Source organism: Mustela nivalis (assembly GCF_964662115.1).
Source record: "Mustela nivalis genome assembly, chromosome: 5".
Classification (NCBI taxonomy): Eukaryota; Metazoa; Chordata; class Mammalia; order Carnivora; family Mustelidae; genus Mustela; species Mustela nivalis.
The window spans coordinates 100241745-100313119 of NC_139024.1; the positions used below are offsets into that span (position 1 = coordinate 100241745).

Genomic DNA, 71375 nt, shown 5'->3' on the forward strand with positions numbered 1-71375 from the left:
AGAGGGTGATATTATGTACAGTATTCTTCATCTTACTATTTTAAAACAGATCTTGTTTTTCACTGAGCATTTCAAGAGAATCCTTGAAAATTCCTGGATTAAATATGTAACTACAAATCATAGTAAGGAATGACTAAAATTTTGGAAAGCTAAAGTTATTTTCATTCTTTTGGGCCAGATCACTGAGATGGTTTTCCTAGTAGATTCAGTATTTCATCCAAATAGAAGGTGTGGAAAATCATGTAAAATAAACAATCAAGAGGAACTTAAATTTTTAAATATGGAAGAAAATGAAATAAATTGGGGAAAGATAATACATAGAATACATTAACCATCACTAGACTGAGGTACTGGTAATGTTTTGATGGTATATCCAGAACACTATCACCTATAAGTTTTCTGAGGGAACTATTCACAAAATGTAATGATCAATGTCAAATAAAATTCTGGTTTCTTATAAGTTGAGTTTCTGACACAACATACCAGAGGGTCTTTCATAGCTGGATTCAAACAAATGACTTTGGGCCAAAATCAAAGGGGCTCTCTTTCTCTTTCTTTAGACTTGCTAACCTAGGACAGGATTTTGGTTAGGTGTGGCTATCCATGAACACATGAAAAAACAGAAGGCTGATATGTCAATTTCCACTGTAGCCCTCAACAAGGAAAAACTGTGACTGAACCATACCCTTGGGCCTAATCTCCAAATGCAGTGACCCAGCAAATAGAGCATATGATCCTATGAGTTGTCTTGGATTCTCCTTAAGAGAAAAGATTTGGAAGAGCTAAGATAAAGACAAGATTATAGGTTTTACTTGAAGCTTATAAAACTCTGCATTATCACAGGTGATTCATAATTAATATCATCTTTTTAAAAATCCAAATAATCTGTCTCTGAAACATATTAAGGTGTCTTGATTATACTTAATATATTGTCTCTATAACTCAATTGCAGTTCCCATATTTTTCTATGGATTGATTAATCAAGTGTCAGTTTGTATGCTTGCAGAATCAATTCAGGTAATTTGAACAATATACTAAGTTAGCATTGCTACTTTCTGGAAAACTGACTGGAAACTTCTCTTCTACCCAAAATAACTTGTAAATATCTGGAAGATGTTATTTTTATTATAGTTTCAATTACTGATTTATAACTCATGATTAACTTTTAAAGTTGGTTTAAGTCAGTATACATAGATAATGTGTTGTGTTTGATGATGAGGATACGATTATGAATTATGTCTAATGCCTATCTAATAAAAACCTAGAACCCAGTGGTGGACAAGCATGTAAATACATATTTTTATTACAGAGCAGTAGAGCTATGGTTGGGGAAATCCTGAGATGATCGCAAAACAAATGAGGTGTGTTAAATCAATTTGGATAAAGGAACAGAGAGTATTGAAGTCAGGGAAGTGTTCCATAAAACAGGTGATCATTGTGTTGTGTTAACAAAACAAAACAAAAACAAAAACAAAAACAACAACTATTCCAGAAGAAAAAGAAATGGAGTCCCTACTAATAATCATGGACTAAATACTCAGAGGTACAAGACAACATGGAGCATTTGGGAAACTATAAATGTCCAAGGACTCCCCACAGTGCATGTGATAAGGAATATGAGAATTATGCTATGAGGAACCATCCAAAGGGTGAAGCAGAGAAATGGCAGGACTAGAATGGTACAGTAGGCAGGTTTGGGGGCAGTATAAAGGACCTATGTGAGTGAAGTGAAACTGGAGGCACATTGAATAATTTGTGAGTTGGTCAGATATTCAAAATGAGAATCAGAAAACTATGCAAAAATGAAGTTGGGGATAAAAAAGGACTCTGTCATGAATCCAAGGTTTCTAGTGCAGGTACTTACAAAAATGCTAAAATTGTTGGAGCGGGGTGGTCTACCCGGGAGTGGTGATGATAGAAAGATAGGGTACTCTGGAAATGTGTCTGGAATGTTTAGGTGGAGATATCAACAGATATAACTGGAAGACTGAAAAATAATGGGATTGGGTGATGCTTTTTAGAATCATCAATCTAGAGGTTTTAGTTAAATTAGGATGATATGTTTCTCTATGTTTCTCTATGTTTACTGAGATAAACATAGAGAATGTATGAAATGAGAATGGGAAAAACCTGAGGACAGACATTAAGCTAAAAATATAGTTTACCAGAAAAAGACAAGGACCCTGGGAAGAATTCTAACTATGGTCAGAAAATATCAAATGAATAAGTATCAAGAGAACTAGAAGAGGGGGTTGACAAAGGAAGAGAGAGTTTCAAGATGGAAATGGCAATGGTCACAAAATGCTCAGTGATAAAAGTAGGCAAGATGAAGTCCTGAAACTATGAAGCTTGACGTTTTGGAGATGAATAGAGAAGTTTAAGGAGATGTTTCAATAGAGTAAGTCATAAAAATACAAATTGAGGAACGAAAAGGCATCAAATGAGAGATTTTAAGATTTTAAGATTTTAAGATTTTATTTATTTATTTGACAGACAGAGATCACAAGTAGGCAGAGAGGCATGCAGAGAGGGAGAGAGAGAGAGAGGGAAGCAGGCTTCCTGAGGAGCAGGGAGCCCGATGCGGGGCTCGATCCCAGGACCCTGAGATCATGACCCAAGCCGAAGGCAGCAGCCCAAACCACTGAGCCACCCAGGCGCCCCACAAATGTAAACTCTTCATTGAAGAATCTTCTAGAGGAGAAACTCAAATCTATAACTAGAACTAAAGCTAAGAGCCAGTCCACCCTTGTAACGATTGTATTAGATTGTATTCTTATTAACTCTGCTCTTTAGCATCAATAACTTAGTTTCGAGGTAAACAAATGCCATGCTGCAATATTGCCAAGGTGCTGCTGTTGTTGTTCTGTTACTGTTGTTATTTCAGCTATGGCACTGTCCTTGGAACATGAATCTACTCCCCAAATGACTGATTGCAAGTATTTAAGAGAGCAATGCCTAAGTGATGCAAATGGGTGTAAATATGCATGGAGACTAATGGAAGATTCCTGCAATGTTTCAGGTAAAATATTATTGAAACCATACTCAAATTATTTCCTTTTACTGAGATAAAAATAGATTTGGATATTTTCTGTCACTATCCTGGGAACTAAGCTAGCTTTGCTCTATAAACAACTTAACTCAGACTTGATATTACAATGATTACCTTCACTTGCTTATTAATAAATGTGGTTACAAAAACTCAAGAGTCCTACTGCACTGTGGGTAGCTTTATGGAAGACTTCAGGGGTTTTTTTTAGTTTATTTTTTTACTTACGTCACCACATGCAATGTTATAATTATATGTATGCTTGTCAGAAGTATGACAACATTTTTTTTGCTTACAAGTGAATATCTCAATGATAAAATAGGAAAAATAACATTTGTGATGATCAAAAGCACTGTTACTTGTTTGTATGTGTGTAATACCTGTTACACATGTTGTAATTCACATTTTATTTTCTTGCAGAAGATATGCTATCTTCCTTTCCAACTGTGTCAAGAACAATTTAAAATATTTTTTTTTTATTTTTAACTTGTCCTACATTCCAAATATTTGAGGAAAGTCCCAAAGTGTTGAGAATGTTCGAACTCCAAAGACAGTTACAGCTATCTAACCCAACATTCTTATTACAGTTCAGGAAAAGAATTTTAAAGGCATAATTTGCTCAAAGTAACACAGTAACTTTAAGATGAGACTAGAAGACAATGACAAAAAAAAATTCTTATTGGTTTTGATGATGAAGCTTCTTATTATATTTCATAAGGCAATTTAAAATATTACTTCAATGTGTCATGAATTATAACATTTACTTCAGTATACAAATAGCAAGTCATTTTCAGTGAATTGCAGTAATATTTGCATAATTATCCCATGCATGAAGCTGAAATAGAAATATTTTCAAATACACAGATGAAATGAATTCAAGTAGTTTTATTCAGAAAAATGAGTAAAGAAAATTGTTGGGTAGATAAATATGGCTTTGTAAATTAAAGCAGAAAATGAAATACTGGTAATTATGAAAGATTCATTATTCAATAATATTTACTGAGTGCTTACTGTCAGGACCACTTCGTTTCTCATGGTAAATTCTGAGCCACCTGCATGTCTGTTATTATAATCTTAGAATGACATACAAAATAAAATAGAATATTATGACAAATGGCAAATAAAATAGCTAAACTGACAGAGTGGTGAAGATTATAGATCATTCTGATCACCTCATATAAGGACAGCCTTGATTAATATTGAAGAGTAAAAATTGGCATTCTAAGTGGGGACAAAGTCATTTTAAAATACAGCAAGATTTAATCTATTTTAGAAAGTAAATGCTAGGGAGAAAGTCAGTAAAAAGAAATTTTGTGCTTAAAAAGTCACTTCTGTGGACCTCTTGCAACAACCCCAGAAAATCTTATGATAATAATGAATTACTCAGATTAATACATTAAAAGCATTTGGGATAGGACAATATTCAGATTAATATCAGGAATATTATATGTTTGACTAAAACCCAGGTAACCTCTGCACGATGAAGGACTCATCAAACTGTAACCTGAGCATCCAGTCCTTGGTGGAAAGTAATTTCCAATTTGAAGATTGTCTCTGCACTGATAACCTCTATTGTACTATTAACAAATTGCTTGGGGAACCATGCATCAATGAATCAGGTAACAATAAATTGTTATACAGAAATATTTACAGTCATGAAAAAGAAAAGTAGAGTTTCAAAATTAACCACATCTATGTAATTTAATTAATTCTCCTTTCTTGATAATTTGATCAGTTCTCTGTGTAATTTAAGGTTCAGTGAGCTGTGGATCTCAGTAAGTGCCTAACATATTTCTGAAGTTGCTAACCATAATTGCAAGCTTCATTCAATTATAATTCATTAGGATTATAGATTCACTTGATCAATTCATGTATTTGTGGGGTTTGCACAAGATCTAAATGATAGAAGACAAATAAGATATTAGAGATATTAGAGAAAGTCCAAAATATAACCATGTATCTAGAATTATACTTGCCTTTCAGTAGGATCATTTAATCATTTAATATGCATTTATTTACTACCTGTTCAAAGAGCCAGGCCGACACTGAGGTAGTGGCCATCAAAGTACTCTGCGTGTGTCCTTAAGAGTTCATAAAGATTCTCAAAGGGATATGTGGAATAAAATGGTTCTAAAGTGATCAATGTTTGGATTCTCAATGTCCCTCTGCGCTCTCTGAAAAGTGGTCAGCTTGGGAATGCACATGCTGTCATGGGGTCCTTGCCTCTTCTTTCACAGTCAACTTCTCATTTCCTAAGAAATACACCATTTCTTCCAATATCCCATTTCCCTCTCATCTATCATGCATGGCCTCATTGTTCCACCTCTCAAATCATACATGGTGAGCTCACTGGACAATTTTCTGTTCCATGGTTTTGCTTTCTCCAGAATTTTACATAAATGGAATTATATAACATGTAGCCTTTGAGTTTGATTTTTTTTTAGCATAATGCATTTGAGGTTCACCAATGTTTCATGTACAAGTTTTTCTTTTATCAGTACTAGTCCATTGTATACCACACATTGGTTATCCATTCATCATTGAAAGTGATTTGCATTGTTTCCAGATTTTTAGAAATTATAAATACTCACATACAAGATTTTTACAAATAGAAGCTTTTGTTTCTCTTGGGTAAGAAAGTGTTGGTTTATATGGTAAAGTGTATGTTTGACTTTATGGAGAGCTTCCATACTATATTCCAAATTTGATGTAAGCATCAATGTATAAAAGTTTCAGTCATTCCACATTCACTTGATTTTGATTTTTACTTGTTTTTGTTTGGGGGCCATCCTAATATGTATTTAATAGTCTCACATTGTAGGTTTAATTTCCACTCAAATAATAGTAATGTTGAACATATTTTCATGTGCTTACATGTCATCTGTACACATTATTTAGTAAAACATCTCTTCAAAATTTTGCTCATTTTAAATTTGAGTTTTGATTTCTTTACTGGGTTTTAAGAGTTGCTTCTCTGTATCAAATAGGATTTATCAGAACATGTGTTCTGGAAACAATGTTTTCCCCTCTATGTCTTTTTATTTACTTCCTTAGGAATATCTTCCCCCAGAAAGAAGTCTTTTGCTTTTTAAACTTTAATTATAACCAGTTTTTTCTTTTCTTTTCTTTTCTTTTCTTTTCTTTTCTTTTCACGTGCAAGATGCCAACTTTTTTTTCTTGAATAATACCTGTGATGTTGTGTCTAAGAAATCTTTATCCAACCCCAAATCACAGAAATATTTCTCATATGGTCTAGAAATTAATGTAGTTTAGGTTTTGAGTTAATTTTTGATTTTAGTACAAATGATGGGTCAGATTCCTTTTGTTTTTTCCTTTTTTTTTTTCCCCTGTAAGGATAAACAACTGTTCTAACCCATTTGCTAAAGAGACTATGAGTTTCACCTTCAAAACTCATTTGGGCGGTATTAGTGGCTCTATTTCTAGAGTTCTTCTCCTGTTTCAATAATCTGTATATCTGTACTTTTGCCAATACTCTACGGTCTTACTTATTTTAACTTTATGGGGGGGTCTTATAATCAAGTAATATAATTCCTTTAACTTTGTTCTTTTTAAAAATTGTTTTGGCTATTTTTTTGACTTCCCATATACATGTTACAACCGAATTGTCAGTTCTATAAAAAAATTAGTATTTTGGGGTGCTTACATTGAAACTATATATCAGTTTGGATAGAACTGACACATGATATGTCTGCCCATTCATTTAAGATCTCTTTGGGGGTATAGCTCAGGGGTAGAGCATTTGACTGCATTTAAGATCTCTTTGATTTCTTTTATCATATTTTGTAGTTTTCAGTGTATAATTCTTACATTGTGTTGATATATGCAAATATGCTTCATTTTTTGATGCTGTTGTAAATAGTAACTTATTGAGTATAGAGAACCTATCAAAATAAAATTGATATATTATCTGGACCTTATATCCTGTAACTTGCTCAACTCACTGATTACTTCTTATGTATCTTTTATTTGGTAAAATCTATAGGACTGTCCGTATAGATCTAAATATTCATATCTGTGAGTAGACAGAATTTTATTTCTCCCTTCCCAATCTGTAGGCCTTTATTTCTTTTCTTTGCTCTATGGTTCTGGGTGGAACCTCCTAGATGATGTTAAATAGAATCCTTGGGAGTGGCCATCCTTGCTTTTTATCTGTCTTCAGAGAAATGCTTTAGGTTTGCACCATGAAGAATGGTTTTAGCAGTAGGTCCTTTGCAGGTTCCCTTTATCAGGCTGAAGAATTCCTTCTTATATCCCCGTTAGCTTTGAGATTTTATCATGAATGGATAAACAAATGTTAAATTTTTCAAATACTTTTCCTGCCTCTATCGAAATGATTGTTTTACTTTTCTTTTATATGGTGAATTTTATTGTTGATTTGTGAACGTTTGTTCTCACCCTTTATTCTGAGGCTATATACTACTCAGTGATGATGTATTATTCATTTTATATATTATTTGATTCAATCTGCTAATATTTTATTAAGGGTTTTTAATTTATGTTCATGAGGGATATTGGAATATTGTTCTCTTGTAGTGTATTTCTCGATTTTATTGTCTGAATAATGTTGGTTTCTTAATGCGTTGAGAAGTTTTTCTTCCTATTCTTTATTCTAGAGCAGGATACAAAGAATTAGTATTATTTCTTCCTTAAATGTTTGATTTAATTCACCAGTGCAGATATCTGGGCTATTTTTTATTAGACGGCTTTAAAATGTTCAATGTGTTTAGTTGTTATAGGACTGTTTCACTTACCTATTCCTTATTGAGTGAGTTTGGTAGTTCGTATCTTTCAGTGAATGTTCCCATTTGTTGGATTTATGTTGAATTTTTGTTTTTAGAGTTTCCATTCTATTTATTTATTTTTTACCTTTTTCTATCTCTCTGCTAAGTTCTTATTATCCCCAAATTGTCCTTTAAGTGTCTATAGGTGTTACAGTGGTATCTTCTCTTTCCTTCAGACACTGATGAACTTGTGTATTCCTCCTTCGTTGTCTCTCTCTGTCTCGCAGTCTTGCTCATTATTTTTGGTTATTGTGTTTGATTTGACTTGCAGTTGCTCCTCATTGTCTGGCTTCTTAAGATAAAGGCTTATATCATTGACTTGAGATTTTTGTCTTTCCTCCTATAATCATTTCATTATATAAATCTCCTTCCCAAGTACTGTTTTAGTCACGTCCACAAATCTTAGTATGTTGTATTTTCATTTTTATTCAGTTCAAAATGTTTTCTCATTTCCCTTGTGACTTCTTTTTTGATTCATGGTTTATTTATAATACTATTGTTTAATTTCCAAATGTTTGAGGATTTCCAAGGTACCTTTGTTATTTACTTTTAGTTCAATTCTTAATTAAAATGGTAAGTGCTGATCACCTGTTCAATATGAAACATGCTAGATCACACACACACACTCTCGCTCTCTCCCTTTCTCTCTCTCCCCCTCTCTCTCCTTCACAAAGTACTTGAAGTTATAGACGAATAAAGAACGGTGACTCAGAAGGTTTCATAGAAGAAATGACAGACTTGGGATTTTAGGGTAAATTTGGCTCATTAGACAACATGGATGTTCTATACAGAGGAAATAGAATGAAGCAGAACACATTTGAGGAGAAACAAATCCTTTGTGAAGCTGATCTGTAGAACAGAGCAGTATTAGGAAACGATGCTGGAAAGAAACCAGATGTTCTAAGAAGGAGGAAAGCTGAACTTAGAGATCCTTCTAAAGGGATTAGACTTCAAACTGTTATTGCAAGGAGCTCTTAATGCATTTTAAACAGAGGAATGCAGAATCAGCTTTTCAAAGGGTATCACTGGCAGGAGTGCAAAGGACAGAACAAAGGGGAGGGAAAGATGCAGGCCAGGGATGTCAATTAAAAGGCCATCAAAATCACGTGGGAGAGAGGTGATGCATGCCTAAACTAACACATTGGTGCTGAGGACTATGAGGAGATAGCCAAAGTAAGTTATGTTTATGAATTATAATTGATAGGCATTGGAGACAGTTGAATATGAGGAGTATGAAAGGTATGAAGTATGTTCTACAAGTTGCTGGCTTGGGACAGGATACCGTGATACACTGAGATAGGGAAGAAGCAATAAAGTACAGGATTGGGGACAGAGATGATGAGTAATATTTTGGAGACATTGCATCTGTAGCGTGCTTTGGAACATTCCTGTTAGGAATGTTAACATTTTGTTTTAAGTTTTACATGATACAAATAATTTCAAAAAAGAATTGAAGGAATGTGTGTCATCTAGTTTGCATATGGAAACATGGATCTTGCCCTGAAGAGAGTAATCTAAAATAGACACACACACAAAAAGATAAAATTAAATAGACATACAGGTTTTGGAGTTATATGTTTATAAGAAGCAGATAAAGCCATAAGAAGGAAGATAAGATTGGCCTATAAAGGCTATAAAGTGACAATATAAAGATTTTCATAATGACATTCATGATCTAGTTGAAGAGAAAAAAGATTTCAAAGACATGGGAAAAAACTACAGAAAGAGTTTTTGAAGTCAATGAAAGGGATAGAGAGAAAATAGTCAACAGTTACAAATGCTGAGATGGCATAAAAAATGATAGAGCCCAAAATGAGATTACTTAGCTAATTAATAGGTCTTTACTAGTTTTTGACTGAAGTAGGCTGAAATGAAGACATATTGAAATACTAAAATATTTATTGACTTTGAAGTAGGCTGAAATGAAGACATATTGAAATACTAAAATATTTATTGACTTTTGTTTCACCATGACAAGACAACTTAATTTTTATCTCTCTAGCCACTTCTAATCACACCAGGTTTTAAAAAAATATAGTTACCAGTCAACAGGTACATACAAAGTTAAATCAGTTAAACTGAAATCAGTCCCCCCCATTCCCCCTACACACACAATAGATACTTACTAAAGACAACTATGTGGCAATATTGATAAGCCAGGAATATAAAAACATTGTAGAAGAGAACACTGACATAGCCTCACAAATGTACTTCATGATGGACAAGACCTAGTTGTTATGGATACAGGAAGCATTAGCTGATTGCTTTTCATTGAGCTTAGAGTGAGAAATGAAATGATTAAAATCTTATCAATCATCCTATCTTAACTATGGTACCCTCCTAGACTCTTTGATCTTTAGTCCAGCAAGCCATGATTTACTCTCTTTCCCTCTCTCTCCCTCTCTCTGTCCCTCCCCACTCCCCCGTTGGTCCCCTTCCCACTCTTCTTCCTTCTCTCCCCACTTTAGACTCTCAAAACATTCCCCAACATATATAGGCATGTATTTTTCTATTCTTCATTGATATCTTGTAAACTTCTTGAGCAAATCAGCTATAGCATTTCTTTCCTTTTTTCTTAATATGATAAAGTACCCAGTGTAGTACCTGATACCTGATACTTAGTAAATGACCAATGAATATCGTGTAAGTACTTTAAATTCATTAAACATATTTTTGAGACCCTAAATCATGTGTCTTTCTGTATTTATTATTTAGTTAATATGTGTAGACATTTTATAAATGCTGAAGGATAGATATAAAGCTGAATAAAACATGGGACACCTAGGTGGCTCAGTTGGTTAAGCTTATGACTCTTGATTTCAGCTCAGGCCATGCTTTCAGGACTGTGAGACAAGCCCTGCATATTGGGCTGTGCATTCACCAGAGAGCCTGCTTGAAATGCTCTCCTTCCCCCTCTGCCCCTCCCCACCTGCAACTTCTCACTCTCTCTGTCTCAAATAAATAAAATCTTTAAAAAAAAAAAAAAAGAGGTGACTAAAACAGTCCCAGCTCTTGATAGCTGAAAACATAGTAGAGTAAAATTGACATTTAGCCATATTACTTCATTTAGCCCAGCTAATTAAATATATAAATAGAAAGATATTTAGATAGACAGTTTGATAGAACATATAGACAGGTTTACAGATTATTTCAAAATATATAATTACCAATGTGTAATAGAACTAATTATATGAGGACAGCATTAAATCAGATGTATCTTATGGATGTAAGCATGCTAGCCAAAAGGAATAGAAGAGATGGCCTCTATTCTAGTAAAGGAGCCTGATTTATTTGAGAAATGTGCAAAATGCTATAGTAGTGTATGTTTTCAAACATATGCAGCATTACAGAGGCTAGACTTAGACTAGTGCTTATAAGGATGCCCTAGCAGTTATTAAGTAAACATTTTCATATCATGAAATTCATTATGTTATTATTGTCTTGTATAATGGTGTCTTGTAGAAACTAAGGTAAAAGAAAACTAATTTAACAAAAAAAAAAGTTAAACTTTTTTTTTTAAGATCATATACTCCAGAAAGAAAGAAAGAAAAAAAAAAGACTTTTGGAAGAATGGTAGGGACAAGGAATTTTTTATTGTGGATATCTTTTTTGAAGTACCTCAGAAGATAAGATGTTTTAGAAGTAGGCAGTATACATCATAAAGCCTATGCTAAGCTGACTTGGAGTCTCATGTTGAAGTTGTTTTTCTCATCTCATCTCTTCTTTTTTTCATAGAATTATGGGTTTGTTGGAACTATCTAGTAGAACATGTGTTCTCAATGAGGAATAAAACCTCCAGGGGATGAAAACTGGTGCATGGGGTTGGGCAAAAAATCTTTTACTCTTTATTATATTTAAATCAGAGATATTCATCCAGTTCCCAAACTGATGATTTCTACCAGTCATCATCAAAATGTAATGAAATTTTGGACAAAAGTAAATAAGAACCAAATGTCATCCAAAGCAATTGAGCATTACCATTATGTGATTATATAAACTATCAATAATCAGTGTTCTAATTTTTAGAAATTCAGGATCATTTGTTGTAGCCCTCTTGAAATTTTTTTAATGGTTTTTGAAAGACAATAGATAGATAAGACAATAGATAAGCTTAGGGGCACATGGGTGGCTCAGTCATTTGAGGGCCGGACTCTTGATTTCGGCTCAAGTCATGATCTGAGGGTCCTAGAATTGAGCCTCAGGTAGGACTCTGTGCTTAGCGGGGAGTCTGCTTGAGAATTCTCTCTCTCCCTTTCCCTCTGCCCCTCCCTTCACTCACTCTGTCTCCATCTCTGTCTCTAAAATAAATAATATGCCTTAAAAAATAAGTTTATATACTTTATGTAAAACATTAAAATATCACAAGTAAATGAACTTATTTAATTTTTTGTCAATTTTTAAAATTTTAATTAAAGAAGAATCAGCACTGTCTTTACATTTGGCTGGACAGTCAAATACCACACAATGGCTGCCTCAGAAAGACACATCAGTAATGGTTGGAAAAGAGAGTGACTGTGTCATAGCAGCACATATTTGCCAAGAATCAGAACATTGCTCTCTGTTGTATGAAAATTTTAAGAAAACCTGCGGGAAGGAATCAGAACAATGCAAGACCCTCGATGGAGGCTACCTGTGTGCTGCATTAAGAGAAAGCCTGAAAGAAACGATATTGTGGAATTGTCATTGCAACGACCCTTCAAAAGCAGAGTGCACTGAAATTTGGAAAAGTTTGTTTGAAGACATTTGTATACAGGATGCTCAGATGAATCAAGTTTCAGCTTTCAGTGACAACTATGAAGATGGATTCAAACAGGACTTTTTTTCAGGTTGGTATTCTAAAGAAGAACTTAGGAACGTATATTAATTAAAGAATGTTTAACTTCTGATCCCTGCTTTGTCATTTCTGCCTGTTTCTCTTAGGAAATTAAAAATAAAAAATGAATGCCATGACTTTGTCCAAAATGGATTATTAAGAGCAAGCAAGGCAAATGCTAAAAGGTTTTAGCATAATGTTAATTGTATTCACTTATTCATTCATTTGGAAAATACTTATGAGACATTTAAATGTGCTAGGTATTATACAGCACGATTTAAAGAAACAAAACACAATAACAAAACAAACACCTGGCCTTCATTCAAGAAGTTGTTTGTTGTTGACGTTGTTGTTTGTTAGGAGATTTCAAAAATTAAAGAAATAGATAAATTGCGGTTACATGCTCTTATTTATTTATTTAATAGATCTTTCTTTTGAGCCCCTACCATATCTTAGCCCATGTGCTCAGACCTGGAGGAAAAGCAAACGAAACACACAACTTGTTGCTCTCTAGGAGTTTACACTCTACATTGAGGAGCATCTTGAATCATTTTCCCAGGCAACAGACTCTGAGACAGAGGTTTGCACACAAAAGATGTGTTTGAGCTGAGGGTTTAGGAACAGAAGCTAGAAGGAACTAAAGAAAACAGGATTAGGTGGAGGGAGAAGCTGAAATACAGAGTAGCTGCCTCAACCAATATTGTTTATTCCACAGGAAGTTTGGGCATGGAATGAACATTGACAAAAGGGACCTGATCCTTGCCCCACTCCTCGGGGCTAGTCCTTCTGGATGAGCTGTCCCCTGGGGAAGTCTGTCAACTTATCTGTGGCAACTTTCTTCAAATGATGGCAATGCCTAGAAAGGAACTGATTTGTGTCATCACCCAACCAAATTTTCTGCAGTCGAGGAAACGAAAGCCTGGGGGGTGTCTTAGTACTGGGCCACAGAATCCAGTATGGGGACAAAGAGAAAATTAGAAGGATTAATGACATAAGATGGATTTTTTTTTAAAGATTTTATTTATTTGTTTGAGAGAGAGAGAGAGCATGAGAAAGGGTTAGAGGAAGAAGCAGACTCCCTGCTGAGCAGAAAGCCTGATGCGGGTCTCCATTCCAGGACTCCAGGATCATGACCTGAGCTGAAGGCGATCGCTTAACCAGCTGAGCCACCTAGGCACACATAAGATGGATATTTTAAACAACATGAGTGCTAAGGAGAAAACTGAAGCAGAGGGGGAAAAAGAGGTCTGAGTGGGTGATTTGTAATTTTAAGAGGATAGCCAGGAAGTTGCACTCTTAAGTTGCTGTTTGAGCAAAGACTAAAAGAGGTAAGGGAATGAACCTTATGGATATTTGGGAAAAGAGCAGTTAAGGCAGGAGAAATGGAGGTAAAGGCCTTCAACTGGACCTGTGTCTGGAGGTTTGAGGAAGAGCTAAGGGGAGACACATAGGTAGAAGAAAGAATATGGGAGTGTGGGAGGTAAGATCAGAAATAAAACAAGGACAAGATCAGGTAGGACTTTCTAGGTCATTGGCTCTTTCCCTCAGGGATACAGAAAATTTCTGAAGAATTTTCATTAAGAGATTGTCATGATCTGGTTCCTATTTTTAAAAGAATAATCCTGATTTTTTTTTTTTAATTGATCATTGACTGGAAGACAAGCAAAGGCTCAAGTAGGAAGACCAGTTAGGAAGCGTTTATAATGACAGAGAAAAATTGATAGATGATGGACCGCTGTGAGAAGTTGTCAGTTCTGGATATAGTTTGCTAATAGCAAACCATGTGAGGATGGAAGGAAAAAAAAAAAAAAGGAAATGGAGGCTGAGTTCAAGATTTTTGTCCTGACTTACTAGAAGGATACGGCTGCCGTTATTTTCATTAATTACTACAAGAACAACCATAGGAGGAAGAAGCTTCAGTAAGGGACAGAGAAGTCAGAGGTCAGTTTGGGACATGTTAAGTCAAAAATGATATAAAATACCCAAGTAAATATATCAAATTTAGCAGCCCCACATATGGAATTGCTGTCTAAATTCTGTGTATGACACAACAAAATGGGATCTGTAGAATAGGTGTAAGTCTAAGGGGGGTGGTTATTCACTTATAGATGATAAATAAGCCCATGGCCTAGATGAGGTCAACAGAGAAATGCATGCTATCTTGGGCCAATGTGGTAGCAAATTGAGAAAATAACAGATTCTGGACCCAGTTGGGGGTAAAAAAGAATTTTCTTGTGCTTATACCTTCTTTTTATGGGCAGCAGATGGGCAGGAAGGGAGGCTGTGCAGACAGCTCAATGAAGGACAAATTGAATCATGAAATCATAACAGAAGTCACTATCCTAATAGTCAATGGCAACAATTCAATTTTATTTTAAAATGCAAATCTGATCATACTATTTCCCCTATCACTTTATGCACATGTCTATTCACACTCCTTATATTTTGTTTGGATTTTTTTTTTTAATTAGATCTCTGTATTCTGTGCCAGTCTGTGGATGCTCCAGGACAGGGACTATATATCTGTGTCTTCAGTCTGACACTGGGTACATAGTAGGGACTCAGCCAATGCTTCTTGAATGAAAGATTTGGAAGTAGCTGACCAGAGAGTTCCCTTCCATCAACACAATTCTCTAGTTCTGTGATTATAATTCCTAGAAATTCTAAGAGACTAACATAATCAGAGGTGCAAATCATCCTTAAATTGTATTTCAATTTAATTAACACTCTACTAGGAAGGATTTTTTTTTTAAATTCAGACAATATTGCTTCTGTAATTTCTCCCCAGATTCTTTGTTTACTTCAGTACACATGGTCTGATAGTCAGCATTTGTTTAAATCTTCAAGTAACTAAATCCTCAGAGCAGGGCTATTTAACTCACTTGATATTTGGGGGTGTGTGGGGGCTGTTTTTCTTAAACTAATTTTGTGTATCAAGGGTTAAATAAGTGTTACATGAGCTCAAATAGATTATTTCCTGATTATTCATTTAAAAATTAACCCACAGGGGCGCCGGGTGGCTCAGTAGATTAAAGCCTCTGCCTTCGGCTCGGGTCGTGATCCCAGGGTCCTGGGATCGAGCCCCGCATCAGGCTCCCTGCTCAGCGGGGAGCCTGCTTCCCCCATCTCTCTCTGCCTGCCTCTCTGCCTACTTGTGATCTCTGTCTGTCAAATAAATAAATAAAATACTTTAAAAAATAAAACAAAATAAAAATGTAACCCACATTCTTCTATTAAATTTAAAAATTGTTCACTAGTGAATTAGTCTCTTTATTTTCTTTCTAGGTAACATGGAAGAGGATAATCAATCCAAGTGGAATCTAACTACTCTTCCCTATCAGGGTAATATTTATACATTGTATTTTTTATCTACACTGTAAATACTAGACAGTATAATTTAAAACATAGTTACTAGCTTTCTTAAAGATATGCCAATATGAAATGAATTCTGCGGTTTTTTACTAGTCTAATATTGCAACAAAATTACTGTATTTCTTCCATTCATGTATCTAAGTAACTGTTTCACCTATCCATCCTCTGTTTACAATTATGCTGAGGAATACATTATAATTAAAACCAAAGACTAGATCTTGGTTAAATTTCACAGGTATTTTGATCACATAAGTTAATTGTTTGAGGCTGTTTTTGTGTATATATGTTTGGGGGGGGTTGTGGAGGCACTCACATGTAGTTGTGTTTTCCAGAATATGAACATCTTTATGTGCTAGAATAAATACATAACTCTGTGGAGCCTTTAGTCAAGATTTTTGCCCAAAATAAAAGGTGCAACAGAACAAAAATCATTTTGATTTGAGCCCATGAACTCACCATAAGCTATAGACCTCAAATGCAATTTCTGAGGATTTATTGTTTGTGTTTGAGAAACTTGGACTCAAGATTTTTTTTCCACTCAGTTTTAGCCCTACACACTCCCCATGGTTTCTAGATCACAATATGTACCCAGTATAAATGAAAGATGATTCAAATAGTCCACTGCTAATTTATACTAACTCTTGGGGGAGGGCTGCGGAGAAAGTAACGTTGGCCCCAAGTAGCACATTGGTACATCATTGCGTTTTGCTCATAGACTTCTCAGTGTTTTGCAGATTCTGTATGTACAGATTTGTGTTTACTTTTCCATGACCCGGACATATCCTTGCTTTCAGGAATCAAAGGAATCCAGTCCTGTTTGGAAGTGGCAGAGGCGTGTGTAGGGGATATGGTCTGTAACACACAGTTGGCCCCTTACCTTAAAGCTTGCTCAGCAAATGGAAATCTGTGTGATGTGAAACATTGCCAAGCAGCCATACGGTTCTTCTATCAGAATATGCCTTTTAACATTGCCCAGATGTTGGCTTTTTGTGACTGTGCTCAATCTGATATCCCTTGTCAGCAGTCCAAAGAAGCTCTTCACAGCAAGCCATGTGCAGTGAACATAGTTCCACCCCCTACTTGCCTCGATGTAATTCACAGCTGCCGAAATGATGAATTATGCAGGTGAGTAAAAACACGCATACCTTACTTTCTTATTTCGGCACCTTATTTGTTACAGTCCAGTCCTAACACTTGATCTCATTACATTAGCTGGAGTTCCCACCCTCATCCAACATGATGTAAACAAAGCCAGACGACTCGTAGTTTTCAATCTGGGGTACATGTGTAGTGTCTTTTTGAAATTCAAATGCAGAACATGTTTTTGGAAAAAGTGAATTCAGTGTGTCAGGATCTGGTAGCCATGAAATAGTATTATTATAATTATACACCCAAGTGAGACTAATGAATTAGTAAAGAGACCTGCCTGGCATGTCAGTTTAATTAGGTCTTTAGTATGATGACTCAAGGTCATTAAATGCCATAGAGTTTTGACATGGCACCTCTTCAAACCTCAAAATGAATCTTTCTCTCTTAGGCTGGAGATCCGGGAGGAGAAGATAGCTTGACTCCAGTTTGGACATCCCCAGCACATATGTATGCTATGATGTCAGAAATGTACCCATTCTCCTCTTTCCAACCTCACACCCTTGATTTTCAAGGGGAGTAATGACAGTCATGTATTTGTTTATTTAAATAAATAATTATCAAGCACCTACTACTCTTCAGTCATCAGTGCACACAAGGGCAAAATGCTTGTCCTACTAATAATTCCACCAAGTAGTTTATACTGCAAAGCATCACCCATTGAATTAAAATTAGTAGTGAAGGATGATTCATCCAGGGAATCCTAAACTATATTCTAGTAGGGGGAGAAGGATAATAAGTAAGTCAAAAGGTAAAGTCTAAGGTAATGAGTGCTGTAGAGATTAACAGGCAAAGGGAGAGGACAGAATGAGTGCCTCTGTGAATGGGCAGAAAGAGCTGCAGTGCGAACAGTGAGGTCCCAGTAGGGAGCATTTTACCAGATTTGAAGATGTGGGAAAGTGAGCCTCTCTCAGTAAGCATCTGAAAAAAGAGATACCAAACAGGTCAACCAGTGTTGAGGAAAAAATACAGCATGTTCAAAAAGCAATGAACATGGGGGAGAGCAGTAGGAGATGCAGTTAGACGTTAAACTGGAATGGTGGGGCAGGCAAGCTTAGATCACATAGGGCTTAGGGGGACACTAAGGACTTGGATTTTGCTCCCAGGGAAAGGGAGGGGTTCTGGAGGATGTTGAGCAGAAGTATGAATGAACTGGTTGACTTTTTAAAACTTTTACTCTTGCTGCTAGTTGAGACTAGACGGAACCTTTGCAGGTAATTACTCTTGGGAGCCATAAATCTAATTCAACACTGACTTTTTTCTTTCCCTCACTACAGTCTTCATTAACACATTTCCTTGTATATTCAAGATGAATTTATCTTTTGTGTGGTAAGAAATTCACAGTGAAGTGGGCCTCTTTGGATGAATAAGAAAATGCAGCAAAGAATGAGAGTACTGAATAAATCTGATGAATCAAAATGATTTGTAACATTGATGTTACCAGGTCAAGTAACTTTATTTAAACAACCAACATTAAATTATATAATTTAATAGATGGATTAATATTTTGCTTCTCTTCAAAAAAAAACTTCATATCAGTTTTCCCAGTGTCTTGAATCTGGGACTATTTAATTTCATTTAAATAAATAAAACTCCATAAATAGCAAAATCACTTGAAGATCAAAATAAACATTTAATGTGGAAGAGTAGTCTAGTGTGTGATAGCTCAGAGCAAGAAGGATCACATTTGTCACATTTGCATTTTTTTCTGAATTTCACAGCTAATTTTCTGAATGAAATAACTTCGAAGAGTAGATAAGTCACACGACTTAACTATAGCAAAACACATATTTAAAAATGAGTAAATGACTCCTAGGTACAAACTACTCTCTATCAACTCATAAATGATAAACCATACTGTCAACACTTAGATTTACATAATATTTTCCATAAAACTTTTAACTGCATTAAATTGTTCTTCTGGCTCAAAACTTTTGTAGGAACTTCTTAAATATAAACTTTAATAGGCACTGATTATTTTTCCCATTACATTAAAAAACTGATTCCTTTAAAGTTACTTAAAATATGAAATTATTACAAATAATATTTCTGGATAAGTGGAGTAGCACCATGTGGACAAGTAAGCTCATAATAAATGCCTATATACTCAAAGGTTTTCATGCTTGTTTGACAGTGATCTGTTCAAGAAAGGGTAAGAAGTAATTTTAGGTGATAAATATTAAGTAGGCAGATTAATATCCTTGGTTGCACTGAGAATATCTTCTTTCTGTGAAAGTTTTAAAAATGAAATTATTGTACATTTTCCAGACTTTTCATTCAAATCTAGTATAGCACAAATCAAATACGTAGTCAGAAAAGTTATGAATTGATATCATTCTAATGGGTTATCTCAGTCATTAAATAAACTAATTCTTGCTTTAAATTAGCTCTTACTGCCGGAGAAGCTCAACGTTTTTATAAATTCTCATTAGTCTGCTCAGAAATATTGAGAAAAAGGTATAGTCCCTTCCGTCCTGTGTGAGAACTGGCTGGAAAGGTCAAGAGACTTATATGAAATCACTTGGTGTGAGACAGTGGCCAAATGCTAGCCACAAAAGTACATTCTGCTTCAAAAATCCTGCTAATAATTCCACCAAGTAGTTTACACTGCAAAGCATCACCCATTGAATTAAAATTAGTAGTGAAGGATGATTCATCCAGGGAATCCTAAACTTAGCCTCTGTCTTTCATCACAAAAGGAAAATAATTCACAAGGTTTCTCTTCTTTGACAGTCTCTGTTAGAATGCCTGTATGTATTAACTCTGTGTTCAGCTATGTACTGGGGTGTAGAAGGTCTTTTGTTTGAGGCCAGTCTTTCATTAGCTGAGGCAACATCACGTGCTATTGCAAGATAATATTATTCAGAGGAATTGCATTTCTTGATTCTTTCTAGGAGGCGCTATAGAACATTTCAGTCAAAATGTTGGCAGCATGTGACTAGAAAGTGCCATGAAGATGAGCTCTGCGTCAGTACCTTAAGCCAGCAGGACCTCATTTGCTCAGGAAGTGATGACTGCAAAGCAGCTTATATTGGTACCTTTGGGACAGTCCTTCAAGTACAGTGCACCTGTAGGACCATTGCACAAAGTGAAGAATCTCTGTGTAAGATTTTCCAACACATGCTTCATAGAAGATCATGTTTCGGTAAGTTATATATATTCAGTAAATCATACTTTTTTTTTTTTTTTTTTTTTTTTTGGCTATGCAGCACAAAGTAATAATCCAGCATAGAAAATTTAACAAAGACAACCTTATGTTTGCTATTACATTTTATCTTTTTAAAAGTTTTTTTAAAGTGTTTTATTTATTTGAGAGAGAGAGAGAGATCACAAGCCAGTGGGGGGGAGGCACAGGTTGAGGAGGCAGAGGGAGAAGCAGACTCCCTGCTAAGCAGAAAGCCCGATGTGAGGGTCCAGCCTAGGACCATGGGATCATGACCTGAGCTGAAGACAGATGCCCAACCATTTACTAAGCCACACTGGTGCACCTGCTATTTCATTTTAAAATGTATTTTCTGATTATGTTTTGTGTATTTGTCATTTTACTCATTTATATGTAAGTGGTATATGTGTTTTAATGTATATCGTTGGCCACTCCTAGGTATCATTTATTGATTTCAATATCAACAGCATGCAGGATTTATCCTACAAGATTACTGAGTATGTCAGATATCTACCATGAACAACAACCCCAAAATGTAGAAGCTTAAAATAACCACTTATTGGCTCATAATTCTGGACAATGGGCTTAGCTTAGTTGTGTGGTTCTTCTGATGGTCTGCTGGGGGCCACTCAAGTAGCTACTGTCATCAAGGGATTCAGCTGAGGCTAGATGGTCCAAGATGGTATCCAGCAAGCACTACTGACTGGGATGCATGATTCTCCTCATGTGTCCTCTTTAGCAGTTGACTCTGGACTCTTACACAGGTGATATCAGCATTCCCAGCAGGTAAGCCCCGATCTGCATGTACTTACCAATTATCTGACAGATGCAGATAATTGGTAAGTACATCTGTCATTTGCTAATGTCTTGTTGGACAGAGAAAGTCCCATAACCAAATTTAGAATCACTATGAGAGGAAACTATACAAGGATATATATTTTTATTATTATATTATATTATATTATATTATATTATATTATATTATATTATAATAGAGTCTTTGGGTGATCATTAATTTAATCATCTAATACAGCTGTCCCAACCTCTGTAAAACATTGACTCTTGGATTTAGTTTTTCTGCTTTTGGTCTTTAACATGTCTGCTCATCTACCTGTAATGAGAGGCTGGAAACATATTCTTTAAAGGTAATATTTACTCAATATTATGAATTAAAAAACTGAGATTTAGGAATTTTACTAATTGGTCCAGAGCCTCAGAATAAGCAAGTGGTTGACAAAAATATGTGTAGGCATCTTATAGAGAAAAAAAAAAAATCTAAGATGTGATCACATATTAATTCAAGACATCTCTGTCATCCATTTTCAAGGGTTTGTCCTTATAGCTATCCATGTCTTAAAATAACCCCAGGCCCACTGGCTCTTCATTGTAACCATGGAACCTGCAAATACTATTCCCAGGAGAAAATCATATATGTTTACTGTTTTATTGCAAACCAGATTTTTATATTTACACAAATTTGACAGATATTGTTACAAATATATCTATACCATGCCCATTTAACTATATATAGACACACACATTTTAAATGTTTTCTTTTTTCTTAGATACTAAAAAGATACACATTAACTAATGTGATCAAAATTGTGATTTGTTGTGTATTAGATAATAGATACACAACTCAGAGTGCATGGTTTTAATTCCAACAGAGGTCTCTGTGGAATTTTTACAATTTCTATAATTAGCACCATTTCAAATCAAATTTCATATTCAATTGAAATCATGATACAGAGTGGAAAATTGTAACATTACTTGTGTTGAGCCATATTCCATAAATAATGGAATATTAGGTGGATAATTCTGTTAGAACTAAAGGTACTTATAAGGAATGGTTAATAGAATTATGGAAGGAAATACCAAATAAAATAATTTAAACCAGCAGAAATAAATACAGTTATATTACCATGGTAATTTATAAGTAGGTTTTTCCATATTAAATGATATCCAGGAAAAAAAAAATAGGAAGATCCTATATGTCAGCAGTAAATCAGTTCCTAAAAATGCCAGTTCCGACAACCTAATTCCAGTTCCGAGTCTGTTTTTCTCCCATGTGTTTTTAATCATTGTTATACTTTATGTGCATTGTGTTTAGCTGCTGTAACCTGTACACAGCCAAAAACATTTGTAGAAAAACAAGAGAAATGGACACTTAAAAAGCCATAAACATCGAAGTACTATGTAATGTTCTGGACAAATGAAGATTCAAAACTCTTTCACTTTCTATACTCACTTAGACTAAACTTTGTGAGATATTCTTTTCAAACATCACTTACTAAAAGTAGGAGTTTCAAGTGATAGCTTTGAAGAATTAAAGGAACGTTCATGGCCTTCCGTCATAGTTCTTGAATTGATAGGAAATGTTTCAAAAGAAAGCAAGAACTAAGTCCTTCAGCCTGGCTAGTTCTTACAAACCCTTATTCCCTGTTCCAGGTACTGAGAAGAAGCACAACAACAGTTTTGAAGGAACCATTTCCCTAACATGTTTCCATCCTGAGTACTCACATCACTGTGGCCTGCTCATGCATCATCAGAATGATTCGTCCATGTAGCTCCTTTGTAAAGCTCTTGAGCTTTGGCTCACTCTTCTTGAAAGGAGCTGAATGGAGTAGGGCTGAGAGGGTAGTTTTGGAAGATTTTCAGTTTGCCACCTTTGTTTGGCTTAGAAGCATTATTTTTCAAGTTCATTTGACCCCAGATGGCAGAAGGCAAGGCATGTTACATTAGTTTTTGATGTGCAATGTCTTCTATTACATTAATTGTTCCATTAACTGTCCATTAATTACAATGCTGACTACTCCCACTAAAATGACTTCATGACTAGCTAATCTGTTGTTGCCTGAAGTTTGAAAAACACTTACTTGGAGCACAAGTTCATCTGGAAATAATCGGCATGGATGTCTCCAAGCCAGTCTTATAATAATTACAAATAATTGTAGAGTAGTTAGCATTTATTGAATGCTTATTTTTCAGTTACATTTTCTCATCTAGTCTTAACATTTAAGTGAGTTAGATACTATTATTTTCTCCATTTCATACATGAGGAAAAGGAATCTAAGGGATAAAATGGCTTGCTCAGGGTTTTACACCCGGGAGCAGGCAGCAGCCTTAGGATCAAACCCAGGCTGGCTGACTTGGAACCTGCTATGCAGGCAGCTCTGTTCTCCTTCCTGCCTCGAAATGGTAAAGACAAGCTCTAATCTGCGCATGCTCCAAAGCCCTCACCGTGGGAACCTCTTAGTTCTGCTAGCTTTGAAAACAGGCAGAAGAACCTACGTCCATTCCTGCGTGCAGGACTGGATTTAGGCAAATTAGCTTTTTCCTGAACAAATTGTGTATTTGGCCACCAACTTCCTCTTAACTTCACACGTTTGGATACATACAGACTTCCTTTTCCCCGTTATCTTGCAGCACAGAGCAAATTTATGACAGAGCTCAGAGAGAGGTGGGTAAAATGGAGGAGAGAGGAACTGGTTTAGACAGATAAGCTTCCAGAAGTGGAAGGAACAGAAAGAGCACTGCTGTGTTTCCTTGTTCCCTTGAAGGACTCAGTTTGCAGATGTGAGGGTACCTGGCACTGACAGGAATGTTCTATTTTGCCTTGCTCAACATTGCCTTTTTTAATGTCAACTGTAGTAAAAGAGATTTGAACACATCCCTATTCTGCCTTTAAAGACTGTTTTTTTTCTTTTCTTTTTGAAGAATGATTTTTAAAGAATAAAAATAAAAAGAGACTACCTTTCTCTATTAAATCCTATGGGGAATGGAAAGCATATCAATACAGATAAAATAGAAGTTTAAACTAAATTTAAAGAAAGCAGAAATAAAAAATTCTGCCCCTAATCCCATTCTTTAAAGAGAGTCAAGGTTAACAAAGTCGATGCACATTATTTTGAAACTTTTTTTATTGTAATACATACGTAACTTGAAAACCTTGTATGCATGTATGCATGCATGCCCCCCCACACTGATGCATACATATACACATATTTTTTAATGGAATGAAACTATACATAATTCTTTACAATTTGCTTTTTGTTCTGTTTTGTTTTGTTTTTGTTTATAATTTTATTTTTTTATTTCTTTTCAGTGTTCCAGAATTCATTGTACAGTTTGCTTTTTAACTTGAAAATATATGGTTCGACATTTGTAATACATACATATTTGATGACTTTATTTTTTTTTAAAGTTGCATAACATCCCACGGTATATGTGCACACACACATGCGTACACATGTGTATACCATAATTTATTTAATCTATAACTAATAATGTGGACATTTATGTTGAAAGTGATTGTTTATTATGATAGGCATTGTTACAATAAATGTCATTGCACATTTTAATTGGCATTTCAATAGACTATATTTCAAACAGTGAGATTAGTAGACCATTGGATTTTTATATTTTTAAATTTGGTTAAAACGGGGAGAAAAAAAAAAGCTTGTTCCAATTACATTCTTAGAAAAATCTTAATGTTTTAATTGACATTTTTATGATAAGTGATGCTGAACATTTGTTCAGTGGTTTGTTGGAAATGTTCTGTCTTTGACCTACTCATATTCTTTGCCTGAAACATCTGCCTTTTTTAGTATCGGTAAGTGGAACTTTTGTTACCTGTATCAGAAATTTGTATTGATATGTGAGAATTCACTAACCTGCACACCTCTTAAAATAATCTTAATTTCATAATCTCTTAGGGAGAAGTGATGATCTGTTATATTTGGGCTTTTGCTCAGATCTTGACCTGCTATGTGTTATCTGGGTTACGTAAATAGGAAGTTTTAAAATCATTTCTTGAATAGTCAACCATTGTTCAACTGGGTAATCTCCACTGCCATTAATAGTTATTAAAGAAAAAGTAGAATACAAAACCAAAAACAGACTCTTAAACTATATATGACAAACTGGTGGTTACCAGAGAGGAGGTGGGTGGGTGAAATAGGCGAAGGGGATTAAGAGTGCACTTATGCTAATGAGTACTGAGTAATGTATAGAATTGTGAATCGTTACACTGTATACCTGAAACTAGCATACCACAATGTTACCTATACCTGAAAAAAGCATAATTTGGGAATGATTTTTTAAAAAATACATGTATGGGGACACCTGGGTGGTTCAGTGGGTTAAAGCCTCTGCCTTCAGCTCAGATCATGATCTCAGGGTCCTGGGATCGAGCCCCACATCGGGCTCTCTGCTCAGCAGGGAGCCTGCTTCCTCCCCTCAACCCCTCTCCCCCTGCTTCTCTGCCTGCTTGTGATCTCTGTCTGTCAAATATATAAATAAAATCTTAAAAAAAAAAGACATGTATAGAAAATAATATATCTACCATTCAATTTAAGATAAAGAACATTACCATTGTTTTTTGTTTTTTAAAAATGATTTTATTTATTATTTGAGAGAGAGGTATGTGAGTGAGTTCCTGGAGGAGCTGAGGGAGAGGGACAAGCAGACTCCTGCTGAGCACAGAGTCCCACTCACAGTTCCCTCCCAAAAACCTGAGATCATGACCTGCCAAAATCAAGAGTCAGATCCACTGAACCACCCAGGTGTCCCTATTTTTTAAGCTGTTTTTAATTTTTTTTAAGTGTTTCTTCATATCCCATCCTTTCTTCCCAGATTCAGAGGTAAACTATACAGCAGTACACATATGCATGATACATAACAAAAATACGCATACATGATATTGTCTAGGACAGTAGTTCTCAATCTTTACTGCATATGAGAATCACCAAGAGATTAAAAATTCTGAGGCCCAGTAAACCAACAAAATTTCATTATGTGAAAGCAAGACATGGGTGTCAGGAGGGCTAGTCTCATGGGCCTATGGTCAGCATAGTCACACAGGCTGTGTGCTCAGAAGGGCCCTGAGCTTGGGGCTTCATGTTCTTGAAGTTTTTAATAATTGCATCACTGAATTTGTGTTTTGTAAATAGATTCCAATGGAGCATAAGTGCAGTGCTTGGAGCCTTATCTCATATATGCTCTTGCCTCCTGCCACTTCCTAGGGACCTACAGGTTCTCAACTGCCTGCCCACCCCTTGGCGTCCTGGGTACGGCTCAACGCTCCTTCTCTCCCCACTCTTTACTTGCCACCAGACATTTGTTTTTGTATATTTTTAATGATATTGAGCCTTCCAGTACATGTATGTAGATTTTCCTTGATGACTTTCAGTAAGTTTTTGTCAATAAAAATAACTTCTCAATATTAATTTTCTAATATAACTTTGGCTATAATTATTTCTAGATATTACTAAATATTACAATTGCTGCTTTAAATCAAATCTTCCAAATCAAATCTATTCTATTTTTAAACTATAGTTGAATAATAGAAATTGATTGATTTTCATACATACATTTGTGTGCAGCAACTTTTTTAAAGATAATTTTTCCAGTGTTCCAAAATTCATTGTTTATGCACCACACCCAGTGCTCCATGCAATACGTGTCCTCCTTAATACCCACCACCACGGTCACCCAACCCCCCCACATCCCTCCCCTGCAAAACCCTCAGTTTGTTTCTCAGAGTCCACAGTCTTTCATGATTTGTCTCCCCCTCCAATTTCCCCCAACTCGCTTCTCCACTCCATCTCTCAATGTCCTCTGTGTTATTCCTTATGCTCCACAAGTAAGTGAAACCATATGATAATTGACTCTCTCTGCTTGACTTATTTCACTCAGCATAATCTCTTCCATTCCCATCCATGTTGATACAAATGTTCGGTATTCATCCTTTCTGATGGAGGCATAATACTCCATTGTATATATGAACCATATCTTCTTTATCCATTAGTTTGTTGAAGGGCATCTTGGTTCTTTCCACAGTCTAGTGACTGTGGCCATTGCTGCTATGAACATTGGGGTACAGATGGCCCTTCTTTTCACTACATTTGTATCTTTGAGGTAAATACCCAGTAGTGCAATTGCAATAGGGTAGCTCTATTATTAATTTTTTAAGGAATCTCCACACTGTTTTCCAAAGTGGCTGCATCAACTTGTATTCCCACCCACAGTGTAAGAGGTTTCCCTTCTCTCCACATCCTTATCAACACTTATTGTTTACTGTCTTGTTGATTTCGGCCATTCTAACTGGTATAAGGTGGTATCTCAATGTGGTTTTGATTTGAATCTCCCTTATGGCTAGTGATGATGAATATTTTTTCATGTGTCTGTTAGCCATTTGTATGTCTTCTTTGGAGAAGTGTCTGTTTATGTCTTCTGCCCATTTTGACAGGATTATCTGTTTTGTGTGTGTTGAGTTTGAGTTCTTTATAGATCTTGGGTATCAGCCCTCTAACAGTCTGTGAGGTGCCTCTTTGTTTTGTTAGCTGCTCCAACACAACACTACACACACCCTATATGTATGTGTGTGTGTGTGTGTGTGTGTACTACATATATACAGTAACAGGCATAGCATATAACGGGGATAACATAACCTCAATAAAAGTTTCCATTCCAAGGGAAAATGAGAGAATAATAGCACACAGTAATGAAATCCTGCTTAATAGGCATTGTGAAGCTTCTCTTGCAGTGTGGATTTTCTTTGTTAACTGGGAAGGACTACCTTCTCTGGTTCCCATTTTGCACTCTGGAAGGTTCTTTCTTATCCATATTCCTCCATAGCCATATCTGAAGAAGGTTTGAGGAAAATACCCTCCTTGGGGAATATGGAGGTCTCAGAGACTGTATCCAGTTCACTGTTTAAGGCATTAAAAGTTTAGTGGTCACAGACTTTTTGCCAATGAACTGGTGGCTCCTTTGGCAATATAATCTCTTAAAAAATGTGTTATGTTTCTAATCTTTTCTTTTTTAACTTTTATTCAGCTATATGTGCCAGTATCCATAATTTAAAAAAAAAAAAAAGTGTCTTCTTGACTTGGGTACTTGGGTTCCAAGTCAGCCTTATTTCCTTGATTCCTCAATGCTATGCCCCTCTCTCTCATGTAATGATTAATTTGAACAATAGACTAAAGTGAAAGTGTAAGTGAAAATGTAATACCTTTAATTTGATTTTCACTGCATAGTTGAGTCAGTTTGTTTAACTCAGAAATGCTGGGTTTTTTATGATTGGAGATTTTTTTTCAATCTTACCTCTTACTATTTGGAATCCAGAGGCAGTCAGCTTTCAGTGTTGGGTAGTCCTCATTTTTAGTTAGTCTCTGCTTGAAAAACCAACCGTTTTTTCTACCTAGTCATATCTTTATTGTAAAACTCTGCACAATGCCATCAAGAGTAATGAATTCACACTATCACTCTAGCTCTTTCAAGTTGCCTTGCTCCTTTTGGGACCTTTCAAGGTGCTTGGAGAAATGTATCGTAGAACTGTCTTCATGGTAGAAGAAAGGGGAAAACCTTGATCCTTTGGATCCTGTCTTACATTTCTGAGGAGTGGTCCCATGAGCCTTGATTCTCTGGAAATTGTGGATAGTGTATCAGTGAATGCGGAGTGGAGCCCAAAGTACATTTCACGCTGCAGTGACAGAAAATCACTGAGGAGTAAAGAAGAACGTGTATGGTGCAAAGGCCAAGGTAAACACTGTCATGTTGCATCTGCACAAAGACAAATTAGGCATTTGGGGAAGCATTTTGATGATAAGGAACAAAGACAAATCCATATGCATCCATATGCATCGTTGCCTCCTTTAGAGTGAAAGGATAATGGTATCATCAATCTGCCACCTACCTGCCAGACTGTGGGCACAGTGTAGGTCTCTGTTGTTGCTAGGAGGTTTGGTATTCATTACTAGCAGAACTCTGATGGATTTGCCTTAGAGAGAGACAATCTATTCTGTGGGACCCATGCATAACCACTGTCGTTGTCACCACAGCTGCTCTCTCTTCACACTCATTGCACAGGTCTTGGGTGGCTGAATAGGAGGTAAGAAGATTTGCTTCCACAAGGGAGATCATCAATTTACCTGGTTGTTGAGGGCCTACTCTGTAGTAGATATTGTGCAAGGCATTAACCCAAGATAAAAAGATCTACCTTCTTAGTACCACTATCATGGGTGTTTCCATATGTCTCTTTCCCTCATTTGCCTCACCATGTCTACAGTCATCCAGGTTTGTTCTTTTCATCTCTCTAATCAAGAAATTACTTCAGTTTTAACTTCTATCCACCTTCTTCTCTACAAAGGGGACAATCAGATGTACTGCTCACGTTTGGCCGGTTCCCTTCACCACTATCTTCTAAGGCCAGTTCTAAGTGGATCTGTGGTGTGACAGGTGTCCATTTACAGTTAGCACTGATATACAATGTTCTTCTTCCTGGGAACCAATGATTTAATGGATCTTATAATACTCAGTAGACTATTAAGAGCTATATTTCAAATAGCAAATGATCTTCCACTGTCAGTGGCATAACCTTGTTCCAGAGCATGAGGGATCTGAGCCGGAACCCTCTTATTAGGGATTGCCAGAAATTCTATATTTATCTAGAGAGTAAATGAGATTAAGTGGAAAAAGTGCCCTTTACACAGCAAATATTCTGTACGTTTTAACTGTCCAGCCCATAAAAAACATTGTTTTTGGTCCCAGATCCAGGACTGAAGCATTGAGTGTCTTTCCCTAATGTTTTACAGAGACTACGCACATTGTTAGGAATTTCTATATTAATGTTTCACTAAAGCCAGCTGGTTCCCCAATTCTGTTAGGAACAATCTTTACAATGTTAATGAAGAGCCTGATGATCACAAAGGCAACCCCAAAGTATTGAGAAGATGGACATTAAATTGTTAGTTCTCAAACCTGTTAATTATCAGAAAAATATAGAGAATGTGTTTAAAATACATTTTATCTAACCCAATTATTCTAATTCAGTGGGCCTGGAGTGGGGCTCAAAACTCTATATTAAAAAAAAAAAAAAATTACCCAGGTGGTTGTGATTTTCAACCAAGTTTGGGAACCACTGCTCTAATCCACATGTGGGAAAAACCTGGTCACCGGCCATAGGTCCCAAAGCCTCTTTTTGCTCACACCTCTCAGAGAATGAGAAACGTCTGTGTTCAGAAAGGCAAGACTAATATCACGCAGCTTTCAAGGTGGTCTGCTTTACCCCAAGTGCCTAAAAACATAGTTGGCATACATTAGCCACTCAATAAATAGCTAATGAATGAATGAACACATGAATGAATGAATGAACCAATGTATAGTGTCAGCACTATCTTCTGAATATTGTTTTTCTTTCCCTGATTAGAACACTTCTAATAATACAGCTTCCTTATTAACAGCCATACTCATTTATGCTTCTACTTAAGCTGGAATTTTCAATTCAAATATTTGACCAAAAGAATCAGGAATTAACAAGACTGGGCTACTACTGTTCACTTGAATAAAAACACGTCAAGCCCCTTCTGTTTCCCAACACTTTTCTTCTTCATAGACCTATTTTCAAAAAGTCTGAATAGTAGGAAACTATTTTACAGTTGATCCTGTAAACAGTCAACACTGTAAATAAGCAATTGATCCTGACACAGGTTTCCTCTTAAATATGTGTATTTTTAAACAAACTCTATGATATGCTTAGCTCTAGTAACAAAAAGATTTAAAAAAAGTTTATCTCCCAATGATTTGCAAAAGTAGCTTGCTTTTTTTGAAGTATTAATAAAGAAACTCCTAAAAATGTGTATGGCTTTTTGAGACAATTAAGAAAAGAGCCCTTCTAATTTGTACCTTTTTTCTACCACTTAATTTCCTTTGTGTAGCGCTTCTTTCCACCCATCTCTATTGACACCTCATCTTAGATATCAAGATTGCTAGTAAGACCCTTTTATTCATTGTTTTTCTGCATTCAATGACTGCATTTCCTCTTGCCTTATAACATTTCATGTCTGTTCCTAGTGAAGGCCTCTATCTAAAAATAACATTCCGTTAGTGAGCATTTTACTAGAAAGTCCATTAAACACACCCATATATGTGTAAAGGTACATAATACATAGTTATCTTACATAAAATTTTACATTTATTTTTAGCGAAGTCATTTAAAGATTGTGCAATGTGGATTCATGAAGGCTCAAACTTATTTTTACATATTCTTAATTTTATTATCATCTGATCACTATCTATTTGAGGAAGGAAGAATATAGACTATAAATAAAACAGTGAGCTAAGTGAATTTTGGGAGACATTTCCATTGCAAAAATATCCCCAGCCCTCTCCCACTCTATGTCTCTCACATGTGGACACACACACACACACACACACACACACCATCTTCTCTCATGGCCAATTCACATAGGTTAGTATTCCAGGAGCTTTATGTTAAGTTTTGGCTTTAAATAAATCACTTCACCTAGCCAAAACCACTGACTATTTTTTGGTTTCTACACAAAACTCTAATTTAGGTCCAGTTTCCTTCAAATTCAGTCCAGGTGCTAAAAAAGTCTCTTGGTTTTCCAAGGAACACTCAACAGAATTTCTCTCCTCTGTATTCATATTTATAACATAGCCTCTAAATAGTCTAGTATTTTGTATTTTCTGGATTAAAGTGGCTCCATAGTGAATTTGTAGTCCGTCAAATTCATAGAGACTCACTTGTAAGTGTATATTTTTCCTCTTGGAAATTACTGATTATTCCTTTAGGATCTTGTTTTCCATTAATAGCAAACTCTTAAATTCTTTAGAGAACAGGCATCTATGTTACAAGTTAGCAATGAAAAGAATAAAAAATAAATAAACCAGTTCTTTAGAATGACTTAGTTACCAACCAGTGTAAAAATTTAGAGTCATAGTAAATTCTGTAACTTTTGGCTTTTATGCTATTTAATTTGTAGTCCTAGAATTCTGGATATTTCTTTGAGGTTGGGGGCTCTCTGCTCAGTGGGAAGCCTGCTTCCCCCTCTCTCTGCCTGCCTCTCTGCCTACTTGTGATCTCTGTCGAATGAATAAAATCTTTAAAAAAAATGAAAAGGGGGGGCACCTGGGTGGCTCAGTGTGTTTAAAGCCTCTGCCTTCAGCTCAGGTCATGATCTCAGGGTCCTGGGATCGAGCCCCGGCATCGGGCTCTCTGCTCAGCAGGGAGCCTGCTTCCCCTGTCTCTGTCTGCCTCTCTGTCTACTTGTGATCTCTCTCCCTCTGTCAAATAAATAAATAAAATCTTTAAAAAAAAGAAGAAGAAGAAGCAAAGCCTCTAATAATCAGGTGATATGTTTGGAAATGCTAATATACCTTATTAGAGAGCACAGCCATACGGAGATAATATGGCACCAGCATGTGAGGGTTTAAATAATTTCTCTACCATTTGTAAGATAGATAACTGAAAAAACTACTCTCTTTTTGCCACAATGTATTTTCTGTGAAATAGAAAATATAATCAATTCTAATCCAAAATGTTGGTGCAAAGGTTATATCAGTTAATTTGTGTAATGAAATATCCAGAACATAGTGAAATTCAATAAAATTAACTCTTACAGTGGGTTTTGATGGATTTAGAAAATGATATGATGTCACATAGGTGGCATGGGAGACAATTATTTCTAGATGATTTAAAGTATCATGTTTTCTCAAGAGAACTGTCATCCTATCTTTGGATAATTTTAGGGCAGATAATGAATTCAGACAATTGGTCTCAAACTTTATATTAGAACCACATGTTTTCCAGTTACAGTGCAGAGGGTGAGGGTGAGGGTGGGGTCTGAGATCTGCATTTCTTTTTTTTTCTTTTTTTTTTTTAAGATTTTGTTTATTTATTGGACAGACAGAGATCACAAGTAGGCAGAGAGGCAGGCAGAGAGAGAGGAGGAAGCAGGTTCCCTGCTAAGCAGAGAGCCTGATGTGGGGCTCAATACCAGGACCCTGAGATCATGACCTGAGCTGAAGGCAGAGGCTTTAAACCCACTGAGCCACCCAGGTGTTGCTGAGATCTGCATTTCTAACAAGCTCCCAGGTGATCCTAATGTTTGGTCTAGGGATTACACTTGGAGTACATGACTTAAACAACCTCTTAAGAATCTTTTAAGAAAAAAAAAAAAACTAATTTTATGTGCTTTGTGTATGTGTGTGCACGTGCACATGCTCACATGTATGTGTGTAAAATACTTTATGTGTCTCATATAAAACAACCTACTATTTAGAAATAGACTACACTTAATCTACCTAATGCATTTTGTTAATGTAGCAATCTCTTTTTCATGAACACTGTGAATCTTAGTGTCATGAAAGAGTTTAAGTAGATGTTCTTATAATTTCTAAAACTCTTCTTGTATAGTAGCTTGGAACAGTGGTTTTCAAACTTCAGCTTTATGTCAATTACCTGAAGTCTTGTTATTAATTGGGTCTTCACCACAGAGTTTCTGATTCAATAGGTCTGGGATGGAACTTGGGCATTTGCATTTCCAACAAGTTTTCAGGTGTTGCACAGACTGCTTGACCACAGGCTTAGAATACTCACTGGTTCTTCCTGAAGTCAGCTGGAGTCTAGCAATATTCTCTTGAGTCTTCACTATAAGCATACACTTCTGTACTTCTATTGGAGGCATTTCAACATTGGTTGTTTTGAAATACTGTGATATTGTGATTTATAATAAAAAATATATATTTCCTGTTCCTGGCATAGAGTTCCTAAAACACTTGGAATTTCCTGTGACAATAATGATAAAGGTGTCCTTTGCTAATTAGGTGAATCTTGGAAAGCCTAAGGATGGAGTGCTGGTTGCCAGGGGAATCAAACAAGTAAGTGGTTAGAGGGTTGGAACTTTCAATATCTACTCCCAGCTTCAACTTCTGGAGAAGGGAGAGGGGCTGGAGTTTGGATCAATAGGCAATGGCTAGTGAATTCATCAGTCATATCTGTGTAATGAAGCCTCCATAAAAACCCAAAAGGACAGAGTTTGGAAATCTTCCAGGTTGGAGAACACATGGAAATTCTGGGAGAGTAGTGCACCTGGAGAGAACATGGAAGCTCTGGATTCATTCCCCATGCCTTCCCATATGCACTTCTTCCATCTGGCTGTTCCTAATATATATCCTTTTATAATAAACCAGGGATCCAGGAAGCAAAACATTTCTCTCAGTTCTGTTGGACACTCTAGCAAATTAATTGAACCCAAAGAGGAGGTCGTGGGAACCTGTAATTTATAACCAGTTATTCCGAAGTATAGCTAAGAACCTGGACTTGGAACTAGCATCTTAAGTGGGGATAGGAGGAAGGTGTCATAGGGCTGAAACCTTGACCTATGGAATCCGACACTATCTCAGAGTAGTGGTATCAGAATTGAGTTGAATTAAAGGACACCTAGTGATGCCTTGGGAATTGCTTGTTGATGTGGGGAAACTTTCCCCTGCCACATTGGATTTGGTCTCGGAACAGCAAAAAAAAGATACCATCTTAAAAATCATGATTCTTAAATGTTTCAATTTCCTTACCAAGTTAGTGAAGCAGAAGATCTCATCACCTCCCATTAATCCCCACACAATAAAACATCCCCAGAGTCAATAGCAAAAGAGGCACTGGTTTTGATTAAAGAATAGTGAAATGATGTCTGTTTTTTATTAAGTATGAATAAATTATTAATATATCCCAGATGTATTTAGTGCCAAGACTGTCATGTTATAAATATGAAAAAGTAAACATGGATCACTAGAATTGGCCCTCAAATTCCATTGTCCACGTGAAAACCATTGATCTGATGGATAAAAGTCATGATCAGAAAACATGAGAATAGTGTCATCAGTTGAGTTTTAGCATATAATATATGGTTTTGAGAAAAAACATGGTATAGAATGGGTGCTCCACACTGAGTGAAATTAGGTTTGGAGATAAAGAGAAGTCAAAGGGTTGGGGTGGCAGGGGAGAGGGGTGGAGTAGAACCCACTAGATAAAGTTACTTGTTTGAACCCTGAATATGAAAACCTATGTATTTGAGTAAGTCATACTTCCCATATTAACTCTTGTAATTCTAAAGAACACTTTGAATAAAAACAAACAAACAAACACTTTGTCTTGGTAGTTGGAATCTGCATCTGAACTCCTCCACACATAGAATAACCTCAGGACCTATCAGTTCACCCTAGATTTACCTAACCTCTCAAGGATAGCTTTGAGAAAGTTAGACTCAGTTATCAGATTAGACTATTGAAATGCTCTAACCTCTTTGGTGGTGTACTCGGTCGGGGCTATTCTGGAAGGCACCAATCTGGTATAGAGAGGAAGAGTCTATAGATTAGCTTCTCCCATGCCCTTAGCTTCACAGCTGACTTCACTTATAATGAAATCCATGACTATTAGCTGCTGGTGCTCTTCTAGAAAATTGTCACCTGCCTCAAAGAAACTGCAAAAAGAGTGAAGGTCTAATGGCCAGGAGAACATCTTTAAAATGCTGTATTAATGTTAATAATGTTAATAATATTAGGATCTGGACACACTCATGAAATTAATCCTACTTTTTGACAAACTGCAATGAATATTTTTAATAGATCTGCTTGCACACTCATCTCAACATTGTAAAATGATAACACGGCAGAAACTGAAGCTATAATAGATATAATATCCTTAAAATGAAGGTTTAATAAACATCTAAAGATATTGCTTCCCAATTTAAAGCTGTACCATGGCTATGAACACTAGCTTACTTGTTTTTTGCTTACTCAGGGTCCTACAACCTGAGTATTTACTAAGTGAGAGACATTATTCTACTCATTTTATATGTCCTGGTTAATTTCCACAAGCAATACATGAAGTAGAGGCTTCTCCTCTTACCCTAGAGGAAACTGGGACTCCTAGATGTTAGTAACTTGTCCAAGGTCACACAGAAGACAATAAATGCAGAATTTAAATGAGGAAATTTTGGACACCAGAAACTTTGATGTTAAAAACTGTAATACATTCTTTATATCTAATGATGGGAAATTTAGAATTGTCACCTGATGCCTATATAACGAAGTGATTTTCAGGAAAAAAAAATGTATTTGATGGGAGGCAGTATGTTGTAATATAAAGAACAAGAACTAGGAAACAAGTTTGAGCCCTAACTACACATGGTGGTATTGAGGAAGTCAGTTATCCTCTCCCTAGACCTCTCAGATTCTTGCGTTAGATGACTGAATATATTTTTGAGGCCAGTGCACTTTCAGCAGACTTCTATGCTGTCTATAAAAGAACAGATCTGAAGTGATTTATATTTCCTATGCCCAAGACTGCCAAGAACTTTTTCTTCCTATGATTACACTAAAATTTTAAGAAAAGGTGTATCATTGGGGCGTCTGGGTGGGTCAGTGGGTTAAGCCGCTGCCTTCGGCTCAGGTCATGATCTCAGGGTACTGGGATCAAGTCCCGCATCGGGGTCTCTGCTCAGCAGGGAGCCTGCTTCCTCCTCTCTCTCTCTCTCTGCCTGCCTCTCTGCCTACTTGTGATGTCTCTCTGTCAAATAAATAAATAAATCTTTAAAAAAAAAAAGAAAGAAAAGGTGTATCATTTATTTCTTTTTGCCCTTGAAAAATACTAATTCTCCTCAAGATCTAAATTGAGATTTGTAATAAAAATGGCTTTGTCTAGTGTTGGATTATTTTCTATGGTTTCATTGCCCAAATTATAATTAACTTCATAAATAACATATTCCAATTTCACTATCCAGTCTTAATAAGGCATGTATATTTGCTTCTATTTATATATTTAAATCCATATAATTGCATTATTTTAGCAAAGAACATGGTAATTTTCACTTAGGGCATATTCATAATATGGTTTGGGATTTTGCTATGTACAAATCCAGTAAGTTTGCCATAATTTGCTACTTCGACTAGGCACATGTGTGTGTGTTGCAGGGTCGGAAAGGGAGAGGATTTTTGTTTTGGTGAATATATGTGTGTAGAGAATCATTAACTATTTTAATTGAGGTAATTTAAAATCAGATCACAGAAAGAGACCAAGCTTCCTCTCATCTCTCTGAAGATTTGACTATGAAGGCATCAAATCTGGTTGCGCCTTCTGCTTTTCATTGGCTAAGATTTCATGGGTACTCTGAGGAATAATCTGGAAAGTTTCTCTTAGGACCTTTCAAAATTCAAAACTCTTTCAAGGGAAGAGACATGGAGGGGATAGCCCCTAAAGATGTAGCCCACTCCAGTGGAGACAAACACTGGCTCTAATTTCACCACTACGTTTACTTGCATGCAAAAGTTCCCAATAAAATCCAGCTGGTTTAAATTTTGTCTGCAGACCTGAAACCCAGCAAATTTGGCTTGGCTTCCTATTTTGCAGAAAATGCTTCACACGGCTTTAATCTGGAAACACTGAAGTGTACGAACCCTCAACAGAAACAACAGAACAGCTGTCTCCTACCTTCACTTTCTCCCACCTCTACCCTTAAAGCCTTGGGTGCTTTTAAAGGAGGGGGAAAAGCCTGCCTCTGAGCATGAATGATGGTATGAATCACCCATGACTACCTTTGTTGTTTGCTCTGAGCCAGAAAAGAAAGATTAAAGAGTTGCCATTGATGAGTGAGACAACTCAACTTTTGGCATCGCTAGAGAAGGAAGGAGCATTTAAGATCATGGAGGGAAATAAAACAACAATACTGTTACAATTTGAACAATAACAGGTTTCAGTATGTGAAAGCATAGTGTTATCTTTCCCATTTTCCACTCTTGTGCTTTCATTGGCTTCATACAATCCCCTTGTTGCCTATAATTGGGGATGGAGTTAGTGCCAAAGCTGCATAAAATAAGCAATCTTTCCTTTATACTTTCTGTGCATCATGATTGTGTATGTGAAGTCATAAAAATAATTTATTATGAGCATGTGTATTCCTGGCTTAAAGAGCCAACTATTCTTGTGACAACAGTATAATAGTATCACATGTATACCCATAAAACACCATATGTGGGCACTTAATAGTTATTGCCCTGGCACCTCTATACTGGGATATCATCTTAAAGGGAGACCCCTTATATTAAAGAATGCTTGGTACTTAGACAAATAAAATCCTATAGATAAGATAGGTGAGCAAGTAGTAGAGAGTTATTAAGAATTCATTGATAATGACAATCATTCGTCTTCCATTAGTATATCAGATTGTCTCAAACCACTTTCTAGAGTTTTTTGGTGGCTTCAGAAAAACCTTTTGCAGATTGCAAACATCAGCAAACATTCTCAGTCTCAAATTTGCAAGAATGCTCTAACATCACATAGATATCTAGTAAACTGAAGAATGGACACAACATAATTTTTCTTCTTCTCACTCATTACTCTTTGGAAAGCATTTATTTGCAGCTTGTGGCACAAGTCACAGTAAACAAATTGGTTTTCAAACTAGATAAAAGAGTGCAAAGAATGCCGGAAACCTTCTTTGTGGCCCAGAGTGAGTGCTTGGTGATGTTACGAAAATGTGCCTCTGTAGCAGAAACCATTGCCTATTGTCCCTTTCTTTCCTGCTGGCTTCCAGCTTAGGGCAAAATGGCTTCCTTTGATTACCACTGAGGATGGAGAGTGGCTTTCCTAGTTCTGATAAGCTTTGAGTGTGTCAGAACTCTGGGACCGGTTCTTAACTATTACATTAGCACCTGAATCAGGTGGCCAGAATCTCACTGTAGGTCTATGGTAGGGACTTTCAGAATAACTCAACCAAAGAAAAAGGCTAGAGCTCACTTGTTCCAGATTATATGTCTACTTTAGTTGGGAGTCAAGGTAATCTGCAAGGAGGGAAGCCATATAAATCAGATTGTGGGGTTTTCTTCAAAAGGCAGCTTATCTTAGTGATAGACTGCTATGTGTCATTGGGGTCTGTGTAGGAAGATGCCCCTGTTGATGTCTTAAGTTTCTAGAAAAACCATGATTCAATACCTGCATCTCTCTTCACTCACTCTTCTTAGTATAACAGCCTGGAACTTACAATGGTATATTGTTTAAAGTACATATGGTAGTTATTACATGGAAAATGTACACTAAGCATATGTCTACAACCCTAATAGCTCCTTCCAACACGTCTATGCGGCTGCTTCCACCCAGTCAATTTCTCTCACTGTTCTTTGGCCCAAACTTCCATTCCAGCACCCCTCCTCCTCTACAATGGAAATATTGTTGCTTTGAATTGTTTTGTTCTTTCTTTAAAGTTTTAATTTTAATTCCAGTTAGTTAACATACAGTGTTATATTGGTTTCAGGTGTACAATATAGTGATCCAACATTGATTGCTTTGTTCTTTTAATACAGATGGGTAGCTGAAAGAAAACTTCTGAGGTATAACATCTCTTATTGATCCAAATAGGTACTTTTTTTGTTAGTAAAACTGGCTTAGCAGTTACTATCCCTATATCTTGTTAATCTCTACCAACTGCTGGGTTTTTCAAAGGCCTTTACCTTATTAAACATAAGTCCCTGGGGGTTCCTGGGTGGCTCAGTATGTTAAGCCTCCGCCTTCAGCTCAGGTCATGAGCCCCGGGTCCTGGGATCAAGCCCCACATCAGCTCTCTGCTCAGCAGGGAGCTTGCTTCTCTCTCTCTCTCTCTCTCTCTCTCTCTCCCTCTGCCTGCCACTCTGCTTACTTGTGCAGTCTTTTCTCGTTAAATAAATAAATAAAATCTTAAAAAAATCCCTGACTTCTTCTCTCTTTCTCATTAAGAACTTTCCACTAGCCTATTATAATGTGATTTAGAATTTGATTTCCTTCCTGTCCACTTCCAAAATCATGTTTTCAATTCACTATCAATGATTCTCCACCCTGACCATTCATTTTATCTTTATCATTGGATTAGAAGATATCTAAGAGCAAAGAATTTTGAGAATTTCCCTAAGCTTCCATCTCACATTTGTGAAATGAAACTAGAATACCCCAGTTCACAAGATTTTTTTTCAGAATGAAAACATTAAAACTAATTTCAGTATCAATGGCGTTTTTGGAGATTTCCATGAGAAAGTGCAGTTGTAGGGAGGAATAGAAGGGAAAGCAATGGTAAGAGAAGAACCGATGGTGGTTCTTTTTCTCTACCCCTTCCTGTTCCTCTTCCTTTCTTTCCTTGGAAAGATCTTCTTGGGCCAATTCACTAAAGTATTTTAAAACATCATGTCATCTGAAGAACCGAGAAGTCACTTTTCTTTCTTTTTTTTTTTTTTTAAGATTTTATTTATTTATTTGACAGACAGAGATCACTAGTAGGCAGAGAGTCAGGCAGGGAGAGAGGAGGAAGCAGGCTCCCCGCTGGGCAGAGAGCCCAATGCGGGGCTCCATCCCAGGATCCTGCGATCATGATCCGAGCTGAAGGCAGAGGCTTTAACCCACTGAGCCACCCAGGCGCCCCTAAAAGTCACTTTTCATTTAGTCCTCTGCATTTTCAATATCAAATAAAACTCTAAGCTATATTGTATTTCATAAGGATGTAATTTATTGAATGAGTACTTCATGCTCTTCTCACATATCATCTGGTTTGACTTTTAACAATAAGCGTTGTGGTAGGCATCATTCCATTTTAAAGATTAAGGAACAGAGTCTCAGTAACTTTGCCTAAAATGACAGAGCTGAGGTGAGGCAGAGGCAGTTTTGATCCATGCCTAATTATAATGCTACTATGTTCTGCACCATTCTGTTTTCCAACAAAAATCTCTTTGCTTTAAATATACCCATCCATTGTCTCTTTTCTCTACAATAGATTCCACCACCTATTTTTAGTTTTCATCTTCTCACATCTGATTTTTTCATAGTTTCCTCACCAAACCAGCTGATTCACTATGACTAGACTAATTGCCCAACTGTGTCTTAATTGCATTATTTCTGTCTGCAAAAGACACCTGTTGCTCTCCATTGCTCCTGCTTTCATCCTTCCCACATGTAAGCTTCATCTGATTCCCAAGAACACCCAGAATGCAAATCAGGTCCTACTTCTCACCATTCCTCAAAGCATGCCTTTCCCTTAGCTGTCCCTTGTTGATTCCCACCTCACTTTATTTAAATTATTGCCCTTACCTGAAAGCAGATTGAGGACTTCATAAGAGCAAAGTCATGTATCATCCTACCAATATATTCCCATGTTGACTGCCATTGTGCTAGCTCTGAAGTAGGAAGTAATTACTTATCTGGAAAACCTTTACTTGGGTCCAGGTCTGGTGGTTTCTGCCACATGGTCCTGTGGACATTCATAGGTGACTAGATGTAAATGATCCGTGAACTCCTCATTCTGCTGGAATGGGTCTCCTAAGTAGAGGGCAGATTCTAAATTCTCCATATCTCGTGAGGACAAATGAGAAATTGACTTATGGCAGATTAACTGGCAGCAAATGTGGAATTAATGTTGCATCACACCAACCTCTCTAAGGGGTAATAGGAGTAGCATTTGGGGGTCAGGCATCTCCCAAGCTACAGGCTAAAAAATTTGTTTAACTCTAAAGAATAGAGAACAAGAGAAATTGTGGTATCACTTGCTTGTATATATGTATGTCTAGTAGAGGAAAGGATTATAAATAATGCCTGTATTCAGGAACACAAAATACCATTAGTCTGACTTTTCTGACTTTCCACTAACTATACAAAAAGAAGAAGCTGCAATAAACAGTTTGTGCCTACCCTAAATATATAAATATTTGTCTATCAATCAGATATGGCCATGTTTTCCAAGGGTTTTGTTTTGTTTTGTTTTCCTTTTTTAATGGATTCCTAGATGTATTCCATGGAGAAAATAAACTTAGGTAAAGTTTCCCTTCTACTATAGCAAACAAAACAAAACACTGTAAAACACTTGCAGCCAGGACATAATTTATTTTGTCTAATCTAAAATTTTCCAAAGTAATTTGTTTATACGATCTTTAATTTGCCTAACACATAAACGGGTTCTATAGAATTAGCATTTCATAAGAAATATTTAGACAATTCTGCCTCTTCTGACAAACTTTGAATTTACTGTGTTGACTTCAAGTCCTATTTCTGAAATAAGAAATGCCAAAAGATTCTACTTCAGTGAATTGACTCAAGAAGATCTTTCCAAGGAAAGGAAAGAAGAGAAGGAGGACACAAAGGGAAAGAGGAAAAGAGAAAGAACCATCAAAGGAATCGCTTCTCTTATCCTTGCTTTCCCTTCCATTCCTCCCTATGGTTGTACGTTCTTTCTCACAGACGTCTCCAAAAACCCTATTGATACTAATATTAGTTTTAATATTTTCATTCTCAAAAAAATTCTGTGAACCTAGGTATTCTGGTCTCATTTTTACAAATGAGAGAACTGAAGCTTAGAAAAATTCTCAAAATTCTTTGTTCTCGGGGTGCCTGGGTGGCTCAGTGGGTTAAAGCCTCTGCCTTCAGCTCAGGTCATGATCTCAGGATCCTGGGATCGAGCCCCGCGTCAGGCTCTCTGCTCCGTGGGGAGCCTGCTTCCTCCTCTCTCTGCCTTCCTCTCTGCCTACTTGTGATCTCTATCTATGAAATAAATAAATAAATAAAAATCTTAAAAAAAAAAATTCTTTGTTCTCAGATATCTCCTAATCCAATGATCAAGATACTTACTCTTTGTCTATCAGTAAACAGACCTGATTTTTAGAACTAATTACTAGGCAAATAGTTTCTTAACACATTACTATTGATCAATAATGATATGCATTCATTACAGATGGGACAATGATTTTTCATTTTTATTTATTTATTTATTTATTTTTAAAGATTAGTTTATTACTTGAGAGAGAGAGAGAGAGAACACAAGTGAGGGGAGGGACAGGGGGAAAGAGGGAGAGAGAGATTCCTCAAGCAGACTCCCTTGAGCACAGAGCTCTGTCCTGGGATTCTAAGATCATGACCTGAGTCGAAATCAAGAGTCAGACACTCAACTGACTAAACCAACTAGGTGTCCTTGAATTTTCATTAAAAATGATAATGATATGTGAAAAATATGTGATTTATCTAATGACCCTTTGTCAATGTCAAATATAAAAAACTAAACATTATATAATCATACACTATACATGATGATACTACACATTGACAGATATGCTATATCAAAGGTAAAATTGCTAATATATACTTTTGACCATTAGATAATTGCATAGGCATGGCATTATGATAGCCATATTACACTGTAAATTAGATAAATCTGGTGTCTATTTTTAAGAAGCTTGCTATCTAAGAAAAGCTAACTACATATATCATACTTTTATATTCGGCTTTCTCCCCCAAATTTGTAAATTTATGTTTAGGGAAGAGATACTGCAATTATATACCTTTTTATTTCCTTTTAAAAACCCAGTAATTTATAAAACTTTCGAATTATCTCGTCATCCTAAATGTCTATGAAGACTTTCCAAAATGTATCCCTTTTCTTCATTTTTTCCCCTAGCTCTCTTGTCCCTGGTGTTTTCAATCAGCCTATGAAAAATTGTGGAAGCTGCCAGGTAAAGTCTTACACATTTTCAAAACAGTAGACATTAGGGAATCATTCAGTTCCAAGTAGAGGTATGCGTAGATATCAAGTAGACAATGTTTTGCCACATATACTTTTTCATAAAAAAAAAATTCTATAAGAAATCTCCATATAGGAAAACAAAAACTTATGAAGTTGATAAAATATGGTGTAAACTATTCCCATTCTTATCTTACATTTGTCTCATTACAAGCTCTCCTAGTGCTTGTAAAATATAATTCAAGGTAAAAATTACTGTTCAATTTTGGGAACACATTTTTTTTTCCAATAAATTCATTCCAGATAGAGGTACTTTGTAGAGAGTGTGGTTATTTTATATTTTTATCTGACTCAGGTTGTATCAATGTAGACATAGATTTTAGCAACCAAAGAAATAGCCAAATCTGATTTTAAACAGTTACAACCGATCTTTTGTGCATTATTCTTTGTGTGCCCTTTGCCTGCTGAATATGCTGGAAAGCTTTATGTACAGTCTTTACATCTGTAAAAACAAAATGCTCACACTGATAACATAGTCTAAGATAATTGCTCTAAAGATTGCAGCATTTCTTTAATATTTCTGTTAAATGTCAAAGTTAAAGTGGTTGATTTATTTCATTACACTGAAAATGATGAACATATTTCAATAGGGTTTGCAAGTTGAAACATCATACAGATGTATGTGAGTCATTTCAGAAGCTTTATTTAGATGTGTGTCATCTCTTCTATTGTAGATTTCAGCAACAGAAATATGTGATCATGAACATTTGCAAGCAAGTACTACTATGAAATATTTCTCATCGTGCAACACTATCAAATACAACTTGTCTCTATTACTTTTCAAAATTTATCACTTAATACAGATGGCTGCCATATTAGAAAACACTGAAAATGTTTTTGCATAATTTTTGTGACCTCCACGGGGTAAATTTTACATATATATTGTAGAAGATTTTGTTATGGATTGTATCTTCACTATTTACCAATTCTGACCTTGGATAAGACAACTATCCTGAGTTTCTTAATCAAGTTGAGCTAGTAATTCCTATTTGGTAGATACTGTGAAGTTTAGCAGTGTTTGTCAAAATGCCTTTTAAAGTATTAAGCACCATATTTATAGAAGTAAAGCATTTTGTTTATTCTATGAGTATGTACATGTATTTCTCCTTGTGTAGGTCTGTGTTTATACACTGTATATACTCTATACACACACAGGCACACAGAGAAAATATATGTTCTGCTAGCAGCATCAACATCATCTGGGAAGTTATAAGAAATTCAGAATTTCTGTCTCATCCCAGACTTACTAAGTCAGAATTGGCATTTTAAGGTAAAACAAGAACAATGTTAAAGTTTGGAAAGCATTGTTCCATGTAGTCTACTTACAGTCTGATCTTTCTCTCTTTCCACCAACACACACATATATATGTAGCAGCCAGAGGGCTAGGCTAAGAAGGTAGATTTATCATCATAAGTTGCTAAAAGAGAAGTCTAGGAGAGTACTTTATATTTTAACTAGAACTGACCATCAATAATAGTGGAAAGATAAAAGATATTAAGTGGCTTATTCCTGGAATAGTGTTTACTGCTGTCAATAATGAAGCAGAATGGATCATTGCCTTTAAAGTTTGAATTAGATAATCTAAGACATCCTATCCAATTTTGTGATTCTACTATACATGCATACTTATATATTTATTGATATATATTCTAAACATGAATATTTAATTCTTATCTCCAATCTATATCTTTAGATCTGTTTTGCATGAGCCCACAGGTGACAGATATTTTTAATTCCAAGATTTAAAATTGCTGCCTTCTAAAACAATCATAGTATATTTATGCATATTTATCATATATAAATCATAGTGTGTTTATCTAATCTAGTGTTGGCTATTATGTAGCAATGCATAATTTGCATTCTAATTGCTTCCTCAGTTGCTATTTCATTATTTGCAGAAACTATTGAGGAAAATGTGAACAGCTGAGACTCATTATAATCTCTAAGCAGTCTACTAGATGTGTGGGTAACACTGTTACTCAACCAAGGGCCAAAGAACTTGACGTGCCAGATTTTTCAATACAGTCAGTTACTAACACAGAGCTTTTGGTTCATGACAAAAGATCAAGGCAAATCTTCTCCAGTGCATGCTTATCCAAATATGTGTTTTTTTGCTTTTGTTTTTGTTGACATACAGAAAGCTGTATATATGTAATGGATAGAACTAGATGAGTTTGAAGAGAAATATACATGATGAAAGTCACATCACCACAGTCGGTACCATAAGTATATCTATTACCTCTACGAGTTTCTTCCTATCCCCTTTTTATTACTATTCTGCGTGTGTGGTAGGAACATTCAGCTTAATAGCTGCCCTCTTAGAAAATGTTTAAGTGTAAAAAATAGCATTATTAACAATATGCTCCATGGTGTATAGTAGGTCTCTAGGACTTACTCATTTTGCATAACTGAAACTTCATATCCTTTGACTATGTTGGAAGAGGCTATCCAAAGGATATTACTGCTGGTTAATTTGTGAGCTGTACCAGGGAGACGGGAGGCTCCTTGCCCCCTCCCCTGTTCTTGGAGTAACATTCTACTCACTGTTCCCATAGCCAGAGCTGTTTCAAGGATGCAGTCTTGAACAATGTGCTGTTGTTGCGACCATATGGACTATAGATGTGACTGAGCCCCATTTAAGACCTCTGTATAAACTTTTAAAATTCTAGTGGTTGAGTGCTAAGATCTACTATCTCGTGACTGCCCAAGGCAAGTCCCATGCATTAAGTTCCCTTGCTTATTAAAACAACCACCTAACAATCTGGAGGGGTCTGCCTCTTTCTTTAGTCTTTCCTTTTCCTCTGTGAATGGAGAATCAGTTAACAGATTTCATCCAGGGAACTCCTGAGGTTTGCAAACCAACAGGCTAATACTGCTAAGTTCCCCTTTCCCCCTGGCGCCTGACAAACGTAGTTAGCCATACATAGTGCAAGAAGATAAATCCAAGACATCATCTCATCTTCTTTGAATTTGTCAACTAAATGAACGAAGATGCTGCATGTTATTATTTAGGGAAAGCATGTATTTGGTCAATTTACTCTTTACAACATACATTTTAGCAGTGATGTTATACTGTCATCATATGGGTTTAATACCTTGGTTTATCATGTTATTAATGTGTTATTTTTTCCAAACTTAAAGATGTTTATATGTTTTCCTTTCTCCCCAGCTGCAATGCCTCTTAGATCCATTTTGGAAGGTGATTTTTATACACTAATGATAGAAAGGCCCATGGTACATGGACTCTCACTACTGATCATTAAGTGAAAAAAATCAAAACTTGTTTCCAATTTGGGAATTGATGTATCTTCAGATGATGATATTGAAATATTGATCAAATTAGAAATAGCCTCAACCCTTGGATATGCAAGAAGGTCATCCTTGCATTTTTATTCTCAATGAAATTTTGTCGTGGTTTTGGCAGCCTTTTATTTAAAAATGGAAAGAAGCCAATAACATTTAACTATGCTATGTGACATGTTAGCAATTTTTTAAAAAGCTATAAAACATATTTAATTATTCTATGAAAATGTTCACTTTGTCAAGATTTTTCTTCCATGCAGACCTGTATATGTAAACAGAATTTTAATCGAAGATTTACAAAGGTGCACTATATGATATATTTAATTTCTACTTCAACTATTCTGACATTTCTTTTTAAATCATTATTTTGTATCTGATCTATCATATCTTTATTTATGCATTTACCATTTCATAAGAATTATAAAATGTAAATTTTAGATCCCATCAGCTCTCAACCACTGCTACACAAGAATTTGGAAGAAAAAGAAAAAAAAAGAAATGATCACATCTCTGTAGTCATTTGAGGAGAACACTATTTAAATTTGTTCTTAACATAGGCCTGAAATTAATCTTGATTTCCTGTCAAATGTACAGGGATTTTATAATATAGTTCATAATAGTGTTTAACTCCTCTAGGGTATGAGTTAAGATAAACAAGTCACTGACAGTGTTTATCTATAAATATAGCAGATGGTGTGGGACTGAGGTTGGTTATTAACTCTGCCGACTTTAATTTCATGGTTATAAAACACTGTAAACCTCACTGTTTATAAAAGGCAGGGAAGAATCTCCAATGGGCTTCAGTAGCCAAGAAACCCTCTGTAACATTAATCTCTCTAACTGATACTCGGTATCCTCCTAGGGTGCAATATTTAAGATTGTGGAGTGATTGCTAGACACATTAAAATTTTCACTGGGATCATTAGCTAACATTTCTGTCATTGATCTATTATAACTTTGTTAATGAGTTCCATGTGAGTGAAATTTAGTGAATGAGACGATTCTTTCTAAACTTTGGTAGGTGAATGTTTAACAATTACCTTAGGCAGATATATTTAAGAGGCAGCCTAATTTGTCAGAATAGTAACCTTTTTCTTATGTAAAGATGAATCATGGTACCTAACTAGACCAAATGTACTTAGGGATAGAATTTCATAAAGAAATACTATAGCATCATTCAAATAATTAGCCAATGTACATTATACATCTATATGTAAGCCATGGATCTGCCTCAAAATGCCATAGAATTTTAAATTTAAAAGAATTAAAACATTGCAAAATGCCATGGAATTTTTTTAAAAACAAAACTATCCTTCATATTCTGAAGTGATTTGAATATAAAATTTTAATATAATTTCACCAAATCTGTAAGATCAACTTGATTAAAATTAATGCTTCCCCAAAAAAGGAACCACTAGTATAAAAATGATATTATTTAAAATAGCTTAGTTTTGCCATTCCAACTTTATAATGAATAACAAAATGTATTTTATGACCACAAAATTGAAAAAAAAAATTCACACACTCTACCTCTATTATTTTTTCTTTTAGAAGAGATTGATTTTTCAGTTCCTAAGAAAGTCAGACTTCTATAAATATATGATAACCCAATATGTAAGTCTAGAAATTAAAAAAAACTTAAACCAAAACATCTTCACTGTATTAGAGTTCAGACTCCTTGAAAATGGCTTTTCTAATAACAAAATCTTCCCTTTTCTACCTCTTATGTTGGCTCCTTCTCTTGGACCCATACTGAGAGCTTTGTTATGATCTGAAGTCTGTCTCCTCTGCTTTCTGCTGATTATTCCTAACTTAGACCTCAAATCTTGGCTTCCAAGCAGCTGGCTTGTGTACAGCCGCAACTCTTGGTAAGGAAAGGACTAGATGGGACTATTGGTAATATGTCTTTCCATCTCCCTTCCTACTCAGAGCCTCTTGTCACTAATTCTCATCAGATGTGGATTCCGCTATTTGATGCACTCATTTCTACAAACAATAGTCTACTCGGACTTTCAGGTCTCTAAGGACACGAAACAGAGAGGACAGCCAGTCTCTCAAGGGGAAACTTTATCTTATCTCCCCCGCCCCTTTTTAAAGATTCAAATCCTACCTGAATCTTCATCATCAAAGAAATTGGTTATTGGGCTATTGGTATATTTAACATTCAAATCTGTGTTGAACTGGATCAAAACTAAGGGTGAGTTCACTTCAAAGTTATCAATGAATGTCACTAAAAATGAATCCATTAATTAGTTTTAAGGATCCCATCTTTTTATCTTGTGAGTTGTGAAGTGAGATAGAAATGTGTTTAGCAAAATGTTGCCACAAAGACTAGGGCCATAGAGTGACTTTTCCATAAAAGTGACCCTTTTTGTGACCCTTTCCCATAAGTGTGACAAAAGCTAGTTGACAACAATAGACAGGGAAGGGATTTCCAAGAGACAGAGTAGGGAAATAAGGAAAGTTGGATGTTGAAGTCTGAGGGTGAACAGAGTGACTGTTTTAGGGACTTGATAAGAATTTTTAAATACAGGGGTGCCTGGGTGGCTCAGTCAGTTAAGTAAGCTTCTGCCTTCAGCTCAGGTCATGACCTCAGGGTCCTGGGATGGAGCCCCACCTGGGCTCTCTGCTCAGTGGGAAGTCTGATTCTCCCTCTCATTCTCCCTCTGTGCTCTTTATCTTTCTCAAATAAGTAAACAAATAAGGTTCTTTTTTTTTTAAGATTCATAAATACAAAGTATTTTAGGGAAATGAAATATCCTTAAAAGCACATTGGAATAATCACGCCCGTAAAACAAACAGGAAACTTTTTAATATTACAATGGGTCGCTTCAAGTTGCTGATTTTTACCCCTGGTCTGTATATAAGGTACAGTGAACTGTCGTAAAGTATAATGTACTTCCCTAATCATGGTTTTGGGGGGGAAAAAAAAAACCAGCAATCTCTGTAAAGAAATTATCTTATTAAAAGGTGGAAAAAAAAAAACCTGTTAAAATGTAAGGAATGTGCTCCTGCTTTCATCCTCACCTATCAGATTTTATTAAGAGAGCATCAGAAATAAACTGCTACCTTGTAATATAATATAAAACAAATTACAACCCTTAGAAAAAAGTTATGTATGACTTTTAAATACTCTAATCTAATTTTCATTATTTTCTTTCAGATTATCTGAATCTGTCTAATGCCAAAGGCATGGCATTGCATAAAAGAAAGCCTGCAAAGGAGAGAACTCTGAGTGGATTTCATTCCCCTTTCAATGGTCAGTTAAAAATCCATCCTCTATTTTTACTATTTATTCTCTCTCAAAAATTCAGTAGTTGTTTTTTTTTAATCTTTCATTTCTAGGAGAAGTAATCTATGCTGTCATGTGCATGACGGTCACCTGTGGAATCCTTCTCTTGGTTATGCTCAAGCTGAGGTAACTGGATACAACTTAGAAGGGAAGGGCTGGAACAGAATCGGCCTGGTTACAGCACATTTCACAATGGCAGACCCTACAAAGGGCCTGAGAATGAAAGCTTCTCCGTTAAGACATACTAAATCATTTTTTAATGTGGGATAGGTCCATGGAAACATTACTGTAAGTCTTCAGATGCAAGAGAAATGTGATCAGGGAGATTTTTTTTTCTTTAATGTTGCATTTTAGCAGCACATGTGCATCGTTCCCCCCCAATTAAACTGTTATCAATCTTTCCCCTGGTTTTCCTACAAATTCCAAGTTGAACTTTGCTGCATTCCTCATTCAAATCATTTGCAATCATCAGCTTACCTAACCGAGCTGTTGTGGACTTTGTATGGTTTATATTTATCTGAAGATTTCCTCTTCAGTTTCTTATATGCTAATAAACTGTATTCATGTATTAATATACAGTTATTAAAAGAAGCATTTAATGAGACTTCACAGGGTACCCTTAGAAACACTCATTACTATTTCCTCACATTAATTCACTCTTTCCAAATCTTTTTCCTTGGCTGTCCTCATTGCTGGAATGCGGTAATGCTCCAGCAAACATGTGGGACTTACATTAGAGATTTATCAATGTCTATATTTCTATATGTCCAGGATCTAAAATTTTTCCACTTATTTAATATTGACCAATAGACATAAAACGGTGTATATTTGCTTACCTTTCATTTAAAAAAAAACCTTCATATTTATGAATCAGTGATGTTCATTTTCTTTTTTCTTTTTTTTTTAAGATTTTTATTTATTTGACAAAAAGAGAGAGTACAAACACGGGGAGCAACAGAGGCAGAGGGAGAAGCAGACTCCCCACTGAGCAGGGAGCCTGATGTGGAACTTGATCTCAGGACACTGAGATCATGACCTGAGCTGAAGGCAGCCGCTTAACCAACTGAGCCACCCAGAAGCCCCTGATGTTTGTTTTCTTGTTCATTATACACGAGTGTGTATTTGTGTCTCATTTGAGTATCGTGCAATGAAGAAATATATGTGTTTGCATATATACATTTATATCATGTATAGGCACACACACACAGAATATATTTATCAGTAAGATGAAGTCTAGAGAAGAGCAATGGCAATAGACCTTTCTCTTATGGCAATCACAGAGAACTCAGTACACTACTCAATTCTTGTATACTGATGGCCCCTCCAGAAATCTCTCACTTTAAGACCTTGACAAGCAGGCAGATAAAATGAAATACTTATGTGGGGAGGTATATGGCAATACCAACAGGTCAGGCCCTTGATGAGTTTACACCCTGCCTAAATATATTCCAGTGAAGTTTTTAAATGCAGTATCTACTTATCTACTCGTTGGATCCCAACCCATGGAGCATTCATTTGGTGCTCACCAACACAAGTACCCAAACTGCTTTTCTCCAAGGCCTTAAAATGGTATGTGTATGAGATGTTCCTTGGGTCCCAAGATACAGTTTAAAGGCTAAATAGCTCTAGTTTCTAAGGGGGTTAATAGCATTGGAATTTATTAAACTTGACTTTGTCTGGTTTAAAATACTTGAGAGCACTATCAGTTACTGGACCTGCCTACCTATTCCATTATAGACATATCATTTCAGAGAGACACAGAGGGTTTTCTTGTTTAGCCAAAATTTTATTTTAATGATTCTGAATCTTTATTTCTTAGACACACATAATGTATAAACTTCATATCTACCACATTGCGTTTTTACAGATTACTGTTGTACCGCAGATAAGTAAGGTGTTGTCTTTCAAAATCCCCTGTGTAAGATCACCTTCTTTCTCATCTGCCTATCCCTTTACTGGATTTCAGTGTGGATGTTTTCGACAAAAATCTTGAATTTTCTCTAATGTGTATTTTAAGGCAAATCATTCCTACTATTAAGTACACCACATGTAGTTACAAATTATTTTCCATACAATTTAAAATAATCTTTACCCATAATCTGAAAGATCCAGAAAGTAAATGATCTAGGGTTAAGTAAATGACAAAATTACAAGCCATCATGGAAAGGACAAAATAAACAAAATCATCAGTTACAACAAAACCCATGTTACAGTAGGGATGACCAGCACCTTTTAATGAAAGAAGGCTGGTTGCCACTTCAGGCATTGGGAATACCTTTCTGCAACACAAATTAACATTTTTACATTTGTTTCGTGTTATGTGGAATTAAAACAACCCTGAATCTTTGGAGGAATTTGTAGAGAAGCCAATAATTTAAAACTTAAATATTGAGGCACCAGGACACCTGGGTGGCTCAGTCAGTTAAGCTTCTGTGCATGATTTCGGCTTAGGTCATGATCTCAGGTCCTTGAGATCAAGCCCCACTTGGGTTCTTTGCTTAGTGAGGAGTCTGTTTCTCTCCTTCACCCTCCCCTTTTGCCCCTCACCCCTTCTCTTTCTAAAATAAATAAATTAAATTAATATAAATAAATTTTAAATATGAAGTAAGTCTTAAATAACTTAAAACTTAAATGTAATTTAAAAGACTCTTAAAATAATGATTCCTTGGAAATCACAGTTAAATGCATACTTCTTAGAAAGATTATAGAATATTTGACTATTGAGACTTTACATTCAGGAGCTTGATTTATTTATAAATAAATTTTAAATATGAAGTAAGTCTTAACTTAAAACTTAAATGTAATTTAAAAGACTCTTAAAATAATGATTCCTTGGAAATCACAGTTAAATGTATACTTCTTAGAAAGATTATAGAATATTTGACTATTGAGACTTTACATTCAGGAGCTTGATTGTATTTTTCTCTCCAGGGATAAAATCCATCCAGAAATATAAGCACATAGAAGCTCATTTGTAAAATCATTAAAATGGCATGTTGTTAACTTTAACTTTTACTTTTATATAGAACTTCCAGGATATCAAGTCAAACAAGAGATCATTCACCAATCCAAATACCTGGAGGACTGATTCTTTAAGAGTCACGGATCATTAACAACCACTTTCTTTACAGGAAGTCTTTGTAGTCAGTCAACAGAATACCCCAGCTGTCATCAATAAAGAAAATGTGAAGACGGATTCATTGATATTAGATCGTTAAGGATAATAATGTAAGAAATAGTAATAATGGCATGATGTTAGATTTTTTTTTTAAGAAAGTATTCAAGTAGGGGCACCTGGGTGGCTCAGAGGGTTAAGCCTCTGCCTTCAGCTCAGGTCATGGTCTCAGGGTCCTGGGATCGAGTCCCACATCGGGCGCTCTGCTCAACGGGAGCCTGCTTCTTTCTCTCCCTCTGCCTGTCATTTCCTCTGTTTGTGCTCTCTCTCTGGCAAATAAATAAATAATTAAAAAAAAAAAAAAGAAAGTATTCAAGTAAAAACGTATGGTGGTAACTTTTATGACACTGGTAGAAAATTAAAGTCTTCCTTGAAGGCAAAATATGTTACCCCAAGTTACAGTCTGCATGATTTATTTCATAATAAATTTGAATCTATATAATAGTAATTAGTTACATCAAAATATGATATATTATAGTTAGCAGGGCTTATTTTTCCTGATCAATCTTATAAGTTCCCATTGACTTGCCAAAAGGAAAATGCTAATGGAGATATCCAGTATAATTTGTTATTTGTGTACTCTTATCCATTTTCAAATCATTAGCTACATCATTATCATTGATTTTAAGTTCCTACATATATTTGTCTAGATGATTGGTCTTAAATATCAGAAATGAGATCTTTGGTTTTTGTAACTTAAATACTGTTGAATTTCACTTCTTTAACTTGATGTCTTTACTTCATACCTATAAAAATGTGGAGTAACACATTGCCTGAAAAACTCAATGTGCATTTCAGTAATGACATACTCATGAGTTTAATTTCTCTATGCTAACTACTATGAATTTCTGCAATAATAAACTAATACTCTAATTATTATAGTCTGTATTATTTCCATTTGTTACTTTTGGCCTGATTTGACACCAAAGTACAACTGTGATTAGAAAATCATGAAAAAGATGTTTGTTAGTTTACTTTTTGATACATATGTGCTTTTCACCTGTCTGCAATCATATTAGTATCACTGCCTAGAATACATATGAGGTTTTATTATCTATAGTGGCACAGGAACACAAATATTCAATAAACTGAGCATACTAATAAATAGTGATATATTTACATTTAAAGGTCATTTTCTGTTTGGTCTCATATCGATTGCTGTTTACCATGTTTCAGATTAAATCACTATATTAAATTAAATTTGAAGTTACCATTTGACTACGTTTACTGAAAAATCCATCTTTCAAATCAGGGAAGAATGATTTGGGAAGTCAGAAAGCTCTCTCAAGAAGTTCTATATATTCCAGTGTCTGTTAGCTCCCTAAATTATATGAAGAGAATGTAAGCATTTCTATCTCCAAATCCCTGCTATATAATATGATCTTGCTAATGTCCAGGAAAAACAGACTGTCTCTGGAAAACTGAGGAAAGAAGTCAAGTTGCTTTTAGAAATATGTCTGTGTTGAGCAGGGAAGGGAAGGACAGAGTGGGAAACAGAGAGCCCTTTAAAAACAGAATCTTACCTTTTAGGCCAGCAAGAATGAATAGGTCTTTTTGGGCAGAATTTCAGAAGTAGGGATCCACATGCAGCATTTAGAGAACTTTAAATAATCAGCTGTCCCTGGATAGGGAGTCTAAATTGAGAAAATATGGGATATAAAACCGACAAACATCAGGACTGAGACACAAAAGGTTCTTAACCATGTAGCTAAGGAGTCAAGATCCCATAAATGTAGCTTTCAGGCCCCTTCAGAACATGGTCGCCATCCCACCCCCATCTTTCACTCTTCCTCATCCCGGCCTCTAGAAAGCCTTTCCTCACAGCCTGGAACTCCTGCTCAGTGCTCCGCCCATCTTGGACTACTTGACCTTATTATGATTTATTTTTTATTATTGTTTTCCATAGTAAATTGTAAATGTTCTAATTGAATCTCTTGATTCATCTCAAATTTCCCTTCCTTTATACATGGTCAATAAAAAAAAGCTGTTTAATGAATGAATTTCCTCATTCGGAAAGTGATAAAGTGTCATTAAATAATTCTAAACAGGGGAGTGACTTCCAATTTATGAATGAGAAGATGCATGTTGGCAGAAATGTAAATGGTGGACTGAAGATGACTAACATTAATGTCACAGAGTCTACTAAAAATGCACTGCACTGTAATGTGGAGTCAATAGATACTGAGGTTTTGCATTAATTCATGTGTTCAACATATATTTACTAAATATATACTATGTACCAGCCACTCTACTAGGCACTGGAGACAAGAGTTCTGAACACTGGAGACAGAGTTCCAAATTTGGAGTACATACAAGTAAAGACAGTAATTTGTGAAAGTGATAGATGCTACTAAGAAATGATAGGTTGGAGATTAAGAGTGATGTAAAGTAACAGTGACAGGAGAGAAAAGCATGGACATAAATATTTCATAAATAAAATGGTAGGGATTTGATATTAGATATTTGCAGAGAACAACATCATGAAGATCATGGCAGGAACAGAGATTAAGAGTAGATAAACTATGGTGCTAACTAGAAAACTGGCTCAGAGGAAAGGAGGAACTTGGAATGAGAAAAGACTGTCTGCCATTTAGCTTCAGATCTGTTACCAGTTTTCTCTGCTTTGTATACACTCCAGGAGGCTGACCTGTATGAATATAGGTTCTCTTGTCCTCTGGCTTCCAGTTGGGTTTAGCCAATAGTGAAAAGATGGGGGGACATATTCCTCTGGATCTCTCCATGAGGGCCCAACTTGGGCTAGCTAAAAAAACCACACTGATAGAAACAGTGATACTCTGTATCACAGATACTGTTGTATCACAGTGTATCACTGTATCACAACAGAGTATCACTGTTTCTATCAGTGTGGCTTTTTCTACATGAATCTCTCCTTCTGAATTCCAGTAACATTTCCCTTTCCCTTCAGGACTAGCAGTATTAATGACTCAGCTAATACTATTCTTGAGTTCCTGAGTTACTGGTTTACTCCTTATGGTTTTCCAACAACTACCTACACCTGTATAAAGACTCCCTAAATCAAACTCTTATAGTCATCGAGTTTTAGATAACTTGGAGTTTATACTAATTTGAGTATACTATTTGTTTCCTTTTGCGTCTCAGACTAATGCTCTTAGTAATTATTTCAGGTTTGGACCATTCACTGGAACACCAGTGGGATATCCATGTGGAGTTTTCTAGTGGCCAACCAGAAAAATATGGTTATGGCATTACTGAGGGGGATCTAAACCAGATCTACTGAATTTGGAACTTTATAAGATTTTCCTTATCTCTCCCTCCCTAACAGGAGAAAGCAAGTTTACCACCAGAGGTTGTTGGTGATTTCTGGGGAAAAAAAAAAAAAAAAAAAAAAAAAAAAAAACATTGTGAAAATGGTTTCTAGATGACAGACTTCTCAGAAGAATTCGAACATTGATTAAATTCCCTCCAGAGCAGCACCTGGATGGCTCAGTCAGTTAAGAATTTACCTCAGGCTCAGGTCATTATCACAGGGCCCTAAGGTCTGACTTCCAGATTAGCAGGGCATCTGCTTCTTGCTCTGCTTCTCTTGCACCCCAGCTTGTGCTCCCTCTCATGCTCACTCTCTTTCTTAAATAAATAAATAAAATCTTTATTTAAAAAAAAAAAAGGAAAGAAAGAAAGAAATTCCCTCAGTTATAGGGTTTTGTTCCTCTAGCTTCATCTACATATTTACCTACAGCCACTTTTTCTCCCTAGGGGTTTGCATAAAACCCCACAGGTGTTCCTTGGCAGGAGTCAGGAGAGTGGTATCAGCTGAGATTCAGCAAGATGAATCAGAAAGGCTTCTTGGGAAGGAATTTAAGGCAGAAGGAAAACAAGGACTTTGTTGTTACTCTAAAGGCGGGGCTTCCAACTAGTCTTACTTTTGAATTCCCTGTGGGCCTTCTGAGAACATATTTTTGGGACTTACCGAAACCTGCGTCCCTTTTGTTGCCCTGTACAGTGAAATGAAGATGAACAACTTAAAGAGTAAGTGAAAGATTTCTTTTTTTACTTTTTTGAGGGAACTGGAAGAATGCTGAGTGAAATTAGTCAAGCAGAGAGAGTCAATTATACGGTTTCACTTACTTGAGCATACGGAATAACATGGAGGACATTAGGAGAAGGAAAGGGGAAGTGAAGAGGGGGAAATCAGAGGGGGAAATGAACCGTAAGAGACTGTGAAATCTGCGAAACTGAGGGTTTGGGCAGGGGCGGGGCGGGGTGGGGTTGGTGTTGGGAGAGCCTGGTGGTTGGTATTAAGAGGATATGGTGCACTGGATATGGTGCATAAACAATGAATCTTGGAACACTGAAAAAATTTAAATTTAAAAAAAAATCAAATTTGAGAGTTCTACAACCAAAGAAATAAAATCTAAGGAATTGTTTGTCAAAATGATGGCATCACTGCTTTAAAGGCATGCCACATTAGCGTGTGTATTTGGTGCATCCCCACTGATGTTTTTCCATGGGTTTGCTCGTCTATTCTTTCACACGTTGCTCCTCAAAACTTTAAGAGGAGTATCAGGCTGCAATCACTCACTGCACTCCGGTATCTCAAGTTGTTCTCTCCATACTGCTTTGAGACTTGAGTGTCCATTCAGATCACAGTGGTTACATCCAGAATTTTTTTCTGGGAATGGGTGTTTCCAAAACTTTTCTGCATAGTGAAGTCAGTTTCAATAAATGTATCTTCTTTAATGAGGGATTTATCACACAGGTAGCTGTTATCATGATTGTACAAAGAGAAGAAAACTAGGCCTTTAAAACAGTGATTTAGTCAGATATAATTTTAGATAAAGCCATAAAACTTCATAGAACTAGAATTTCTCTATCTACTGCATATAAGTATGTTAATCTGTCTATTAATATGTCTATGAAATATGTAATTACTCATTTTGAGTGTAATGGACTATTGGATATCTGCATATAAGTTGAATTTGTACTAGAGAGAACTGTGACAAGGTAAAATATTTTCTGAATCTTTTATGCTTAGGTAAAAATACAACTACAAACATAAAACAGCCATCTTTCAAGTAAAAATCTTCATTTGCAAGCCCAGAGTTTGCTTTGGTTCTATGTTTACTAATTAAGGAGTTAATTTTTATTTTAATATCATATGTGTATGCTCATGAAATTATTTTCTGTTTTCTTAAGAATATTTATTTCTTTTATGCCGTGGTTTAAAATTTTTAACATATATATTACTGTTTTATTTCCTCTGGATAGAAGTTCTTTAAAAAGGCTTAAGGAAGACGTATTTCCATGATTATTAAAAACCTACTAATTTACATAAAATAATACTAGAAAAAAGAATATGTATTTAAGATGGCTAAATAAATACTTTGAGACTTTACTAAAATATCATGTTGCATAACTGTTTTTGCAGAAATACTTTTATAAGGTGAGTTTTTACTGAATGCTTACATTTATTGTACTCCTTTAATATTTTGCAATACTGCTCTTCTGCCTGAAAATCCTAATTTAGTGAATCACTAAAAGTAATGAGCCTCCTAAGAAGAGCAGATGGTATTATTAGGGCAATATAAACATAAGAAAAGAAGTAGCCATAAATACAAAGGTGGAATAAGTCCTTTAGAAAATATTCACAAACATCAAATATCTATGATGGACAAGTAATTTAATTTTGGTGTTAGCAGAAATAGAAGTCCCTGAGATCTGGAGCAGATGTTACTGACTTGGTAGACACAAAAGCCCAGTTACCGTAGAGGAAAGAGAGATAGGTGAGAAAATGTAAACCATGAATATAGGCAAATGTTAGAGTTTTGCTTCTAAGGACAGCATTGCACATGGGATGTGTCTGGAGTTTCTGTGAATGTGAGATCATCAACTGATAACTGAGAGGAAAAGATGGAAGAGAGATTGTGAAATGGTTATTTTGGGGAATGCTAATAATTATACTTATTAGGGAAGTATTGTAGCAGCAACATTTCTAAGCTTATCCTTGTTCAAATTCTTGTTGGCTCCTTGTTCTGTGATTTGGGACAAAATACTTAGATTCTGAGCTTTGGTTCCCTCAACTTTGAAATAAGATTAATAGCATTTACATTAAGTTTTTGAAAGAAATAAATTTTTAATGTCTTTTTTAAGTCCACTGTAACGGTTTTGCATATGGTAAGAAGTGTAAGTGGGCTTTCTATGTAATTATTCGAATCATCTGGCATGATATTTGTGCTCGTAAAATACATATGACAAAGTTGTGTTTTTTTGTTTGGTTGGTTTTTGTTCCGTTTTATTTTTGCCATTGACTAACCAGATGTAAAAAGCTGAATTTTGACATAGTTGAATTTTTGACTATAAGTTCAATGGAGGGAAGATGATGGAGAGGGATTGATTTAAAAACTAGTTGAGTCATTTTGGCAATGATTAGAAAGGTGGTAAATGGGTCACAGACCGGTCAAAGCTTTGTGGTCTCAGTGGAGATCAGGGATTGTTGGGTGAGAATTCCGGTACAAGAGAGGTAGAAAAATGGGACCTGAATCAATTGTACAGTTATAGTTAGTAGGACCATGAGGGTGCTAGACTGATTTGAAGAGGACATTGAGGAAAAGGTATTACAGATGAGACTAGTAAGGAATAAGGGTCAGGTGTTTGGTAGTTAACAGATGACTGAAAGGATACTGATATCACCAAGGAATAGCAGTAGAGGGGAAAACAAAGAAAAACAAAACTGGTGAGCCAGGCAGCAGGATTTTCATGAGTGAGAGGGAATTAAGAGAATAGTAAATGATCCCCCACCCCCCCACCCCACCCCCACAAAAAATCAGTATGGTACCTAAAAGAATCACATAATGGGTAACTAAATTTGCTGATATTCTCTTCAAAGATATGGGATGTTTTGAAGCAGCAACAGGGAAAAACATCTTGGAGCAGAAAGGGATTGAAGAAGAATGTAAAACCCAACCTCTGGGTCCAGAAACAAGTGAGTTATGGCAGGAAACTGCCTAAAATTGGAAGGATAGAGTTCACAATCGTTAGTCGCATTGGCCCTGTGTTATGGTTCCTAAACTCAGTCCTCCTCATGGAAGGTTTGTTAAACACAGCTTTCTGGGCCCCATCTCTGAGTCTCTGTTTATTTGGGGTGATCTGAGAATTTGCGTTCTAGCACGTTCCCAGGTGATGCTGCCACTGCGGGTCTGGAGGTTACGCTTTGAGAACAATTGACCTAGTGGCTCTCAATCCTGTATACTCCTCACCTGGGAAATTTTAGACTTAATAAATGCGCAGGACTCTTCCTCCTGGATTTAACTGATGTGACATAGTCCAGTGCATTAGCACAACTCTTCTGTGAAGATTCTAATATCCACCCCATGAGATAGAATTGAATGAGAGCAAAGAGAAAGTAACATGAAGAGGTTAAGGATACAAGATAAGTTGGTTGATGACCAATTGTGAATTCCTAACGCCCAGTGCAAGGATGTGGAAGGACAGGAAGTAATAAAAGATGGGATTCTACTAGGAAATAAGCTGACTGAAGGAACAAGCAAGCACAAAATGGATGGTCTGGACATCTGGGCCTTACATAGTACATGAGATGGCCCTGGGTTTCCTCCTGGAAATCACCGAGCACAAAGAGAATGAAGAGTATGTAGTGATGTCATGCAGGCTTGAAATGTGGCCATCAGCAAAACTCAGGGTGATTATTCTTGCTCCTAGCTTGGGAGATTGTTAGATATAAAATGTTTTCTCCAAGTGTTGAGAAAAGTAATCAAACAAGAAGAGGAATAGGCAGTGTCCCAGCCCCTGAAAACTGTGACCTTGTGTGTGTTGAGCAATTACTTGCCTGTTTATTATTTTTAGTACTAAGAGAAAATCAAGAAAATGGAGAAATGGTGATCTGATTCCCTGCTGTCCTACGGTTAGATAAAATGAATTTGTTCACTTGAAAACAGGCAATTGAAAGACAAAGTATTTATATGCTTGCTTCACTAAGCATTTCTAAAATATGTAACTACAGAGGCGCCTGGGTGGCTCAGTGGGTTAAAGCCTCTGCCTTTGGCTCCAGTCATGATCTCCGGGTTCTGGGATAGAGCCCACATGGGGCTCTTTGCTCAACGGGGAGTCTGCTTCCCCTCTCTCTGTCTCTGCCTGCCTCTATGCCTACTTGTGATCTCTGTCAAATAAGTAAAATCTTTAAAAAATAATAAAATATGTAACTACAGAGGAAAACTTGTTCTTCTGATCTGATAAGTACTTCTGTACATAAGAAATGTTAAAGTTTTAGTTAAAATAGAAACTTCTGTCTTTCACAATCTCTTGTTGATGCTAACATAGGAACCCTTCCTTTTCTCCTATACATGCTTGACTCTCCTATCTGTCCCTGTTAACCCTTATCTCTCCCTCTATTACTTAAAAGGTCTAATCTCATAGCTTTTAGACTACAGGTTAATTTCTTAACCCAGCCCTAAAACAATAATTTCTACAACTTTGCAATGGAAGGATAGTCACCACAGCAAGACTCCCTGGTATGGAAACTCCTCATTCTATACTGATCAAGTCTGTGAGTTTAGGAAAGTTACTTAAACTCTCCATGCCTCCATTGCTTATTAGTTATTTAAGGAACTGTAAGTACCTCTTAAAGTTGTCAAGATTGAATTATTTGATACACATAAATTACATAAGACAGTGTTGGGAGGTAGCAGGAGCTCAATTACTGTTAGGGACTGGCAGTAATAGTAATAGCTGTGTGATGACCCCTGCCTACTTCCCCTGGCCCAAACTCTTATGGAGCTTCCAACTCATTTACACTCTGTGTTCCAGCCACGATCGTTTTGTTTTCATCCCTTAAAATCCAGAAGCTCTTTCTTACCACCGGGCATTCATATTAGCTCTGCCTTTCATCTCCTCCCCTCCTCACCAAGGTAAATCCCATGCTATGTAGATTTTAGAGGACTGTTTCCTTGGGGAATTTATCACTGGCCTCTAGGACTAGCTTGACAGAGCCTTTGATAATAATCGATACCTCTCTTGTGAAGGAATTGCTGTATGTGTGATCACCTATTTGTGTGGTAATTTGATGAGATGTCTCCCTTTCTGTGGCTTCCAGATGCTTGAGGCCAGAGGCTAGTTTCTTTTCTCACCAGTGTATCAGCAATATGTTGTACAGTTCCTGCTACCTAGGTAAATGTATTTTTTTGAAAGAAAAGAGGACATTTAGAAATGGACAATTCCAAAAATTGAGTAAAATTTTTAACTAATAATAAAAGCTTTTGCTGAGAAATAATCTTGGTATCCTAAAAACAAACATCCAAAGTATATCAAATTAAGAAGCTTTTGAAAGCAAAATGAATCATAAACAAAGAGTAGTAGATAAAATTGGAGAAAACCTTTGCAAGTCATGTCTGAGAAGGGTTAATACTTAAAATGTATAAGGAACTCAATAACAAAAAATAAATCTATTTTTCCCATGTTTTATTGTTTTTATCTCTATAAAAATGGCCAACAGACACATGGAAAGATGTTCAGCATTACTGTAAATCAGGGAAATGCAATTTGAAACTACAACGGGCTATCCCCTCATATCTGTTAGAATGACCATTAGCAAAAATAAGAAGAGAAGTCTTGGCAAGAAAGTAGAGAAAAGGGAACATTTGAGAATATAGACTGGTGTAGCCACTATTGAAACAGTACGGAGTTGACTCAAAAAATTAAAAACAAACTACCCTGTGATGCAGAAATCCCACTTCTGGGTATATATCCAAAGGAAATAAAATCAGGATCTCCAAGATCTATTTGCGCTCGCATGTTCATTGCAGCACAACAGCCAAGTTATGGAAACAGCCTAAGTGTCCATCTATGGATTGTTGGATAAAGAAGATATACATCCATCCATACATACACACATAATGGAGTATTCAGCCATGAGAAGGAAGGAAATTCCACCATTTGTGTAACATCATGGGTGGAATTGAGGGCATGATGTTAAGTGAAATAAGGAAAGACAAACTCTGCATGATACTACTTATATGCGGAATCTAAAAAAGCTGAACTCCTAGAACCAGTAGAATGGTGGTTGCCAGAGACCAGAGTCTAGGGAGAAATGGAGAGAGATTGGTCAAAGAATAAAAACTTCCTTTTCTGGGTGTCTGGGTGCCTTGGTCTGTTAAGTATCTGTCTTCAGCTCAGGTCACGATCCCAGAGTCCTCTGATCTAGTCCTGCTTCAGGCTGCTGCTCCATGGGGAGCCTGCTTCTCCCTCTGCCTCTGCCTGCCTCTATCTCTTTCTCTCTCTCTCTGATGAATAAAGAAAGTCTTAAAAAACAAACAAACTTCCTTTTTTTTTTTTTAGATCTATTTATTTATTTATTTAATTTTCAGTGTAACAGTATTCATTGTTTTTGCACCACACCCAGTGCTCCATGCAATCCGTGCCCTCTCTAATACCCACCACCTGGTTCCCCCAAAACCCCCCCCCTTAAACCCCTCAGATTGTTTTTCAGAGTCCATAGTCTCTCATGGTTCACCTCCCCTTCCAATTTCCCCCAACTCCCTTCTCCTCTCCATCTCCCCATGTCCTCCATGCTATTTGTTATGCTCCACAAATAAGTGAAACCATATGATAATTGACTCTCTCTGCTTGACTTATTTCACTCAGCATAATCTCTTCCAGTCCCGTCCATGTTGCTACAAATTGGGTGTTCATCCTTTCTGATGGAGGCATAATATTCCATAGTGTATATGGACCACATCTTCCTTATCCATTCGTTCGCTGAAGGGCATCTTGGTTTTTTCCACAGTTTGGTGACCGTGGCCATTGCTGCTCTTAAGTACAGATGGCCCTTCTTTTCACTCCATCTGTATCTTTGGGGTAAATACCCAGTAGTGCAATGGCAGGGTCATAGGGAAGTTCTATTTTTAATTTCTTGAGGAATCTCCACAGTGTTCTCTAAAGAGGCTGCACCAACTTACATTCCCACCAACAGTGTAAGAGGGTTCCCCTTTGTCCACATCCCCTCCAACACATGTTGTTTCCTGACTTGCTAATTTTGGCCATTCTAACTGGCATAAGGTGGTTTTAATTTGAATCTCCCTGATGGCTAGTGATGAGCATTTTTTCATGTGTCTGCTAGCCATTTGTATGTCTCCATTGGAGAAGTGTCTGTTCATATCTTCTGCCCATTTTAACAAACTTCCTTTTATAAGATGAAAGAGTTGTAGAGATACAATGTACAGCATGGGGACTATTGTCATCAATACTGTATTTTTAACTGAAATATAATTGACCTGTAATTTCAGATGTACAACATAGTGATTCCACAATCCTGTATTGTAAAATGTTCACCAGAGAGCACCCTCTGAATTGCTCAGTCAGTTAAGCTTAGGTCATTATCTCAGAGTCTTAAGACTGAGCTCTACGTCAGGCTCCTCCTCTCCTTTTCCTTCTCCCTTTGTTCCTTCCTGCCTCATGCTTGGGCTCTGTCTCTCTCCCTTGTGTGTGCACCCACATGGTCTCTAATAAATAAAGTATTTTAAAAAATGTTCACCACAGAAAGCATATTTATATTCTGCCACTATACAAAGTACTGTATTATTGACTATATCCCTTATGTTGTAATTTTCATTTCTGTGACTTATTTTAGAATTGAAAGTTTGTGCCTCTTAACCCCTTCATCTGTATTCTTACCCCACCCCCTTAGGGGCCACTAGTTTTTTCCTCTGTATTTATGAGTCTGTTTCTTGCCCAATTATTATTTTTTTTAGATTACATATAGAAGTGAAATCATATGGTATTTGTCTTGTTCTGTCTTATTTCACTTATCATATAACCTCTAGATCCATCCATGTGTTTACAACAGGTAAGATTTCATTTTTTTTATGATTAATACTCCAGTGTGTGTATATATATACCACATCTTCCTTATTCATCTAGATATATCTATGGTTTCCGTATCTGGGCTACTATAAATTTATGTAGGAATAAACCTAAGGACACTTATATTTAATGTCTTCATTTTCTTTGGGTAAATATACAGAGGTGGAATTACTTGGTCATACAGTAGTTCTATCTTTAATTTTCTGAGGAATCTCAGAAAAGGTTTTCCACTGTGGATGCACCAATTTACATGCATAGTGCATGAGCGTTTCCGTTGCTCCACATGTTCGCCAACATTTGTTATTTCTTGTCTTTTTGATACTAGTCATTCTGACTGGTATGAGATGATCTCCTTGTAGATTTGAATTTTTTTGGCCTGAGGATTAGTGATGTTCATCTTTTCATGTGTCTGTTGGCCATCTCTATGTTCTCTCTGGAAAAAAAAAGTCTCTTTAGCTCTTCTGCCCTTTTTTTGTGTGTGTTTCTATAAACCTCTTAGTGGATGTATCATTTGCAATTACATTCTCCCACTCAATGGTTGCCTTAAGGTTTTGTGGATAGTTTCCTTTGCTATCTAAAAACTTTGTAGTTTGATATACTCCCAGTTGTTTATTTTTGCTTTTGTTACCCTTACCTAGGAAGATCTATCCAGAAAAATACTGCTAAGGCTGATGTCCAAGATATTACTGCCAATGTTTTTTTTCTGGGACTTCTATAGTTTTATCTCTTAAAATTAGGCGTTTAATCCATTTCGAGTTTGTTCGTGGATGATGTAAGAAAGGGGTCCATTTTCATTATTTGTCCTAGAACTGTCCAGTTTTCACAACATCATTTATTGAAAAGACTCACTTTTCTTTATTGTATATTCTAGCCTCTTTTCTTGAGCTTAATTGCTCTTAGAAGCGTGGGTTAATTTCTAGGCTCCCTCTTCTGTTCCACTGAACTATGTGACTATTTTTGTTTCTATTTTGTGTTGTTTTGATTACCATAGATTTGTAGTATAGCCTGAAATCAAGAATTGTGGTATCTCCAGGATTGATCTAAATATTCCTTTGAGTCTTCTGGGTCTTTCATGGTTCCATACAAATTTTAGTTATAAGGAAAAATACTACTGGTATTTTGATAGAGGTTATGTTGACTCACTAAATTGTTGTGGGTACTATGGACATTTTAACAATTTTCTTCCCATTCATGATCATGATCTATCTTTCTATTGATTTCATCTCCAGTTCTTTCATCAGTATCTTAGGGTTTTCAGATGACAGATCTTTCACCTTTTTTGGTTAAATTTATTCCTCGATATCTTATTCTTCTTCATGTGATTGTAAATAGGATTGTTTTCTTAATATTTCTTTCCAGTAGTTTATTAGTATTTAGAAACACAACAGACTTCTGTATATTGGCTGCTATATCCTGTAATTTTCCTGAATTCATTTATTAGTTTTAATAGCTTCTGGTAGTCGTTAGGGGTTTCTACATATATTGTCATCTGCACATAGTGACAGTTTTATTTACCAATTTGGATGCAGTGAATTTCTGTGTTCAATTGTTAAGTTAGGACTATGTTAAATAAGATGGGTAAGAGTGGGCATCCTTGTACTGTTTCTGATCTTAAAGGGAAAAATTTTCACCATTGAGTATATACCATAGCTGTGGGTTTGTCATATATTGCCTTTATTATGTTGAGATATGCTTCCTTATACTCACTTTGAGAGTTTTTATCATGATTAGATGTCCAACTTTGTCAAATGCTTTTTCTGCATCTATTGAGATAATCATATGGTTTCTCACTCTCATTTTGTTAATGTTGTATATCATGTTGATTGATTTGCAGATATTGATCTGTCTTGCATCCTCTGCATAAATCCCATTTGATTGTGGTGAATAATCCTCTTAATGTATTGTTGAATGTGGTTTGCTAATATTTTGCTGATGATTCTTGTATATATATTGATCAGTGATATTGGCCTATGATTATGTATTTGTGTGTATGTGTCTTTATCTGGTTTTGGTTTGGTATTCAGTTAATCCTGATCTTATAAAATGAATTTAGAAATTTTCTTTCCTCTTTGATTTTTTGGAACAGTGTGAGAAGGATACATACTAATTTTTTAAAATGCTGCAGAATTCACTTGTCCTGGTCCTGGACTTTTATTTTTATGGGAGTTTGGTGATTACTGAATCAATTTTGTGTCTACTAATAGATCTATTCTGACTTTTTTTCTGATTCAGTCTTGGAAGATTATAGGCTTCTGGGGTTTGGTTTCTTCTAGGTTGTCCAATTTCTTGGCATATAATTTTTCTGTAACTTTTTAGAATCTTTTATTTTTCTTTAGTTGTTATTTTCTTTCCTAATTTTTGAGTACTTTTTTCTTTAAGTCTAAAGGTTTATCAGTGTCCTTCATGTTTTCAAAGAACCAGATGTTAGTTTCATTGATCTTTTCTAATATTGTTTTGTCTCTTTTTCATCTCTTTCTGCTCTAATCTTTATTTCCTCCCTTCTGTCTTTGGGCTATTTGTGTTCTTCTAGCTCCTTTGGGTATAAGGTTAAGATGTTTAAGATTTTTTTTTTTCTTTCTTGGGGTAGGCCTATATCATAATGAACTCCCTCTTAGCACTGCCTTTGCTGTAGAAAGATTTCTTTCTTTCTTTCTTTTTAAAGATTTTATTTATTTGACAGATCACAAGTAGGCAGAGGGGCAAGCAAGAGGTGGTGGGAGGAGGAAGCAGGCTCCCTGCCTAGCAGAGAGCGCAATGCGGGACTCGATCCCAGAACCCTGAGATCATGACCTGAGCCGAAGGCAGAGGCTTAATGCACTGAGCCACCCAGGCAGCCCTGTAAAAAGATTTCCTTAACTGTTGTTTCCATCTTTGCATCCAGGTATTTTTTTTATTTCCTCTTTGTTTTTTTTCATTGATCCATGGTTAGTTAGAAACCTATTGTTTTGCCTCCATGTGTTTGAGGGTTTTTTCTACTTTCCCTTTTATAATTGATTGCTAGTTTCATGTCATTGTGGTCAGAAAAGATGCCTGATATGATAACTTTAATCTTTCTGTTGAGACTTGTTTTGTAACTTAACATGTAGTCTATCTTGGAGAATGTTCTGTGTGTACTTGAACAGTGTATATTTTGTTTTTGGATTAAATGTTCTGTATATATCTGTTAGGATCATCCGATGTGTCATTCAAAGCTGCTACTGCTGCAATCTTCTAATTTCTGTCTGAATGATCTATCCCTTGCTATAAATGGGCTGTTAAAGCCCCTATTACTGTATTACTTAATATCGCCCTTTATACCAATCTTTGCTTTACATATTTAGGTGCTCTTAATTTGGGTAAACAGATATTTAAAATTGTTACACACTTTTTTTTTTTTTGAATGGATCCTTTCATCATTACATAATGTTCTTCTTTGGCTTTTGTTACAGTCTTCATTTTAAAGTCCATTTTGTCTGATAACGGGTATTACTAACCTGATTCCCCCCCCCACACACACCATTCCCACATTCCATAGAATATTTTGTTTCTATTCCTTCGGTTTCCATTCTAAATTCGTCTTTAGGTCTGAAGGGATTTTCTTGTAGGCAGCATATAGATGTGTCTTTTTGTTTTGTTTTGTTCCATTTTGTTCTATTCTGTCAGGGCTTTTATGAGCACATAGCCCATTTACATTTAATTATTGATCAGTATGTAATTACTGTCATTTCTTTGTTATCTGGCTGTTTTTGTAGTTCTCTGTCCTTTCTCCTTCTCTTGTTCTCCTCTCTTGTGGTTTGATGGCTTTCCTTAGTGTTATGCTTAGATTCCGGTCTCTACTTCTCATAGATGTATAACAGGCTTTTGGTTTGTGGTTACAAAAAGGTTCATATGTAATATCCCATGTATAGCAGTCTATATTAAGTTTCTGGTCACTTAGAGTACATTCTAAAAGCTCTCTCTGCATTTTATGCATATGATGTCATATCTTACATCTTATTTTGTCTCGAAATAATTTTTATAGATATAATTGATTTTATTATTTGTCTTTTAATCTTCATACCCACTTTATAAATGATTACCTGTATTATATAATGGTTTTTACCAGTGAAATTTTTTCTTATCATAATTTTCTGACTTCAAGGTATGGGCTTTTCACTCAAGTTGTCCTTAATATTTCTTAAAAGACCAATTTAGTGATGACAAACTCCTTTAACCTTCATTTGGGAAATTCTTTGTCTCCTTATATTTTGAAGGATAACCTTGCCAAATAGAGTACTCCTGGTTGTTTTTTTGTTTTGCTTTTGTCTTTTTTTTCCTTTTTAGCACTTTTTTTTCCTTTTTAGCACTTTGAACACTGTGTTACTTTCTTCTGGTCTGCAACATTTCTGCTGAGAATGTACTTGATAGCCTGATAAGGTTTCCTCATATGTAACGGCTTTGCTTTTGTTGTGTGTGTGTGTGTGTGTGTGTATGTGTGTGAACTTAATTGGGTCCATCTTATTCAGCTCTGTGTTTTCTGTACCTGATGTCTGCTTTTTTTCCCGGGGTAGAGAAATTTTCAGCTATTTCTTAAGTATTCTATCCCTTTTGGTATCTCTCTTTCTGGGACTCCTATAACACAAATATTTGCATGCATGTTGTTGTCACTGAGGTCCCTGAAACTGTCCTCATTATTTTTTTTCTTGTTGAGCTTGGGTGCTTTCTATTATCCTGTCTTACATATCATTAATCCATCCTTCAATTTCTAATCTGTTGTTCACTCCCTCTAGTATATCTTTCATTTCAGATAGTGCATTCTTCAGCTTTGTTTTTTGTTTTTGTTTTTCATATTTTCTATCTCTGTGTTGAAGTTCTCACTGAGTTCATTCTCTTTTCTCAAGATTGGTGAGTATCTTTAGAACTATTACTTTAAACTCTATCAAGTGCATCGCTGATCTCCATTTCAGTTAGATTTTTTTCCTGGTATTTCATTCTGTTCTTTTGTTGGATCATATTCCTTTCTCCTAATGTTGTTTGCTTCTGTGTTCATTACTATGCATTAGGTAGTTCAGCTGCATCTCCTTGTCTTGAAAGCAACAGTCTTATGTAGAAGGCATCATGTGGGGCCCAGTAATGCAATCCTCCTTGGTCACAAGAGCCAGGTGCTCCAGTGGTAGCCTCTGTAGGGCTGCATGCCCCCTCCTGTGGTAAGGATCTGACTACTATGGGTGGTCTAGTAAGAGGGTTTGGCCCTCAGCCTAGAAGGCTGCAAAGACCAGCCATGACTGCCATCAGTGCATTGCTGAGAAGGGCTTGCCTGGATGCAGCCTTTGTGAGTGTGATGTTTAGTGGGGCTAGCTCCTTATCCCACCTCCACTGGGCAGAAATAGCCATGGGGGGCAGTGGTGGTACTGGTCCTAATGGTTGCTGTTTGCCAAGTGTGGATGGGCAATAGTAGGTCTAGGGCATGCTAGCCTCAACTGAGGTAACCTGCTGGGGGTGGCAGAGTGGGAGCTCCTTTAGAGGGTCACTTTCTGGCACACGAGTTGGGCAAAGTGGGTCCTCAGAAGAACATCCGGGCTGGGCAAGTAATACTACCAACATAGATGCTGGTCAGAACTGGTTGTCATAAGCGTCAGGTTAGGTAGGCTAAAAGAGAGTAATAAAAATTGCACCTGACAGCATCTCCATTCCCAGAGAAAGCTCCTGGAGATCCCTGACCCGTTGATACACATCTCAAAATTGTCAATGAATCTTCATAGATAACTCAAGCACTTTTTATTTTTTTTAAGTATTTTATTTATTTATTTGACAGAAATCACAAGTAGACAGAGAGGCAGGCAGAGAGAGAGAGGAGGATGCAGGCTCCCTGCTGAGCAAAGATCCTGATATGGGGCTCGATCCCAGGATCCTGAGATCATGACCTGAGCTGAAGGCAGAGGCTTTAACCCACTGAGCCACCCAGGCACCCCAACTCAAGCACTTTTTAAACTGCTGCTTCCATGCTCTGGTCTCAGGCCAAATAATTTATCACATTGCCCTTTAAGAACTTGGTTTCCTGCGGCCTTCTGGC

At 36.1% G+C, this 71375-nt stretch overlaps 1 protein-coding gene across 1 annotated transcript; it reads left to right on the plus strand.

The window, feature by feature from the left end:
* Positions 1-2886: 2886 nt before the first annotated feature.
* On the plus strand, positions 2887-53415 carry GFRAL (GDNF family receptor alpha like; the record flags this gene model as incomplete). The annotated part of the gene is made up of 8 exons (XM_082729455.1): positions 2887-3019; positions 4513-4665; positions 15947-16003; positions 16828-17158; positions 20074-20324; positions 50191-50286; positions 50373-50445; positions 53346-53415. 8 exons carry the CDS (start codon positions 2887-2889, stop codon positions 53413-53415), a joined length of 1164 nt encoding a protein of 387 aa, XP_082585581.1.
* Positions 53416-71375: the final 17960 nt, after the last annotated feature.